General features: G+C 44.9%; 1 protein-coding gene and 1 long non-coding RNA gene across 2 annotated transcripts; both read left to right on the top strand.

Annotated features, from left to right (window-relative positions):
* Nucleotides 1–24,046: 24,046 nt before the first annotated feature.
* Nucleotides 24,047–46,229, top strand: emc2 (ER membrane protein complex subunit 2). Its single transcript, XM_060064939.1, has 11 exons — nucleotides 24,047–24,167; nucleotides 25,387–25,500; nucleotides 27,774–27,838; nucleotides 28,577–28,662; nucleotides 30,474–30,531; nucleotides 35,468–35,553; nucleotides 35,701–35,760; nucleotides 38,743–38,824; nucleotides 39,433–39,543; nucleotides 41,512–41,616; nucleotides 45,545–46,229. The coding sequence occupies exons 1-11, from the start codon at nucleotides 24,128–24,130 to the stop codon at nucleotides 45,629–45,631; spliced, it is 894 nt and encodes a 297-aa protein (XP_059920922.1). The 5' UTR covers nucleotides 24,047–24,127; the 3' UTR covers nucleotides 45,632–46,229.
* On the top strand, nucleotides 30,538–35,446 carry LOC132467584 (uncharacterized). Its single transcript, XR_009528031.1, has 2 exons — nucleotides 30,538–31,371; nucleotides 31,724–35,446. It is a non-coding gene; the product is annotated as an uncharacterized LOC132467584 (long non-coding RNA).
* Nucleotides 46,230–72,089: the final 25,860 nt, after the last annotated feature.

Here is a 72,089-nt window from a genome sequence, read left to right as displayed (position 1 = left end):
AAACACCAACAGGTGGCCGCATAGGTCAGATCTACATCGAGGCACACTTATGTAATTCTATGTCATTCCAGAGGAAAGGGGTATGATTTTGCTTATTACAGAGAAGGTCTGCTGTGATGCATGTGGAAAAACACGCAGGTCTTATCGTGGAGCAGCAAAGAGAGGAGGGGGCTAGGGGATCCATGGTGAAGCTTTATAGTTACCAAGGTTGGTGTGCCTTTTAAACACAAAATGAGGACACAAATAACAACACACTTTTATTTGTGGCCTACAGTAGCCAAGAAAAAAGGGTGGCACTGTCCCATCCGAGACGTTACTTGGTTGCTGCTTCAGAAGCTTTGATTAATCAATCAGGCTCTGAGTTGATTGATTCAAAGGAAGCAGACAAGACGTCTTCATAGTTGGAAGTCTACCTTGGCACCTAGCCTGGTGTTGCGGATACGTTGATAATCCGTCTCGTCGGCCTTCAAAGGCGTCATGTTCTGCCTGTCTGCAGGCGCTCAAGAGAGAGGAGAACCCCAGATGTGGCACTGAATATGTCCATTATCTGACTCAGTGATTGAGGTCCAACTTCACCCACAGGTAAACTAAGGTACCGTTTAGAAGACTAATATGTCATCACAGGACCTCTGTTATTTTCTGAAATTGTGCAGCAATCGCCATAAGAAGCTAGATCTGATCCAACTTGGGATGAAAAGAATTGAGGTAAATACGGAATATAACTAAAAAAGAGAATACATTTCCAAGGTTCTAAGAAGGATTGTAGCACAGCAGTCAAACATAAAATACGCAAGTGAACCAACACTTAATTTCATGCTATACTTACAGCTTGATGGATCTTGTACGCTTGTGGGGCCAAATAACTAGTTATTAATGTGGCAGCACTAATGAACTCCTAGAATGTAGGACTCCAAGTTAAACAATGAATATTGCAAAAAATATGAAAAAAGACATTGTGTCCACTGTGTCCACCAAAAAGAAGGTTAAGGAAGCACTGATGGTTGATGTGGAGTACAATCCCAGGATCTGCATGTCCCTTCAAATGAAAGCAATGGACATTTGCTTTTTAATAGTTCTATGCATCCGCTCGCACCCTCTGCCTTTTCTGCATCAACAATAAATACGCTAAAGCCACACCTGCCGTTCTGCCCATATTAATACAGTAGCATTCTATTTTTTTGTAAGACAAACACCAAAACATCTCCCTTCCTCCTGCTTCCTCAGACACACACTACTCCTTTGAAAAAACTTTAGTAACACGTTCTTGGTGAAATAGGTAATAATTTGTGGGTCCATATCGCTAGGGCCCTTGATGTGTTGGTGTGTGTGTGTGTGTGTGTGTGTGTGTGTGTGTGTGTGTGTGTGTGTGTATGTGTGTGTGTGTGTGTGTGTGTGTGTTAGAAAATAGAAGCAGTGTTATGAGGTCCATTTAAAAACAATTTACTCCACTAATTATTACATCCTGGTCCATTAATCCCATCCGAACAGTGAGTAATCTTAAGCATGACCCACACTATATTATGGGTCTGTGTTGGGTCAGTTGTAGCCAGCAACAGCTAATAGCGGTAGAAGAGTTCAGCCACGCTCCTAGACTCTGGCTTCTTTGTACTCTTCTTCTTACATTTTCACTCTTTCTTTCATGTCTTGTTTCAATTTAAAAAATAAGAGAAGAAAAAAGAATCTTCCATCGTAACCACAAGTAATTTTACTGTTGGAGCGAAGCCACAGGAAAGAAAAGGGACTGGTATGACATCAGTGTCTGAAAGGGTAGTTAAAGACATGAAACAACAAATAAATAAAGTATTACCTCAGCGTAAGATAAAATGTGGTCCGAACGAGTGAGAGTGCATGATCCATCAGCACTTTCACCACAGAGAAGTGTTGGTTGCGGAAAAACTGCAGTTTGAGGTTGATCATGTAATCTTAACAGCCTAGAGGAGTACAGAATCACGTAGAGAGGCTGATCAACCTGTCATGCATACCAACACAGCCCTTCCCATACACACAGACACACATGCCTTAGCTTGGCCTGGCAGCTAATTACGCTTAGGCTCAGCGAAACCTGTGGAAAATGATCCACAGCGAAGACATGTCCATTATAGATGATTAGTTGGGGACTATAGGACAACATCAACTGTCATAGTGACGCAGGTTTTCTTTGTGATGGTTAACACATGTCTGATGGTTTACACTTCATCCTAGCGACTCATGACACATCCCCCTCCCTAAACCTAAAAAACGACCTTAACCAATTAATCTGATGATTAATGGAACAGTTTACCTTTTTGTTGTGGTTCTGATGTGCGCCGTGCAGATGGGCAGACAGGGGCCTTGAGACTTGTATTGGAAGGCCACGGAAGGCCAACTCGAGGCCACGGAGAAGATCAAAACCCCTCTTTTCACTGTACTCTGTCTAACCTCTGAGCCCTTTAGGTGCCCCAAACAGACCATCTAATCGAATTTACAATACCCCAATATCGAAACCCTTGACCCTGTCTCTCATCTAATCTAATCTAGTCTCATCTTCAAGGGTGTATGGGGACAAAAAAAGAACAAATGGAAGCAAAGGAGAAGGAAGAGGCAGGAATGTTGGAGGTTGGATGTTGTTGGCGATCCACAGCACAGGGGTTTTGGGCTAAAAGTGTGCACACAATTTAAACTATTGACATCTTTTTAGCCCTAGAGCCTATTAGACAGCCCTCCACGACTGGTTTTGTTTTACACAACCGTGGCCTGTTCCCTGTTCCTTGGGGGTAGAAGGAGATCACTTTCATTTCGACCCCTCGCTCTGGCTCCTGAGCGTTCGACTCCAGGCTAGGGTACTCCGCTGTGTCTCAATTCAGACATCACTCTCCGGGATAGGGGTCAGGCGTTAGGTTTAACTGGATTAAAGAGAGCGAGGAAGGGGTCAAAGCTTAAAATGGCAACCATTGTAGCATTGACGCCAAGCGTAAATAAATATAATTTTTTAATACTAAAATATGATAGAGGCATTTTTTGTATCGATGCCGCGCAAAGCAAGACCAAATTTGTCTTGATATTATGCCCTAAAATTCGCAGAGTTTGTGTTAATTGCCTACAGGTAAGATAAAATGCACTAACATTTAAAATCCAACTGTAACCAACCGGCTCAGGAGAAATGACCATGGTTTATAATACATCAATAAGAACAAATCAAAATTTGATTGGAAACACACACTAGTGAAGTCAAGACATAAGGATTTGTGCATGCAATTATAAGCAAAAGCTTGAATTGCAGGATCACTTTTTCACTGCCTACAGTGCATTTTACATAAGCCTTTACTGCACAGAATAACGCAATTACGTAGACTTTTGGTCTACTTTTGTCCCATGCCGTTGGCGAAAAAAAGCTAAATAACTGTGAACCATCGTGGCCAACAGCTGTAAAAATGGCCTCATTAAAAACAGGCATCAAATTCATTTCAGTCCATGCCCGGGTGCAAAGGGCTCCTGGGTAGGGAACTAATGACTTAGAATTTGAGCATCCATCAAAAGTAGGCATATATACAAACATCGTCATAACACTTCCAATAATAAACATGGAAATCACTGACTGTCCGCGGTCTGTGCACACACTTCAGAAAACCACAACAAACAGTTGACTATTTCGAAAAAATAGTGAAATAAGGTGAAAAGGAGAAAAATCGTTGTTCAACTTCCTATTTTAGGGTAACCACTAACCTTTGTGGTCTTTAACAAGTTAATGGATCCAATTGCAGTTTGACTGCCAAAAAAAAAGGAGGGCACCTAATCAATTCCAGACAATCTGCAACAGGAGATTTTGACAGAGCCTGATCATGTTCCATGGTTCAACCTTGACTACAGACCTCCACAGCTCTATATAACAGTCAATGCAATCATTCTTTTGTCAAGAGAAGCAATGAATTCCTTTTTAACTGAGCATCGTATCAGCAGATTTAAAATTAAGAACTTCTGTCGAAGTCCGAGCATTCCAAATATAACGGATGGATGAATTGATGGATCTTTCAATGCCAAACATTTTCAACTGAATCTTAAGTTTTTCATAAATTCCAGACATCATTCACATATCGCATATAAGATCAATCTAAGACATGGAGAAAGTAAATCCACGTGCAAATATAAAAAGTCACAACACTCACGATATGTATAACAATTTATAACGAGAGGAAAAAATTGAATTATTAACTTATTAATTACAAGCTGAAATTGTTTTTATTCGTTCACATTACAATTGAGTACGTTTTTGGTGTTGGTGTCCATCCAATTTGACTCATCATGAATAGCAACTGTGAATTTTAAGCAATGGTCAATAAAGAACATTGGTGTCCCATTAACCTCTATTTAGATTCAGAGAACTTTTGCTCAACCTGGGCTCTCCATTACAGCAGCTAGATGTGTCTAATGCTGTGAAGACCCTGACCTCTTTCATAAGAAAATTCGGCCTGTGAAATAGTCTATCTCAGCGGGCCCTGGGTGTAAGCAAGCAAACATTTTAGCTCGAAGCAACACAACGTCACAATATTCTACTATCGTGTTTGTCTCTGAGGTTCAGGGGTAAGAAGCAATAAAAAACATATCTGATGTTCTTGACTTCCTGCCCATGCTCTCTCATCAGGTATAGATATCAGCTTTCCTGTTGAAAATTGAGGGTTATCTGTGTGGCTTTACCGAATCCAGACAATTTGGAAGAATTTACGTTCTCTTGCATATCCGTTGCAGATGCTCTTGCGCCCTCATCCTGTTTAGATATCAACAAGTGTTCAACCTGATGAGCTGATGTACTCTGCAAAAATCCGTCAAGAGGTTTCCCATGTGAGTTACTAGAGTTACTATAGATACTGTACGTCAGTAAAAAATGTGTACACTGCACAGAGCATCAACGTAATGTTACAAAGGACAAAGTTCAAAACCATGTAACAACTTTCAAACTGAATAACATTGGAGATACACATGAATGCCGCATTGTAGGTTAAAATATTCAGCTTTTCCTCAATATACAGATTTTGATTCAATTGTGGGAAGCTCAATTCACTGAAACAATTGTGGAATTAAAACACAACAGGCCCATTTACAATTTCTGAGATATCCCCAACCAATGGGGTGGGAGGACCATTTTAGCCACATTAAAGCTTTTGAGTGGTTTACTTTGTAAAAGACCTCAAACGAGAACGACCCATCTGTTAAAATATAATCCTTGGCCACTCAGGGTGCTCCAAATTAACCACACATCTTTGAAACGTTGATGTGTCCACATGAGACAAGAACACAATAATGGAGCCAGCCACTGAACTGACCACACCGGCTGTGACTTATCATCCTCATTGGGGCCTAGTGGTATTGCTTCAAATCTATTGTGGGGTACCACCAATCTACCCTCCACTTGTGTCTCTGGGGTGTTACAATCTTCTATCGACTCACCAGCACTTTCATTATTCCTAAACCCACGGATGAGAACCATTTTAATTCTGCAGTTCATGCATCACCTGTGGTGCGCTGCTGTACCAAGAGAAATATAGCGGTGCTTGGACTCCTTCACACCACCACAGAGAGAAGATGGAGAATCAACCCCTTTTTACCTTGCATTGCAATAAGCCAGAGGTGGGTGGCCAGAGGTACTATTGTGTAAGATGTAGACGATATCTGCAGTGCTCGGTACCTTCCAAATTATATTAAACGTCCATTTTTCATTGGTGGTCTCCATCTTCAGAAGCCTAGCAAGGAATACCATAAGTCTTTGTCTTCTGTATGTGCTATCTGCCCCGAGTTCTGCTTGAATAAATCCTAACTACATGGCGCTATCAGGCCACGCACATTTCAGCTTTGACGACTCTTATCTAAGGCTGATAAACTTTGAACAGCTAAGTGCCCTAATTACTGTCATCTGGGATTCTGACCACAAAGCTTGAACAAAATCTAAAAAAAGGGGGTCAAGTGGCCTTTTATGCACAAAACTGAGAGGCAGGACCATAGGTAGGCCTATACTTTTCATTCTTTGACATGCAGGCATCCAACATCTGACAGTGATTCAAAAGTTTGAGTGGGAAAGCAACAAAAAAAATTAAACATGAACAATCCGAACAGCATAGTTCAATCCTCTGAGTTTCAAATCATTCAGTTGGAGCTATTACGATGGGAACAGCGGGCAGAAGACAAGGATGCAGAAAACAATACCCAAATCTTGCTATTACAGCAATGAAATCAGGCAACAATAAGAGTGCCACTCACCGGGCATGTGTAGCCTTGTCCAGCTCTCTAAATTACTCCAAATTGATGCACTACAAACGGTCATAATCATGAAAGCCTATCCCAAAAGGATATCCTTTTACCTAAACTGTCACTCCACATGTTACAAAAATCCCTTTGAGTGATTAACTGTTTGAAAGCAATGAATCTATATTTTGCAGAGAGAAAACAGATGCTTTCAAACTAGGCCATTTTATCAAACTATTCAGACTATCACAGGTAATACACTAATGTGGATGTTTAAAAACTGCACGCAACTGGATCTACTTGTAACCGAACAAGGCTGGACATGGGCTATATGTTTGTTCTGGTTTGATAGGACTTGACAGGTACCTACTACCAGGCCGGTGTTAGACACACCTGGAACCAGATCGGCTTTGGCCTGAGAGCTTGTAAGGACGGTCATCTGTTTTAACGGTGAGAGTTTCTGTAAACATGACTCCACAGAGCAAGGTCAATCGGAAAGCCATGAGTTCTTCAAACATGCATGCAAGTGTTTGACAAGGTCCCTGATTGAGGGTGTGTGTCATGTCTTCGGTGAAATTAGATATCACTCTAATATTGTTGGTAGTACATGTCATCAATTGGAGGTGGCCCCTGAAGACCCTCACTCATGAAAAATAGATTTTTCCCGGACGCCGACTGCTGATAGATACTGTTGGAGTACAGCTAGGTAAAACAAATCCTCACAAATTACTTGAGATATTGCTTCCTTGTTTTCACTTGAATTCTCTTATAAAGTTATCTTGGAAAACTATAAACTTTAGATATTAGCTTAAGAATGAATTTGAATGAAATTGAACCTTCAGCAGACTGCTGACATGATATAAACATTCACCCCTGCGGAGGAACCATTTGATCAGGCCAGATGTTTCTCATTGTAGACATTTATCTTCAAGAAGCAGAAAGATGAAAAAGGGGCGCGATAACCCCAGCTTATTTTTTCTTCTTCTGCAGGTCGAAATGATCAAATAATTTGGCAGAACCAAATTACAGTCTTATGAAACGAATGGACGGAGTTATCAGGTTTCACAAGGTACAAAGAGTGCCATACCAATTACAACACTTGCTCATGCTTCTAATTTTGATTGCTGTCAATCAAGTCTTCAGACTGTCCAGCTGCTCATAAGACAGACTCAATTTTTCTGCAGGCTGTCTTAAGATGAGCTCCACTGCACTGGAATATGGAAAATTATCCTTATTGTTGATATGAAAAACTAAATTCAATATTTAAAATTCAAAATGTAGTATTGAAAAATAAGGATTTTAATAATGATATTAATATTAATATTATTCACATTGCATTGCTGATAATTGAGCCACATGACGCCACCTTCTGTGTAACGTCACCTACTGTTGCCAGAAAACCTGAGAAGAATACGTCCCTTTCACGTCCGCGTCTCATATTCCATTTTTAGCCCAGAGGACTGCAGTTAGACTTGTTACACACAATTGGTATACACCGCTGAGCCATTACAAACCAAAATGGAAATAAATGGTTTAAAATGGCACGTCTATGACAGGCCTCCCTCCTAAAAACTAGTGTCTGCACGCCTCGGCATTGGCCTTTTGCTTATAAAGCTTTAACTGTTAACTACTAGCCTGATGGACAATTACAGGCCATAGTAAAATAACGAATCTGTGACTAACTGGGTTTCCAAGAAGACCTCTGTATCACCCTGCACAATATAACACACAACATTCTTCATAGATCTTCACTGAATGCAGCAAAACAAAAATCCTGTGTGGGGAAGCTATTAGCATAAACACAAGTGAAGCATATGAGACTGATGTCACACGCTACTCACGTTAAAAATGCTACTTCTGTTTGAAAGAGTTCAATATATTGACCCACACAGTGTTCCTCTATAGTTCTTTGGGTAGTCTAACTTAATAAAGCCTCATGATTGTAGAAAAAAACACAGAGTTTTTGGTTTGTGGTGATATATGCATACTCAATTTATAAATGTCTTGATACACAGTGAAGTCAAGACATACTACACAGAAAGGCATTCCACAGACTTTATAATCGGATAGAGATTACTGTAAAAAGTTTAATTCAATCAAGAAATATATTTAGAAGGAAATTACTTCCCTTTATACTAAACAAGTTATTTATTTGCTTAAAAGGTAAACAGGTCAAAGAACATCAAAATAAATAAACATAAATTAAACAATCCAAGCAACTAGACAATGACAAACAATCAAAGTTGCACAATTAAAACAAAAGAATTGCAGGGAACCCTTTGGTAAGAGTAAACGTTACAATTCTCAAGAACTTCAGCAAAAACATGCACATTCTGACCCCTCCAAACTGTTCCAAACCGTGCTCGGGGAAGGGGTCCCTGGAAGACCCGAGGCCACAGAGCAGAGTGAGAGCAGTATGCACATGTTTTTGTGATTACCAAGAACCCACTGAAACGGTGCTTATTTGGATTTCAAAGCCATTGATCTCTGAAGAAGCTACTGTCATTGGCGGGGAAGGCATCGGTACACTACAATCAGACAATGTACCACCATTCATCAACAGTAATGGCTTCAAGACTTCTCAGACATAGACGCCCCAAACCCCAATAAACGCCAATAAACCCGATCCCCTCTCCCTGCTTTTGGAATAGAGTATTACTAATGGCATCAGTTTTTATAGATGGTCACCTAGTCCATCAGCAATTGCCATACTTAACCTCCAAAGAACTTGAGATGCAGATTATATAACAGAAAGAAAAAAAAAATGATATGGAAAGTAACATATTTAGGGGTACACCTGTATGAGGACAACAGGTATCAACAGGCATTTGAGGATTCAGATATCTTTGTGGTGGGTAACAGCCACTAAGCTTCTCCAAAGACCAATGGAAGAAAATACCTGATCTTTACGCGGGGAGCACAATGTAACATTTCCCCTTGCTTATAAGGCTCATGACATTTCAGAAGCAGAATTAGTCTTTGCTGCTAAAATGATACGTGCCCTGACAGGGCACATTGTGCTGGGCTTGGTCCCTGGTCTTAAACACTTCCTTTCATTGGTGTCCTGCATGAGGGTGGGTGAGTGGGTGGGTGGAGGGGGGTTTGGGGCTGGTGTGGGGAGCTTGGCTAGTAGATACAGATCACTGAGCAGGGACCTGCCCAGTAGCTGAAACCCAATCCATCAGGGACTTGTGTTTCAACCACAGGTCAACTGACTTAAGGGCTGAGCAGCAGAGAGCGGGGCCCATTACAGGCACATTCGAATCCCACTTATGCTCTGGAGACAGTGTTTCTGCAAAAACAACATGCATGGTCCACTCACACACAATGTGGGCCTTGTGTTAGCGTTTGATCAATCAACATTCACTGTTTCACGGCCACTAATTTTGCTTTATCTCAAAATCTATCTTTGAACATTTGAGCTCAGACCCCCGCCAAATTAAATCTGAGAAGAGGAAGCCGAGTTGCCCTGCCACACTGAGTGGGCCCTTGAGCTACACTATAGATTAGTCGACAGAAACACATGGTGTTCAGAGGCTGAGAGGGTGCGAGTTGAAAAAGGAGCAGTTAATTAGTGGAAACAATTAAAGGGACATGGGGTCCTGTGGCGTTTGTGAAGTTGGATCTAAAAACAACAGTGGGCTGGACAGCATCGTTATTGACAGCCATGCTAAGTGGAGCTCTCTCACTCCCCTCCTCGACTTTGTAGTTGCTTGACTCATGGTAGACCGCAAAGCTGTGTGCTGTGTTCCTGATTAACTTACACCTACTCAACCTCTGCTGATGGAGGACGGGGTGGGGGTTGGGGGGGTGGGGGGTCTCCAATTGCAAGCAATGCTGTATGAGTCATTGTCCCATATCTGTGATTTGGAGGGGGTAGGGTTTGGGTGAGGGAAGACATAACATTCACCCAACACCACTTATGGGAGTTAATCATTTTCCAGTTTGGGGCAACAGTGCTGCTGTACTGGGGCAAAAAGCCAAGAAATTAAGCAGAGTTCATATTTCCCCTGTTCAAAACATTTCAAACTCAACTCAGAGCAGAAAGCTACGAGAGGACACAGTGTTGGAGGGAGTTATGAGAGAATGGAGCTCAGGGACTGGGAAAAAGGTTCAGATTTCATGAGAAGTCTGGAGCAGTACAAACCAAAAACCAGTGCTACGCAGAGTTTAGGCGGTTTCATTACATCAGTATTATTTGTTTGGCGAGCCACTGTATCAGAGGTGTTAATCGGACAGGATTTTCTACACATATGACCTTGAACTGCATGTATGTTATTTGTGCTTTCTACACAAACAAATCTCTGGGCAGCATCTGCTGCTGTAGAGGCAAGAGAGGTCAAATGTGGGGCCGAAGGCCAACCACTGGTCAGCAACTTCAGCCAAAGGAAGTCAATGGTGAGGAAAAGGGCAGGGCAGGTTTCACTGAAGGGAAACATGAGGTTGCTTGACTTTAGCTCGCAAAGCACACACATGCCTAAGTTTGTCCACACAGATGGCTGGGTGATTCTTTCATGAGTAATTACTGGCCGGGCTCCCTTAATCGTCCACAATAAAATTAAAAACTCTGAGTACATTTCTAAGAACCAGACAACCCATGTTGTGGTGGCCTGTCACACTGTCTGTGCAGCCCAATCATCTGTCCAATTACACAAACCTGCAATCAGAAGAAAGGGGGAGGTGGGTGGGGATTCGGAGTTCAGGAACGGGGGGGTGGGGGAGGGGGATGGTTAGAGGAAAGAAAAACATCCAAATAGGTGGTGTGCATATTTCTCCACAGCGTATTACGTTTCCGATCTGCAATACACATGGCCTCCCCTCTCGACTTGGGAAGTAAACAGACCACACAAAAACACACAGAGTGAAACCATTTTAAAAAATACCAGCAGGGATCTTGAGGAAGACCACCGCCTCTGAAAGAGAAACCTTATTAAAGTAAATGGTTTGGCTTAAATCAAGTTAGTCACATAAAAACGCACCAACGCGTCTAACTTTTCACCCACAAAATCTGGCTAAGTCTGAAACAACCTTGCCTGAAGAACATGTGTGCACACTGTTGGTCGTGGAGTTACCTTCTAGGACAATCTTGGCAGTGAACCAAGCTTAAGAACAGGATATTTGCGTCGACATTGACAGCTGTAAACGCTCACATATCATGGTTGCACACATATGCCAAGGCTGATACAGAAAGACTTCCAGGAAGTCTCATCTTTTTTGTTTGGAGGGGGGGATGTTAGACTAAACATCAGAGTGGCAGAAAGGAAAGAAGACAGAAAGGGAGGAAACAAGGAATTGAGGAAATCAGAGAGGGAACAGTAACAGGGGCAGGAAAAAGGAAGAGTCCAAATGTTGGTCCTTGGTGGTACATTGTTCTGAGAGGTTGACATGGACCCTCCCCCCCAAAAAAAATCACAAAATGACCTACCTTTCTTCACGGTCAGCAATCAATCCCCAAAAAATCTTCTGAGTGCTTGAATCCATGTTCTCAAGTAATCAGATGAGTGGGCACAGCAGTGCTGGATTGAAAAGTTATGCGGTCAATATGAGAGTCCATGTAAGATAATCTAAATGCTGTATCAAATTCTGAGAAGTGAGACATTCACATTGTTATCGATAGTCTCCCCTTAAGGTTTGCGAGGTTCTCTACAACAGCCACCCTGTTATGTAATAAAACAATGAGGGGGAAAGACTTGGGGAGTATGTGGAATAATAGGTGAACTGTCAATGTCAATACCGTGCTATGACATCAAGTCTCAACATGCATTACACACGCAATTGATTTTTATTTTTGGTTGTTTCTTTTCCAGACATATATTTGGATTAAAAGCTCTGCATCTGGGCAGACGCAAGTGTTCAATGACATCTGCATTAGAGAGAGAGTGAATTGGGGCTGTTGCCACCACTTGCTTGGTTTCAGTGGCACTGCAGCATGGTGCAGTCACTTTTCTTATTTGAACTGGATAAATGAATTAAATTAGTCATCCTTGGGGAATGGGACTTGATAGAAAAAAGATAAATGAATCATGAAAGGTTGTTTAGCTTCTTAATTTGCAGCACTTTGAGATACTACAACCACTGCATTGCAGATGACCAAACTGTGCGATGCTTTCAGATTAACCACAATAACTCAAGGCATATTTAAAGCATATGTGTCAATATGCACATTGGGCAATACGCAAGGGCCAAAACATTTGGTTGTAGCCCTGTTTATATAACTGGGCTTATGTGGATGGCCTCAAAGTTTACTGATGGAAAGAACTTAGATGATGTCTTAAGGATTATGCGACTGCACACACCTATTCATGTTCAGCATTACATTTGATTAGGGCGATTAGTAGACTCTCCGTTTGGATTTAGGAATGGAAGCTATCATTTAAACAAACTCACGCCAGGTCAAGCTGCTCTTTTTGGGTCACAGACAATTCAGGCTCATGCACAAAGTTCAAATGTTTCCTAGACCGGGTCACAAAGTTAAAGGTTAGTCTATTGGATACTGTCATAACAGAACACTACATAGGTCAGGCACACTAATCAGGATACAAAATAAAGCTGTGGAAAGGAATGGTTTGGTTCTGATTTATATCAGCCAGAAGCAGTTGATTCCTCAAAGACTATATACATGCCCCCAGAAACAGCTACATTTATATCGGTGACTGCAATTACATGTAAAATGAGCTTAGCAACCAATCTGAAAGAATAATAATCAAGCCAAAGGGTGGGGGTAGTGGAGGTGGAGGTGGGGGTGGAGGCAGGTCAAGAGTACCTAGCTGCTCTCTTAGGGTGGGGTAAAGGGGGCAACAACAGTTCCTTTGCCTCTGCATTGACCTCAGCAAGCCCCCCTCTCGGAGGGGTCCGTCATGAAGTGCACTGATACTACTTCTCCTGCTGTTGTTGTTGTGGTAGCTACTGCTCCTCCTTGGGAAAAAAAAATGCTCAGAGCTTTGATATCAGGTGCAAGGCAAAAGAAAGGGGGGAAGAAAGAGAGAGAGAGTGGAGGAGCTGGAAATAGAGAGAACAAACATGAGACAAGGAGCAAACATCAAAATGTGTTCTGAGGGATTGTCTGCTTTGAGTCCAGCTTACTACAAGGCTACCTCTTGCTGGAACTAGATTTATTTGAGATCAAGCATGTCCATGTGAATAAATAATTTGAAATTGGATAATGCTAAGTTATTGGTCAAAAAAGAAAATCCCAGCCACTTCAAATATTTTAACAACAATTGTGAAATTATTCATGAACAAGAAATTTAAAAACATCCTGCTGGTTTATCTTGATTTAGTAATATGTGAAGTCTATGGACATGTCTCTCGCTGCAGACACAAGATAATTGAATTTGAAATATGAACACCAACATCAGACTAACAATCACATCTTGTTAGCCTAAAAAGGTATGCCTGCTACTGTTTTTGATTTAGGGAAAACAGGCTAAAACAAACTGAAATAAGTGGGTAACCAGACACAGGTTCTTGTTTTATTCAAATCCCTCTGAACCTCAGGATCGCCAATCTCTCCATCATGGACGTTGGGCTACACCCTCAGGCTCATGGGAAACTTTTTGTGCCTCAGTCGTCCGTGATAACGCCAAACTGTGGAGGCAGTGGCATGAGTCAAGCAGGAAGTAGGCTAAATTGTGGGAGTCTGCACTTTGGCCAGAGAAAGCCAGACACTAACCACATACCCCTGTGTATCCTCATCCCCCCCTCCCCTCGCCACCCCTCCGGACATCCAGCATAGTGGACTGTGGGACAGGGTCAATTCCTCCATATCCACATTCTAGAAAAATATTGAAATGCAAAAATGAAATATGAAAATAATAAAGAATTCTAGGAGAATCAAATAAGCGAAGATGACTAAATGAAATGCAATACTTTGATAGATCCATTTGACAAGTCACAAAGGTTTTTTTGTTGTTTAAAAACAATACAAAAATACAATGACATGTGTGCACTACCACTGCTACCAGTATAGAAAAGATCAGCATTTCGTCTCCTGCACTGTTTTGTTTTTCCCCTCCTCTCCCTCTCTTGGAAGTCCCTGCCTGCTTCGTTTGGCTGACCCCCAGGTCATTATGGCAGCTTTCTCCACACAAACACTGCCCGGCTTTCACTGGTGGCTTCAGTAGAAATGCCTCACTACCTGGGTTTTTCCAACAACTTACCTCAAGTTTCCATTGGTGTTGTGAAATGGGCACATTTTCGCTGTCTGACCAGCAACAATAAATTGACTGTGCTGGGGATCTGCCGGGATACTCAATCTTAATTCTCAACATTCAATCCCTGCATTAAGTGATGATATGAATAAGTTGCACTTTTCTTACTGCACCCACTGTAACAGGATCTGAGGCCTGGATTTTGCAAGGCTGGCTTCCTTCGTTTAATTGACTGGGTTTTCCCACGTTAAATAACTTATCGAGCCTCACCTCTCCCGAAAGAGAGGGAGGGGGAGGGTGGGTGCGTATGAGGTGCCCGTGAAGATAGGAGGTCCACCAAAACACACACCAAATAAAATATTAGGTGCAGAGCTGTATAAAGAGTCCAACTGATGAAATCCATTTCCACCTCCCTCTGGCCTAGCTAAAGAGCATTGTGAGGAGGAAACAAGGCATATCTAGTTACAAAGTTTGTTTGGCTGCAGCCCTAAAATAAGGGTGCCTAATGATTTGAGGGGCAACAAGAAAAATAAATCAATGCTGACTTAGAACAGCATTCCTCAATTACCACAATTTTGCTTTATTTAGACTGAGATGCAAATCAATAAACAACTGTTGGTGGGATGGCGGGGGGGGGGGGGGGGGGGATTTGTTGCATACTTTTGGAGAGGTCCATACATCTTGAGGTTAAAGCTTGAGTGTATCACCCATCCTCTTTTTGGGTATTTGTCTGTTTCTTCTATAGATTTGAGTACATCAGTGCGACAGCCCTTCACATTAACCCAACTGCTTTCGTTTAGGAGACTGTTTATAACCAAGGAGGCCTCATCGTAGCTCAGAGCCTTTGCCAAGCTTTTCATTAGAAGACACTCCAGCGCCGCCAACGTGCATGACTAGCTAGAGTCACTGACATCCGCGAGACAAGAGGAAACACAGTGAAGTATCAAATGCCAATTACAGTAGGAACAAAAGATGGTTTAAATAATATATTTTTCTCTGACACAGACATTTTTTATGATTTGACTCTTGCCTGGCTCTGGCATGGCTCCCTGCTTTACCACAAGGTCCAATGTTGAATCCAAACAAAAAACAAATACAGGCGGTCAAATGAGGGACTATACATGCTGGTTGGAGCAGTTATTACAAGCTACTCCTGTGATAAATGGTTTGCTATTTAGTAGTGCTATATATAAATTAAGATGTAGCATATGTCTAGATAACACAGGTTGTTTCTCTCAAATAAGCTAGTAGTGATGCTTAATACAAAAATAAAAAGAAAGAAATTGATGCTCAGTGGTTCACCAAGTGAGAATGGGAAAATAAAACAACTTCCCCGATCCTAAAGCTAGGGGATTTCAACTATCATTATAACACTGTGGACTTTATCCCTCTTTGTTATCCCACCCACAAAACTAAAGATCCTTTCTGGACACCTAAGGGAAGTGTTGCTCTGTTTCGTGATGTGCATTGTATAGCTTATCTTTCGCCCGCCTCTATTAAAAGAGGAAGAAACACTGTGAACCTCCCGGTAAAAGCTCCTTTGTTTACAAGAGACACTTGGTAGAGTAGAAAACGATTGTTGAATACTCATAAGTAGCCACAGAGCTGTTAGCATCGTTGGTGAGAAAGTGAGGAAAGGGCCTGCCAGAAGGTATTTCATAAACAGACAGGCCTGGAAATAGAAAAGGTCACGTATAACTCCTCCGGCCCACTTAACATATGCCCACGACCAGCCCAGGAATCGTGACAAGGAGCTGTCTGGCAGCATTTTTCAAATCAATACCCACTCTCCTGAGGGGTGTGCACTGAAGGGACAGAAGATAGATTATGAGGTCTGCGGCTGATCACTTGGTCCAGTAAAAAGATCCCACTCCTCTTGGAGTAGCTGTCTCAACATGATACACATGCCAGGTAAGGAATCTAATGCGGAAGAATTGTTCTGCGTTCTTACATTCAGTTGACAGAAAATAACGGCTTAGGATGTTTTACAAAGCATTTATTTGAAATATAAACCTACATAATAAATTCCAAGGTTATGAAGAAGATATCGTGTACACGTACTCAGGCCTACTAATTAGGCCTGATTTATTACGATGAGAGCTGTCCTTTTGGCATAGATTGGGCTTTTACATGATCATATCCGCCCTTAATGAGCATCTGTATATTGACACCACTGTAAACTGATGCTCATTCACTCAATTAATTCAGCTGAGCTCTGACGGCAATGGGTGAGGGTGCATTAGGCCGTCCAAGCGTTTCCTACAGCCTGCAGAGAGGCCCTTGGCTGGGGGATGAATGTGGAGGTGCACTGAGGACAGGGTGCAGGTCAGCGGAATACTGGGGTGGGACTGCACCGGCCAGCAGAAGGGAGGCTAGGAAGCCAAACATCACGCCAATAATAGAAACTCCGGAATTCTTGCGGCCATATCCACGAGTCTCGAGCTACTCGGTTTATTCTTAACAACCTACCACAGAATGTAGATGTGTGCAGAATTTCTGCAAGCCTGACAAACCCCTGAAAAGAGTTAATGTTTTTTGGTAAGTCATTTCTTGTGTCTCCTCGCTAGAGGTAGCCATCCTAACTACAGCGCTGCAGCAACCATGGGTTCATGGAAGAGTCATGGGAAAGGCAGTGAAGGAGTGAGATGTAAGCAAAGTACGCCAACTTGTGTTGTTTTTTTTCCTGCCAAATAGTCAAAGAGCGTCTGTCCATCGCCGAAAATAGAGAACGAAGGTTGCTGTGGACGTTTGAAGCCATCTATAGTGGCGCAGCCAACTGGCAGACGCCATGTTCTTTGGAGTCTTGTTCAGGTGTATTTTTCCATTTCTGGAATTGCTCAAGAGCTATGTAAATGTTCCATTTTACTGCCACGGCAGTTTGATGGGCTGTTAATGACATTCGGTTTGGCTTCCATAAATCTAGGCTAGACAAAGCTAGAGAATACGATTTCTACCAAGACACTTGCAGTGTTCCGAAAGATCTATGTTGTGGTACCTAACCCACATATCTGTCTTAATGGGAACAAAACGGTGAAGCAATTTGGTGTTGTGCAATTGTTAAGATCTTCTTATTTTTGGTGGTGGACATGGAGGAATTTTCCATATTGCTACAGTGTGGGAAGATCAAATCCTTATAAACAAAGTCTAGACAATAGACATGCATCATCTCAGCTTGAGCCCTTGATATAGTTCATGCCTAGAGTCTAATGAAGGACGGACGGCAGAAGCTCCTGGGTGACCAGTGTCCCGCTGAGAGGAATGTGGTGAATGCTATGAAATCTGGCAACACAAGACCTTGTGATCTATCAGGGCTACTGGCCATACCGGGCTTCCCAATGCTCATCAGTTCAACAAATGGCCGGTGTTTTCAAGCAAGCGATGAAGTCACGGCTCATTGGCACCTGTTTCGTGTCATAAGGAGCTGCTAGTATAAGGTCCAAAAGGATTCATGCCAAGCAAATGGAAACCATTAAAGACACTGATGGGTCTTTTATAGTTATGACACATACAACCACGTCTATTAATAGCAGACGAATAATATATAGAAATCTAATGTTAAATAATAGTAAAGAGTTAATGTTTAGCAGAAAATGCCTAAAAGTATACCGATTTAGATTGAATATTGTAGTAATTTACGTAATTTAGTAAATGTCTGATAAAGATACAACTTTGGCCTGGCATGATATGATATAAAGTGACAAAGAACATTGTAAAAAGGTAGCTCACATTTTTCATGTTCTTTTATTTTAATTTTCTTACGGCTGGTCAATATCTTAGACCCATCCTGCAGGTTAATAGTTGCTTTTATTAAATAGTTTTATGTATGTATTTTCATAATGGTCAAGGTTGGGATGGAACTTGCTGAGATGTCACACTAGATGCTGGATCTATCTATGTCTGCACAGCATTACTACCCCAATTCTAAATGAGAAAGTCAGGAAACAGTGGGAATGTGCTTCATACACTTCGACAAATCCAAATAAATTCAAGGATTTATTTACAGCCCAAATGATCATTCAGAAAGAATTCTAATACCGGCAGATGATTATTCTCTAATGTGATTGACAATGATGATGACTAGGCATTGAAAATCTCTGGCAAATTCCAAAAGGTTTTAACCCTGTTAGACACATCGACTGCCCTGTAATCATGTGTGTCAGTCATTTATATATCTGCAAACTCATCATCCCATTTATGAAAAATACAGTAAATCTCTTCAGAGACAGGAATTCAGACAGCAAAACGAGGAAAAACGCTAGATGCCGATCCAAAAACAATTTTGGGAAAAGGAATTGCTTGCAGGCAATATGTTTGTGCTGCTACTCAACTGTCACGCAATGCCCTTTTCAGGAGATTAAACATTGGCTGAGTTTGTCATTGCTCTTGTGGTAGAGCTCCTGAGCATAGTTCCTATATCTAAATGTCTCTACAACCTTATACCTACTTTCAATTTAGTACCCAAACCTAATTTGTAATTTGACTAGTTGCATCGGGTATCATAGAATTGTTGTATTATAATTGTATTATATGGTAATACTTAGAGTGATGTTTAGCATGTGCTTGGTAGAAAAGGAAATGGAAAAGGAAAATGCCTACTAAACTTTAGTGCTATATTATTTGGATGGTGTAATAAATCTTTCTAATCATTAAAAAATAACCCACAACACAAAAATGTCTGCAAAAGAGAAAATAGAGGGTGACCGCTTCACCAGAGAGTAAAGATGTGGGAAAATTGGCATCTAACATTATTATTCAGAATTACATTTTCCCCATTAATTCTAATAATCATAATCATTTCCTGTATTTCTAGAATATGTGAATGTTTTCTGCCTTCCAGTTTAATCCTGCTATTTTTCATTTGCTTCACTTTGACAGCTGCTGTTTCAAGAAGATGGCCATGTGTTGAACCACACCTGGCAGAAAACTGGCTACATAAGCTACTAAATGGTCCATTCCTAATAGGCTTCACGAGTAGCTCGTTAACTTGACAACCTCAGTGTACTGTCCTATGGCCTCACACAATTCCTCCTCTGTTGCTACAGAACTCTCTCAAACACTCCTTTAACTTTGAACGGCGGCAGGTAGAAGTGACTCATAAACAGAGTACACTCACCATGTCGTCCTGGTTTTACTAGCTGCCTGTGACACAGCCAGCCCTGGCATGCACTCAGTGCCTTTTTGTTTCCTCTGTTGAGAGATGTTTCCGAATGACTTTTTTTGTTCAATGTCAAATGAGTTTGCATCAGGTACAAAGGTGCAATTACCTGGTACATTTTAATAATTACCCTCATGTCAGAGAGTCGTATATTTTCCCCTAGATCTTCCAAAATGTCCCATAACTTTTAACATTCAGAATAACAACAATAATAGGGGCTGCATTGGAGAAAAGTGATGCAAGGTGCAAATGGAAATCAATGGAGAATATCAAGAAGGAATTTCCAAGGCAGTGTACTTCTGAATAACAATTACCCTAATACGGTCTGTATGAAGAGCTAAACTACGATAAGGTAAAAAGAGGAAACAAATGATAAAAATGTCGCAAACAAATGCATTCAACCGTTGGAAATAAAAAGATTAGAAATATAAAAGGAATGCTTGGATGTGAAAATATCTGCAACAGGCTTTGGAAAACTGAACACAATTAATCTTGCTTTGCCCCTCGTGATTGTACATAGTTTTTTAAACTTGACTTCTACCTCTTTTCCATTGTTTTATTTATCCGATACAACGTGGGAATCAATACTGTTCATGGTGTTCCAGGTTTTGAAATAACTTAGTAACTTTCACGTTACTCTACACTAACTTTGGGATATATTAGCTTGACCACACCAACATGGCAAGGCTAACTAATGAGCATAGCTCTCCGTAAGTCCCAGGGCACGCTGCCCGGGGTAATGTATGAAGAGGTCATGATTCAGGCTCTATCATAACATTAAGCAAAGGGCCAAATGAAAGTGAAGTAAATATAAACATAATTTGCCATATTTGTCCTCTGTGTGTTGCGTTGTTATAGTATCAGCTGTTCTTGACCACACATGATAAAAGTGTTTGTATAAATGAGTCCATTACAAGGACGTTATCAGAAACATGAACACATCCAAGCGTACAAAACTGTTATCCATCATTGTATGTGTTTGTCTTGCAGAAAATACTCTTAGTCCTTAATAGGATAAACTTAAAGGGGAGACAGTTGATGGGCCAAACATTCCATGTGAAACCCAGGCTCCTCATTCCCCTGAAAGCTTTCTTGGTCAACAAATGAATCCAAGACAGGGAAAGGCAGACGGAACTGCCAAAGACACCCGCTACCGGCCTCTCTATAATATCTGTCAAAAAAGAAATCAATACGTTTTTAAGAGAAATGTCGGGTGTATGCGTAGCCAAGCATCTCCACCCAAAATCCAAATTGCAGTCGCCTGTATGAATTTCAATGATATTTTTCGTGGAGTTTAAGAGATGCATCATCTGCCGCGCGGTGCGTGTCAGGTTATAAATCACGGCCTACATACTAGTGATGCGTTGTAGGTCCCATGCTGACCTCAGCACTGTCTTCAATGGATATGGGAAACTAGGGTATCGACCTAGCCTGCCCCCAGCCCCCTGCCAGGAAAGCAATGCAGACTTGCAGGATGAGATGGAACATCTGTCCAACACGTGTAATCGAAGAAACAAGCGACAACCAAAACTTCTCAAAGCCCCTCAGCGCATCCATACACGGTCCCACATAAGCACCTTTTAAAGGACAGAATGGAGAGGTCTCAGGAGATATGCAGGAATGATGTACTACATCCCACAGTGGTTGATAAGAAGTGATCAATACTTTTTTTGCCGGTTGATCCCCCCCCCCCCTTCTCCTCTCCCCTTTACCCCACTATATCCCATTTTGCCAAAGACTGCTCCTCAGATCCCTTCTCTTGATATGCATCATTTCACTTTCCCCTGCAATTTTCTCTGAAAACATGACATTACAGGAAATGTGGTACTATCTCCAAATTTGCGGCCATGGACGACTTTACCAGCAAGGGATGTGGAATCAGATAAATCTAGATTATGGAGTTGAATCCGCTTTATCCACTGGGGATAGGATTTGATTATTCTTCAAGAGAGGTTATAATTGTTCTTCCACATATACCGCACTGTGGTCCTGCGAAGCATAGCCCTAGTATTAGGTAATTGGATGAAAACTAAATGTAAGGAAGTGAAATGTAAATGTGAAGGAACAAGAAGGACAAAGAACAAGCGCCTTGAGACCTCCTGTTGGTAGGACAGCACTTCTGTCATGTTATATCTGTGTGGTAAACAGATACCTCACAGTCATGTTATGACTGTGAGGTAAACTGAAGCAAACCTGTTGCTGTTACTGAAACGTATACCTTTAAACTGTGAGGGGGCGATTTATTATGGCTACTCAAAATCACTTTTTTTATGTTTGATGGTGAGAAAAGTAAACATACATTTCTGTCCTGTTCATAACATATCTTCTAAGGGTTCACTTTTACTTTATTTATGTTATTTTAAACAGGAATGGACAAAATGCAATCATCTGTAGCTTGAAGATTGCATGAAATATGTCTAACTTTATTTTCCTTTATTCAATAACAATTATTCAGCTTGGTGGAAGATCTTTCATCGTAAATTGCACATTGAATCTCATTACCTCTGCATGGGAATCAACACCATGATAGTTAATGTGATTCATAGTGAAATCGAAACCTTTTATGAATTTAATGAATGACATTTGGCTATCAAAGAACAATTTCAGCACGGTAAAAACCCCATTGCCATAGGCCATCTTGCTGCCTCATGGGGAGTCTGGGGACGGTTCGGTCTTGAGCTTGACACGGTTGGAGTTATGTCAATTTCTAGCATGGGGCTAAACAACAGGGGCTTCAATATTGTTCTTGGAACTGTCACTAAGGAGGAGAAGTGTGAAAGAGTGAGAATCCATAACTGTGTTGATGTGCCGAGTTTCCTACACGCCGTGCCTCTCATTAGAATAGGTCAAAGATACAACAGAGGAATACCAGGAGAGGTATTATTTATCTGAAAGGTGAACGCAAAGGTTGGGCGAAAAGGCGCAGAATCCGATTTCAAAGTAAACTCAGCACTACAGTAGGGCCGTGTCCAAACATTGTTCGCTAATTGTACCTGTTTAAGTTCCATGTGACTTACTGTAAGACATCAATTAGGAAATCTTGATGGAGCAAGACCGCCTTCAAAACCAGAGAACACCTTAATTCTGTTTTATATATAACTGTTTATTTTAGACGTCGCAGACTCTGATTGCTTTTGTCACATATCAAAATATAACCCATGTGGAGTTTTTCTACTTGATTTTTCCTTTTCATACTTGGAGACTGAAAAGGAAATGTATGTTTACTTGTCATTTGAGAAACTTGCAGAGCAAGGAAACTTACGAAAGCACCACTAAAGTATTGCAATTTAGGATTTTAAATGGGCGATCTATCCTTTTCTGACGGTAGTTTTAACATGAACAGGGTAGCTTTAATATAAGCATGCCTTGTCTTTTCAGAAACTTTTTTCTTTATTTTGTCACTGAATAAGCTGTATCTCCGGTTAAGAAGATGACACATGACATGTTTCATATCTGCTTCTGAATGCTGGTGTTATTATGAGCCTTTCATGCACCCTGGCAGAGAGGGTAATGCCCTTCCCCCACTGTTGGCTTGTTGGTGGCTGCTTTGGTATTTGGTGTTCCAGCAACATCATATCCACTGACGGCGATGTGCAGACTTTCAACAAATCACTTACTCAAGATTAACTTAAGCATATAGGCAGTTTCATTTCTTGGATCCCTCAAAAATGAATGATGATATTGCAGTCTTTTTCTGCACTTGTGCATGCTCTGTGTAGATGCTGTGCTATTTTTAATACCCATGTCTGTCAGAGAGCTACCCCACCTCCCACTCTTTTTTCAAAACCACGGAACATCAACAAACATCCATGTTTTAAAGTCCTTTCGGGTAAGAGGACACAGGTAAGGCAATGTTTGTGTAAGCGAATCTCTGCTTAGTCTTCCTCAACAAGTGTGTATTGGTTTAGAGAGGCAAGGACATAACAAAAGAGGAAGAAGAATGATGAGGTCCACAGGGCCCTCCCGAGGGAAATCAGAAAAAGAAACAGGAGATGTGCTAGGAGAGCACATTTCATACGCTCAGAGGAAAACTGAAGGGGTAAGTAGAAAATGCTCGGATGAAACATGAACCAAAGCTCGACTATGTATTAGCAGATACTGCGGGAGGACATGGTCATCATATACAGAAAATATCAACGAAGACATAGGCTACATCTATTTGTTACAAAGTAAATTGGAAAGTATTCAATGTGACGATCACCATGAAGATGTGATATGTGCACATATTGTAAATAATGTAGATCATATTGCACATTGACATTTATTTACCTTAAATAAATATTCCTTATCTTATTTTACCTAATTTTCATCCTTTTGTTCTGCACCGTGGGTCGGAGATAAACGTAATTTCGATTCCTCATGTCTGGCACATATTTTGAAATTGACTATAGAGTTGACTTTGACCATATGTATTTTACAGATTGATTAATTCAAACTATATAGATGTAGCTCAAACACAAGCCTTTTGTCGTAGTGGTCATGTCAATCGCAAGGTGATATCAGGTGCAGTTTTGTGTTGAGCTCTTGTCATGTGCACATATCCAAAGTCTGGCCACACCCACCACGGGATCTCCATGACGTAATTTGCGCATGCGTCGTTCTAGGAAAGATGGCGTCCGTATCAGAGCTTTACGATGTGGGCTGGGAAGGTAATAGGAAGACATTGGTTTTATTCATACAAGACATGCATGACTGTTAATAAATTCATCCTGTGAAGTCAAAGCATGCTGTTATCTCTTAGTGTGGTGTGTAAACGACAACTACAGGAAGAACGCAGCTTCTTCATATGACCTGCAAGCTAGCGCTAGTGCTGTGCTAGGCTAAACAGCTGATCTCATCCGAGCTTTGTTAGTTTAATTATGTTGATTGTATCTTTCTATACGTGATCGGGGTCTCACGGCAATCTTTAGTGTTTTATCGTTTGTGTTACATGCAACAAAACACAGGATGTTGTGAGCTAGATAGTTGGATGGAGCGTCGGTTAGCTTCAGAGGGTTAGCATGTTAGCTCCCCGAGAGAATGGATGATACTATAACGCATCATCATGTCTGAAGCTTGGGTTAACAAGTATTATAACGATTCTGGGATCGTTGAATCGTATTTGCTCCCTTTAGTTAATACAAGTGAATGAATTCCATGTGAACTGCACGTCGCTTCGTGTGACAATACACTGTCAAGTCTACATCGACCATTGATGTCATTCTGACTAGATTATGAGAGGGATCTCGAAAGGGATCCTGAAATATAGCATTACCCCTACACGCAATTTCCGGCACTTTTATCCAATGAGCTGTGTACCCAAATTAAGAGTCCCGTGAGCGAAAACATGACGAGGATAAGTGATGACAATAATACTTGGAACGGGGGAAATATATGGAGTTTTTAGGACAAATGTGACCTCGAATGCCCCCCCCCCCCGGCCGCTGAATGCATGCTGCTCTCGCCAATAACGCTAATGTGGAGCATCCCATACAGGCGATCCGTCTGAGATTACAAGTGCTGGGAACGAGGTTAGATGTCTCCATAGGATATTATTTGCTCATACAAGATGTACCAACTGCATCACAAAAGTATCCGTAACACAAGCCGTAGCAGAATACAAAACAACTAATAACAAACAACAAATCTAATGAGACCATCATCAACGATGTATCATTCAACTCTATTAGCATTTTGTATTTGGTTCTTGATAATTAATTTAGTAATGCTATGCATAGTAAATTGTAGTTGGCATGTTTTCCAACTCATGTGGGATTATGCAATTGTGTCATCCGTTAGATGTAGGATAACTGATAACTGAAGTCAAAAACATTATCCTATAGAACAATATTTAGCAGAATGACTCAAGCCCATTCCTGTCGTTCACAGAGATGAGAGACAAGCTTCGTAAATGGAGAGAGGATAACTGTCGAAATAGTGAACAAATCGTGGATGTTGGTGAAGAACTCATCAGCGACCATGGATCTAAACTGGGAGACGACGGTAAGTCCTTCTAAAGTTTAACGATACATGCATAGGCCTGACTAAACAGAACTGACATTTTGATTAAATACATGGCTGCTTCCGTGTACAATACTTTTCATTATTAATCATTAATGCGGGCCACCCAGTGAGTGTGCTACTGACTGCACATATATACACATATTAAAATATGTCAGACACAATTAGGATGCATTACAAATTTAATAAAGCCGGAATCATTTTCAGGCTGTGAATAATTCAATAGGGGTTTATTGAGAAAGTAATACTCGCAGTGGAGATTAAATAACCACAAGATGACCTGAAGTTAAAATCCTAGAAAAACAATCAAGCATGTGTTATGCAAATATGATTTATTCTGGGCTAATCTGTGCATATGCATAACACATGCTGACGGCTCTACAAGAGGAGAGTTTGTACTGGCATTTTGTTTTGTGGTAGCTAGTCTTACTTGCAGAGTTATTGCTCTTCAAACACTATCCAATGCAAACATTCTTAACATAACTAAAATCGTACTTCCTTTATACAAGTCTAGAGTTGTTTTGTTTTTCAATGCTACATGCTGCATTAACATACAGTGAGTCGGCTATTGTTGTAGTTGCAAGCAAAATAAAATGACATCCAAGTATCTTTCTTCTGGCATACATTGGTTCTGAGTGGCATGAGGGAATGCCCAGCATCTAATTTATACAAATAATGATGAATGTCTTTCAAATCTCTCAACACGTCTTGGCCTCCATATTTATCTTGCAGCCATGTAGTCAGTGTTTCCTTTTGTAAACATATCAAACCTAGGCCTACATTTCCATTATAATGACTATCCTGTAAAAATGCCTCACGCACACTTGTTATGATTCATAAAGTCCTCATACAGAGGAGAATAAACAGTGAACATGCAGTGGTTTTATTCTCAGCAGCTTTTCAACTGGCTGTTAAACAAGATGGCACATGAAACGGGTTGGAATAATAAAAAATATGAAAATATTGAAATGCGTGTGTTTCTGGCACAATCAGTTTCCCTGGTGGCGCTGGGTTTGCTTTTCAATAAGAGCGCCTGTCCATTCAAGATATTTTCTGACTTCACTGTCAAAACGAGCTTTTCAGATTTTTCTTATTAATCCAATTATTTGGCTTTAGTGGTCGGGCCATTAGTCAATCCTGTTATACTAGCCGACTGAGTGAGTGAACATTTTATTTCTAACCGCCATGCGGAACATGAGATGTGGGGCTGGTTAATGAGGGAATCCACCAAGGTCGGCTACAAACGTGATATATATATTGGATGATGAATAGCAAGGATGAAGTGATGAAGATAAGCATTGTACAATACAAGCACATTAACCACAATTATTTATTAATTTTCTGTACTCCAGCATCAGTTATTTATTTGCTATCAATATCAGTAGGGCTATAGTCAACCAAATAAAATATTGGCAGACTGAAATTCTAAGAATTGTACGACCAGTCGATGGGGAAAATCACCCATAAAATGACTCAAAGCCTATCGAGTATTTAACACAAAATATGTCTTAAGATGATCTTGCTACGTACTTATTACTACTTAATTATAAGTCAATATACTTTTTTGTCAACCATCTAAACAAATGCAGCCAGGCCGACAGCTTTTTTGAGTTAATGTTCAGTAAGTTATGACTAGGATTCTTCTTTATGGGCGCGTTTAATTTGTGAAAACCAGGTTGTATGGACCTCCCTGTTTTATAAGTCTTAGTGTATCAAACCCTATTATTATTACAATCATCATTCTTTTTTCATCATTTTCTGTGTAACACAGGCCATCACTCAAAATGTAAAGCATCATTCTGCATATCTCCTTCAGTAATAGATTAAGAAGTTCCACCTAGAAGTTACCTGAAAGTAACGCAAGCGATTGTCAGACCATCGATTTGGTCAAACAAGTGCACGTAAAACAACCAATTTACCAACTGACTAGAACTTGACATCCCTACAAATTTAGAATGAGAAGATTTTAATGCAGTTTATTTTAGCTTGAAGAAAATAGGAAATCGATGAATAGAGAAAATTGACTTTCAATTGGAGGGTTGCTAGTTTATTTCTTCGTTCATGCTTTGATCAACTGTCTGCTCTCTTATCGAGGTAGTAATGGTATTGTATTGTTGACACCACTGCACGTCTGTCTGGCAGACAAAATACAATGATGAATTCCGCTTCCCAGAACACAGCTTTATAAATGCAGTCCATTTACCCTTCACTAACTCCACGGTTTTGTATGTTCTCTTTGCATTTTCTCTGTCTAGTTTGGATTATTTACGAGCAGGTGATGATCGCAGCGCTGGACTGCAGTCGGGACGACTTGGCCATGGTAAGACTCGAAGTTATCCACTGGATCAGGGACATTATACGTTACATTTTAGACTATTATCATACTATTGTTTGATATAAACTCCACACAATTTAAAAGGCTTCGAAATGCTCTCTATAATACACTTCTTCTCTACAATTATGGTAACGTTTTCACTTAATCAGCATTGGTTTTCTGGAATCAGTTCTCCATCGCATCGTCTGTCTGGCTGCCAGAGTGAAAACAGGAGGACCAGATGTCAGCTGCCTGATGGAGCTGAAGAAGGCGATCCCTCGAGTAGACTTTACACTTCACTCGGCCCAAGACAGTGCATGACAATAACCATGCCTCCCCTCTCACGAATATGTGCAAAACATGGGGATTCTGAAAGAAAACAACCAGAAACCTGCTGGGCAGAGCGCTGCCTCCCACTTTCTATCGTAGAGGCAGAGCCAGCTGGCCCTCACGGGGTAGCATGCCAGCATTACATTAGCCCTCCTCTGTCTCGGTCCGCGATGTTAACCTCTCCTCCCACCCGACATCAACGAGGAGGTGAAAAACCCTGTGTGTCCGTATTCTGATACGTAATGCATGGGGGCCGCTCCAGCGCCATATTTCTTTTTTTTTTAATGCCTTCGGGCATGACAATGGTTCCGGCAAGGACCATTGTGCTAAGCGGGGGGGGGGGGCAAATTTAGTGGAAGATGAAGTAAGCTGCAGCCAACTATAATTGCCTGTTTTGTGCCCACATCCTTGCAGACCTGTCTACAGGAACTGAGGAAGCAGTTTCCAGATAGCCACAGAGTGAAGCGATTATCGGGCATGCGGCTGGAAGCTTTGGAAAGGTAAGCATCGGAGGCCGAGAGAAAACCAAATGTGGAAAAGATGGCGTGGGGACACAGCAGCACGCCCTCGGAATTGTATGCCTAACTGTTTGGGAAGGCTGGAGGACACGGCTCCGTGAGCAGATGTTAAGTGGTAAAACGTAATGTGTATGTGTGTGTGCGTGTTTATGTGTGAGAGATGGAGGGAGAGAGAGAGAGAGAGAGAGAGAGAGAGAGAGAGTGAGAGTATGTGGTAGGGTGTGTTATGATTTGGATCACCCGCAATTGCTTTGGAGGGAAAAAAAAGGGTTCAGGACCAAGCAAGGGTTAAGTCCTGGGTAGTCCTGTGGCCTTTTAGCCTTAGTGAGGGATTCCCGGGAAGGAAGTGGTCAGACCCCACTGTTATTCTGGGGGTCCCTCAATCTTTGCCTCTCTTTTATTTCTTAACCTCTCTCTATTGCTCTCTCACTCTGTTGTTTTTTTCCTTATCTTTCCCTCTCCCTCTCCCTTTGTGTTTATTTATATTTCGGTCGGTGCTGTGAGCGCATCCTTTTAGCCCGCTCAGATCACCGCAATCAGACCTTCCCCCCCCCCCTCCCTAACTTCCCTCCCTTGTTTTATTTTTAAATCTTCGATTCATAAAAAAGGAAAGCGTAGTGTATGAGCGAGGAGGATAAACAGAGATATTTTGGTAGTGACCGAGCTGAGGTAAGGCCAATTCAAGCTGTTGACCGCCTCTCACACATTCCCAGTGTGGATCGCGGTCGCTGGTTTATCGGTAGTGTCAGACTCTGTGTGATAATATGAGCAGCCGCTCTGCCTTTGTCAAATAAAATGAACGCTACGCTGGAATCTAATTGTCAGCAGGCGTGTAGCTCAACATGAATGACACTGCTTCAAACAACACACACACACAGGGTCCTTAAGTAAATAAAGCAAATCAAAGTGGCTCAGGAGTGGTTGCCTGGTGCCATCTGAAATCTCCCAGAGTGTGTCTGAGTAATAAAGTGATTGTGAGGTTTCAGGGCAGCACTGGAAGTAGAGCCTGTTCTCCACTAATAGGAACCAGAGTAGCTTCTGTCTTTTGAAGGTTGTGGGTGGGGCCCGTTTTGATCCTAGAATCCCAGTTTAGACTCCTAAAAGTATCAGTGCTGCTGATTGCCCCAATAAGAAGTTGTTTTTTAAGTTATCCCTCAGTTCCAAATTGGGAAAGACAAGTCAAGTGCATATGGACTCCCAACGCCCAGATTATTCCACCATGTGATTGGATGTTTACAGCTCATAACTCCAGCCTAAATCATTTTATACATGTCCATGTGGTCCCACACTGATGCTTTGAGACAAAATGTTAGATTCCTGTTGCTTATCAGGTTCACATGTGTAGGAAGAGGGGTTTTCCTCTGAGTCGAAGCGCAGGCACCCAAACAACCCCCTCCCACTGGACTGATGTAAAACAAGAGAGATTTCAATTGTTTAAAGGTGAACCCAAGGTGGACACAATCAAAGGTGAATACAATCTGCAGGGCCTGTGTGCTTTGTTCATATTGATTTCATGACTCATGGTGAGGTGATATAAGCACCTCACTGGGTCCTGCCGCTCCAGCAACAAGTTAAAGTTTAATGAGTGTTTATTTCTCTCTTTGGAGCGCTGCTGGTCTCTGCCCGGCCTCAGCGTAATCACAGGGATAATATGCAGTGCCGTATGGAGAAACCCGATTGCCCTGAACTATTGTTTGATTTCACATTCTACCTCGCTTTCCCTGACTGGTAACTCTTGATTACAAAAAAAAGTAATGCCTTTCCTTCGTTTGAATTTTTTTTTTTCTGTCAAGGTACGACGAGGCGACCAAGTACTATGAGGCAATTCTGCAAGACGACCCCACGAACACGGTGAGAACGGGCTGGGAAATGGTGCACTTAACAGATGGCTCAGTAGTTCCTTTGGTTTGCCTCTGTGGTTCCTTCTGACCTTCCTTGGCGGGCCTTGAGTTGGCCACAGCTAGTTCTCCTTTTTTTTGGCCTCAGGGCCTGAGTTTGCTGAAGTTGAACTTCCCGTTGGCCCTTCTTGACCTCTGTCGCAGCACTGGTGCTCGCTCTCTCACCAGCGTGCCTGACAAGTGTGTAGAGCCGAGGGGAGGGTGTGTGATGGGGGTGATTCACCGTCTGAGTCAACGTCGGACTGACTCGGGGTAACTTAACAGTCTTAATGAAGAAGTGCCTGCCTTTTGAAGACTGTGATTTACTAGTCGGAGCCTTATTAACAGGTCTGTGCCCCTGGCCCCTACCTCCCCCGACTTGGTCTACCATCCCCCGGCCAAAACTTTTTTAAAGTATTGTCGTGGTTTTCAGCGTTTTTAGTACCCGCATCTCTTAAAGTAAGTTATGATCAACAATAAACAACGTTGCTTTAAAGTGCCATTCGAGTAGATGGGTCAAAGAATGCAGGTGCTCCTAACACATTTAAGAGCGATTGGAAATAAGGGAGATAATCTAACATCAGGTAAAGAAAGATTTATGAAATAACACGACTGCAAAGAAAGTTAGGGAAAAAATTAAGCGAAAAGAGATAAAATAACCTGGTCCTCCTCGTTAAAGTCCTGTGAAAACATGTACATTTTTAGTTTCTTGTTACAGAAAAATCCCACGGGACCATCTTGCATGCACTGAGGCCAACAAAGGAGTGATATGTTCTCCCTCTCTTAAACCTACGCCAGAGGTCGAGTTGCGGAGGTCTGAACACGTTGTCTGGGGATTCTTGTAGCCGACAGGTTAAAAAGAGTTACATTGCATTACATTGGGAAAAATAATCCAATATACTTGAGATAAAATCACGGATGCACTTCTCTGCTATCTTGTTGCATTATCGTAGTTTGGTTTGTATAGTACAATAACAGTGACCAGGTCGACATAGTGAACAAGACTTCACTTAAACCAGAGTCTTGGATTACGCCAAGACCTTTTACTTTTGCCTGCTTTCCAGAGTCAGATTCCATCTGCTGGTAAAAAGAGTACGCTTTAAGATTGGGCATCTCTGTTGCTGCCTTGTTTGATCTTAAGAAGTTGTTTTTTTCTATTTAATTAGGTGAGTAACTTTGTGCTGTCGGATGACATCAGCCAGGGGAAGACATAGAATGAAATAAATTTGTTGTCCCTCAAGCATGATTGACGAGAACAACCTGCTGGTTAAGGATCCCCAGGGTGAACAGACTATTCTACAAAATGAAAGACTCTCAAAAGCAACCACATCATTATTTAATTTGGCAGTATATATTTTTTAAGACATAATCGTGCTTGTCCAACACATGGACTTGCTTTAGGAATATTGAGTCTCTCCTTTTTTTTCTCTCTATTGGTAAAGTGCTTGGATATTTGTTCTTTGGATGCCACGTGAAGATTCCCCAGTTCATTGACTATCTGTTTTAAACAAATGGAAGTCTTGCTTACAAAGTCAATAAACCTTACTTTGCTCCGATGCACTCCCCCCTCCCCTCCTGCACTATGGAGTAAAGCGAATGCCCCCCTCAGTTTCATAATCTCTCCTTGTGGCTTAGCTGCCATCCCCGTAATGCCTCTTCTGTGTCAGTCTCACCTTTACGTTGGCCACGACTGTCTGTATGTTTATTTTACCCTCATGTTGCTGTTGGAGCTGAGGAATCCTAATGCCAATCTGGTTTATTTACCTTCATGAGGTATAGCTCTGTAGTCATTTTTCAATTACAAGCTTTAGAGCCGTATACTTTGTTCAGCATTTAGCTTTTATAAAATACAGGTTAACGAGCATTAGGATTTTCGAGAGCTATATGGATTAACTTTACTATATGTATATTTTAATCTCTTTACACACCTTACACATGCTTTGCCTAACAAGGAACGACGCAACTTGGATTACAACTTGGCAACAGCAAGTTGATAACGATTGAGGGATGAACTCTTGTGGATTCAAAGACAGTGAGGCTGATAGACTTTTAAAGTATCCTAATCTACAGGAAAGGGTTTGTCACATGAAGGTCACCGCCGCCATGGAAATTGTTGTTGCAATCTGAAGAAGGCCCAGGATGTTGGCGTCGACACTACCCAGTGGAACACCCCGGGAAAGGGAGTAGCCCGCTTTCTTTTTCAATCCAACCTGCACAACCATTTTCCCACAGTCGCACTGGGTGTAGTTTTGGAATACTGAACCTAAAGTCATCCTTGATCACCTGTCCCGGAGCGAGGGTTACCTCCGGGTGGGTTCTCCGACATGTTCTTCAGGCCCGGGCTAGAGATCGGCCCGAGTAAAGGCGGAAAATTGGCGACCGTAAGGAAGACTTGCGAGGCATCCCAGCATGAGCAGCAGAGATTGGAAACGGAGTTGTTGTAATTACAGGCTGTGGAATAGATGTGGTACCCATTAACCAAAATTGTTGAATCAACAAAAATTGTTCAAGGATTTCTTTGCCATGGCGGTGTCCAAAAAATATCTCAAACTTGTAGCCCTTCCATTCCTTGCTATGTTCCAGTACCTACAGCAATGATCTGGAGAATGTCTCGTCTGCCTCTGTGTAAATGCATTTTTTTTCTTGCATTACTTGTGCTTTCGATCCGTGGAGCATTTTCGATATTTTTTTACAAGCAGCCAACTGACTAAATCGTTGAGTTCGTATTTGAATTCTAACCCTGTCATTTCAACCTAATTGGTTTGTGTACGAAGCCAGTGTTTCTCAAACAAGACATTTGTGGTCTGAAAATATACCACTGCGGTTGATTTGAAGGATTATATAATGTGAAATATTTTGTGCCAATCAAGTCAGTGTTTGCAGGGGTCAGGTGCTCTCAAATGTCTTGGCAGAAACGGGGCTTCTCTTTGAGAATAATTCAACACCATTGTTTAGAAGTCTATTGACGATATGGCCAATAGTTCTACTTCTCTAGTAGACTGTGTGTCTCGGCAGACCTCAGCCATGCAGTCATGCTGTGATGCTGCGTTACTTTATACAGAACATTAGGCCTGTAGGCCGTACAGTCATTTTTGGATGTGTTATTTTATACAGAGCATTTACTATGTAGGCTGACTGTCATGTTCTGATGCCTTGTTGCGTTATCGATAACATTTGGCTTGTAGGCCGTACACTCAATTGGGATGCAAATATCCTCCCTTTTCTTTTAAGGAGAATTAAAAAGAATAAAGTCCCAGACAACAGTAGGGCGAGATCCATTGCCAGGTTTTTTCTGGATCATTAGTTAGGAGAAAGGAGGAGGGCGCAAGAGAGGAGCGGTTTGGAACTGCTCCGTGTTTAATAAAGTGCCGTGTGACTCTCTGGCCTACCAACTTCCATATGTTGTTTCTTTCAACCCCAAGTATTCTTTGGTTTCCAATCTCAGTGCTGGTGAGAAACGGGTGGGGTGACGGTGGAAGGGGTGCATAAGTGTGAAAATTGACATTCAACAGGACTGGTCTCCTAGACCGCTTTCCAGCGTCTTTTCCGGTAATGGACAGGAAAAGAGGCCACATGCTTATAATTCAGACAAAATGAGCCTGAAAATCATAGTTGAACATTGAATCTCATTTATGTAATGCACCCCATGCTCAATGTGTCACCGCTGTTTTACACTCAGATGTTTGAGAAGGGTAAATAATTGTTTGACCTTTCCATGTTCCCCATTGCTTTTTAACCGCACAGCATATTCAACTAATTATCTCTTCCAAATTGACTTCAGACCACCCTCTAGCATCCACTCCTCTCCTCTCATCTTCTTAACAACCTTGCACATTTCTTCAAACATTTTAATGAATAGGCCCTAATCCTTGACGATAGAAGTCCTATTAGCCCTCTTATGACAGGCTCTGTGTGGCCCTTTCCCATAAGAGAGCTGCGGGTAGCAAGCCCAACCCAACCTGCGCTCCGTGAAGGCAAAGGTCCCGGTGCCCCTCTGCAGGTCCTACTTGTGATGAATAGAAGTGGATTTCTTGTGACGTCGGTGTCAGGAGTCCCAGATTTACAGCCCCCTAGACATGACTCATACGTAGCCCTCGATGGGTTTGGTTATTGGTGTGGGGGAGAGAGAGAGAGGAAGCCTCACTCTGTCAAGTGCCAGTCCATAAATAAAACGAGCTGTGGCAAGGGGCCGTCCACTGCTAATGGAGAAGCTGCGTCTTTAGCTTTTCAGGCACTACTGTGGGGAAGGGGAAGAGGTTGGAGGGGGGGGGTCTGGAAAAGTTTGTTGGAGCAGCCGTAATACGCAAGATCCTCGATCAGATTGATGAGAATCTAATCCGCCCTAGGTCACTTGCAACATCAAACGAAACGGAAAGCAATTTTGAGTCCGATGGAAGTTGGGGCAGAGGCAATTCCAAATGCATGCAGGGCACGCAAGCAATGGGTCCGGAATAGAATCAAGTTATTTTTTTCCCATAAACTAATCCCATTTCGACTCTGCTGCTAGGCCTATCTTCCCAAGCATTGACTCGTATGTTTGCGTATCTATGAAGCCGTTCCCAACCCCTTCAGCCATGGCCATTAACTACCCCTAAGGATTTGCTGGTGTGGGCTGATATTTAATTGCAAGCAACAATATTCATTGACTTGCGATCGCTCACGATAAACAGTGACGGCCCACTCCCTTCTCGCACAGGGAGATGCACACATCCATGCACACACACACAAAGTTCCACATGAATCACTATTTCAGTGTTTTCATAAAATGCTTCTTGTTTTTACCATTTAATGGTGGGTAGATTATGAGACACTATAAAAATGTCCTTGGCATCGCTGTGGTAGATCCTGCACTCGCCCCCAGAAAAAGCCATGCAGGGATTCTGTAATGTTGCGTTTGTGCCCATCTACAGGCGGCCAGAAAACGCAAAATCTCCATCCTTAAGGCCCAGGGGAAGCCAGCTGAAGCCATCCGTGAGCTCAACGAGTACCTGGAGCAGTAAGTGTGACCGTAAAAACATGCTTTCTGTTTGATTACCATGTCGGTCCAACCAAAACCCTGTCCAACACTAATCAATCCTTATCACGTTGTTTTAGACGTTCATTCAAGGGTCAATGCATCATCCATTGTTGTGTTTTGTTGCAGGTTTGTTGGGGATCAGGAAGCGTGGCATGAACTCTCTGAACTCTACATCAACGAACACGAGTAAGGCACCCCTTTCCACATTCAAAAATACAAATATAGAAACAAGCATGGAGGAGCATGAAACAGTACCCCGACAGTCGGAGGCAGAACAAGATAAACAGAAAAGCAAATCTCAAACAAGCTGAAAGAGTCTCTAGTGTGCGAATATGTGAAGCTCATTCTGGACAGCCGTTTATTTTGACTGCGTCAGACTTGGGCATCCACACATGCGGTGTGTGTGGATGTATGAGGCTCTGTCTGAGCAGCGGTTTATATTAAGATACAAAACGAGTATCACAAAGTTGCCGTGGGATATATCACGCCTCCCTCCTTCCTATTAGGTTGAATTAGGTTGAACACTCATCCCTTAACACAAATTTTTTTTTTGCGCATGTAGTCTTTTAATTAAAGCTGATCAGTGGGTTCAAATACAAGTTAACAACGGACCTGTGGACGGGCTGAGGTACGCCAAGTTCTTGTTTATTGGATATCTGTTGAGGCTAAATAGCGCATGTCTTCATCGTCGGTCAGTCTACCTGGCCTGATGGCTTGATCTGAACAATCCCAACAATGGCAAGTCGGTCGATTGAATGGAAGCCCTTGCAGTGTTTTGTCACATCGTGTAATAGGATTTCGAACCCTTAAGCCCTCTTCTCCCCTGCCTACGGGATCCAGAGGAGATCTCCGCACCCCTGCTGATATCTGTGTTGCCAGGGTGAATCGTTCAGGGATTGTCACCTTTAATCCCTCCCAGCCCCCTTAATTATCTGGGGTTTAGAAGGCAGTGAAGCATCATCCCAGTCAAATTGTGCACATTTGACATGTGTGTGGGAGAGAGCGAATGTGTGTTCACGCTGGCTTTACGGTTGCCCCGGTGTTTGGCGGTGGTGGCTGGAATGTTCAGCGCGGTGAGAAGGCTACTTATTGGATGTTTCAGAGCTTTTGTCTGTTGGGCTTTATTGCTGTAGCAGCCAGAGGAAATCCAGGGGTGAAGCGATTATCTCCCAGCTTAGCCCAACACGTCTAATATCACACCATTCACTCCCACGGGCCCTTATCTACGGGCGTGTCAATTTCTTTTCATTGTTTTCTTTATTTTGGGTGACAAACTCCCTTTTTTCCCTCCTCCACTTCCGGACGGCATGGTATTATCACCTCTTTTCCACAATGGTCGAGTAGGCCTTGTGTGTGTGTTTGAGAGAGGGAAAAGAGTGACGGGGGAGGGCGTGGCTGAGAGGGAGTGGCTGCTGTTTAATTCCCAGGAGAAGGTGCAGACATTTTTTTTTTTGACCCCGCCAGGGAAAACACGGAGCTGATGGAGGAGTGAGGAAGAGAAATAAACTCTCGCATGCGCACGGCTCTCTGGGAGCTCGATAATAAACAAAGCGCTCTCTGTCTCTGGACGGCCATTGTTGGGGTTCCCGCCAGGCGTCAGCACTAACACATTAAGACCGTAATTAATAGCCACAAAGCCTGCCTCTCTCAAAACAATCCACATGCCAGTGATGTTTAGACTGTCTCTTTGCCATCAATGCACACAACTGGCGAGTTTGTGCCGCATGTGTCTTGCAGGATTAGCCACCGAGACTAGTTATTTGAAAGAATATATAAAGCAATTTGCAGGCTCCATTGACAGTTTTGTATCTGCATGCTTGCCCATCTTTTTTCTTTTTTCGGACGTGCAGACAGTTTGATCGTTGTATAGCAAATGCCCACCCCTTGGACGTGCAGACCGTTTCTTCCTTCCCATGCACCATTAAAAAAGAAAAAGGCTCCAGACAAGGTTTTGAGAGGAGAACGATAACAGTGGGTTTTCGAGGGCTCAGAACAAGGGTAGGCTAGGTTAGGGCTCTGGACCCGTTACAGGGCTCTGGCTAATGGCTGATGCAACTGGCACTGTTGTAGACTGGGGCCACTGCACAGGCACATCTGAAAGTATTTATGTGGAGGAAGTGGTAATTGTAAGCAGCCCCCATCCTTCCAAGGGCCCCTCCTCACCAGGAACGACCCCTCCTGATTTCCCTCATTGTTGCCACCTTCTTTCCTCCGAATGCCGCCAACGTTTTGAACTTAGCATTCTTTACATGCTATTATTTGATCCTTCATATCTTGGCCGGCAGCTCGTTTGCGTCACAGCATTTATCTTCCTTTCTCGCTGCCAATGCAATTACTATAAATGATCTATCCTGATCCGTAGTTGTGAAGCAGGCAGAATCACACAGAGTTGGCCGGCCATAACCACTTTAGAAAAGAAATCACATCACAAGGCATTGGATGAAGTGAAAATTCTATCAAAAAATGAGATGCAGTGAAATGGGATAGCCTCCTCTCCTTCTGATTTGTTTGGTCGTGTTTGCACGGGGTCGTGTGCGGCCGTGCGTCAGATCTTCTGAGTGGCAGCTGGATTAAGCGTGAGGTCAACAGCTCAGCAAGTCTGCGGAGCAGTGATCTCATCCGAGCGGGCAGGCACGGCGTGCCAGGCCCTCGCTGTAGCGCTGACCTCAGGAGGACAGTTAACTGCACATTAAAGGCTGAAAATGCACACAGACAGACAAGATTGATCCTCGCTGCCTCCTCCCTCCCCCTCCCGTCCTCCCCCTCGCCTGTAACGTCCCCCTCTTCGGCCTCCCTCCAGAAAAGGAGAGGGAGAACCAAAAGCTCACTAGACTGGCGGTTACCTACGCCAGCTGTCTGGCTCAGGAAGGCCTTACGGTAGGCCTGTTAACACGGTTAACGTCGCGGCAGCGGAGGGAAACCTCACCAGAGTGTCGTAGCACAAAGCCCAAGGCCCTCGCGGAGAAGCGAACCGCGATTTAATGCAGCCTTTTTCTTCACGCACATTTATTCCTGTGGATTTATGGGGCAGCCAGACCTCCCGCTTCACGGTTGAGAACCTCCTCTGAAGCATCACTCTGTTGACGGCCCAGAGATGACGCATCCACAGCTGTATCAGACTGACACCTGTTTTTCTTTCCTTTTTTTTCCCCGCCACCGACACCATAGCTACGGAAAGGCCGCGTTCTGCCTGGAGGAGCTGATGATGACCAATCCACACAATCACTTGTACTGCGAGCAGTATGCTGAGGTAGGTTTACTTCGCCCCCCCACCACCACCACCACCACAGTGCCTGTTTGTCTTTCACCCGGTAGGCTAGCCCCCGCTTTGTGTCGTCGCCTGCGTCACGGCAACTCACCGTTATACGCGTTCCACGGGGAGCGCCACGGGACGTTTATTATGACACTGAAAACAATGATGTCATCGTTTACGAGGGAATGTGGTGGGTCGACGCTAGCGTTCGTCATCGAGAGTTGAAGCGCAGCTATTTAGTTTTGGTTCGATCGAGCCATCGGCCTCGCCGCCGGAGCACCCTCCATTAATTATTACGGTTGAGTTTCCCAGACGAACCAAGACGTCGGCTCATTAGCCGCGGCGCTAACGGCTCCGGTGGAGCTGAGGGGTAACTGTGAAATCTGAACGAGGCCCCCTCGGTGGGATCGCTCCCTCCTCGGTGACCCCGAACAGCGGCCCGGCCCCCTTCGCCTCGTTTAAACGTCCCCGGGACCACGTTTATGTGTTTTCTTTTTTAATGTGAGGGTGCTTTATTATTTTGTTGCTCATTCAGACGTCATGCTGTCATTTTGTGAGCTTCCCCTCAAGGCTCATTGCAGCCCTTTTAACGCCTTCTCACACAGGTGAAGTACACCCAGGGGGGTCTGGACAACCTGGAGCTGTCCAGGAAGTATTTTGCCCAGGCACTGAGGCTGAACAACCGAAACATGAGGGCGTTGTTCGGGCTGTACATGGTGAGTAGCCGTTCCCCGCGTGAATGATTTGAGGGCAAAGAGAAGAGAGAGCAGAGGAATGGGAGAAATGAAAAAACAAAATATAAAAAAATGTGGTGCTGCAGCTGGAGAACACTCCTTCTGACTGTGGTTTGTCAAGGCTCCTGAGGTGTGTCTCTGTGTTCGTGTGGTGATGGGGGGGGGGGGGGGGGGCGTAGAAATATTTCATAGACGGGTCTACCTACTGCTGACTCAGACTGAACTTGAAGTCTACCCTCGTGGATACGTCTATTTTAGTAGTAAGATCTGTGTAAATGAATGGGACAGCAAGTTAATGAGGGAAAAGTGTCCACTACTGCTAGTGTTCTGACATTGGAAAATGAAGCAGCCAGATGCCTTTTCATTGTGGGGGGGGGGGAATAGTTCTGCGTAAATGGTCCTTTCATCTGTGTATTTGTTTAAACAGGATGTTGTCCATTAGCACCAATACATCATGTGTAAGTGAGCCCTGACATAAAAACACAAATGGAGTGTGTTTGGGGGGTGGGGGGGGGGGGGGGGGGCGATGTTCCTGTGGGTGTGTGTGTGTGTGGGTGGGTTTGCGTGTGTGGGTGTGTTGGTTTTATGTGGACCAGGGGGGTGGGCAGCGGCAGCAGCGCCCCGACACACACAGACCCACAGTGTTTCCTCTCCGCGGGTCCTGGGATCCTTCAGCTCGTCCAAACACCTCATGCCAAGACAGGCCCACAACACGGGCCCTTCTGAAAGCACTTATGATGCTTATAGGTGTAGGCAGCGTGTGCAGGAGGACCCCGGCGAGGCAAAGCAGAAACACATTGTGGTCCTGGTCCCAATCACGCTGGTCCGGAGACAGAGTAGGCCTCGGCGCTCCCCCCCAAGACCCCCCCCCCCCCCGCGCCCCCGCCCGCCCTGACAAGTCCTCTGCTGACACATCTGGTCTTTAGCGGAGGCTTCAGGTACGAGTTGAGCCTCTGGTGGGTGAGCGGAGGGCATTTGTTCCGTCTTGATTGCGCTCCGCGGCAGCGCTGCAGCCCCAGACAGGTGCGCAGGGGTTCAGCGGGGGGGCAGCCGCCGTCCCCCCACCGCCCCGGGGGGAAAAAATTAAAATAACACAAACGGTCCCGGTGTACCGTCACGATACTGGGAAGGGCAGGGCTACCGTGACAACGCACCTGGGCGTGGCCGGTCAGACACATTCCCGGGGTTTTTCCCTGTGTCGTCACCGACAAACGCTCGCCATCAGAGGGATAGCCCGTCTCCCCGGGCATCGCGCTCGTTGTTTTACGGCACCGTTAATAGAAAGGGAAAAAACTAAAGCTGGGGCGGAAGGCAGTACCAGGTCGATTTATGTCGAGTTAAGTTTTCAGCACGTTGCGAGGGAGGTCTTTGAAGCGTGGGCCCGCTAAGCCCTCTATGGTTTTGGCTGCGGGGAGGATGGCAGCAACATGGGAAAGACATGGGATTTGTGGTTCTCGAGGGGAGAGCGCAGGCCAGCCAGAGAGCATGATTCACACGCCGCTCTTCCCGCCGCAAGCCGGCCTCCCCCCCCCCTCCTCCCGCTTTTTATTTTTTTTGTTTTTTCATATTTTTGCGAAGACATGCTAGGCCCCTTTCATCGCCAGGAGTCCAAAGTGTCAGAAAAATTAGGGGTTCCTTTCAGTGACACAGCACATCAGGCGACGCTGGAACCAGAAAAGAGCAGCTGGAGGTTTTAACATACAGGGCCATTGTAACGCTCACTTTTTCCCCCTCCTTGTCAACACTATTTTCTGCTCGCTTGTCGTAGGGCTTCGCTTTTTCCTGACATTGTGCCACGGTGACTGGTGAGGTGGTACACGGGGCCCTGGCCATGCCCATTTATCTCCATTTCCCCCCCTCTCACTTTGATCCGGAGAGAACATCTTCGTTTTATAACCGTCCCACTTGACTCCTCTTTTATGTCTCCCCACCGCCTCCCTTCCCTTCCAGTCGGCGAGCCACATCGCTGCCAGCCCCAAAGTCGGTGCCAAGGTGAAAAAGGACAACATCAAGTACGCCGCCTGGGCCGCCAATCAAATTAACCGAGCCTATAAGGTGAGTCGAGGGGGGCCAACTCTCGTCCATCCCGTCTGATGTGAGGGAGCACACGGTTCCTGCTTTATGACCCCTGTCATCCTCCTGCCTCTGCACCCCATAAGTCTCCCGAGACCCTCTGTGTTTGCGCCTTTCTGCCGTTGCATGTACGAAGCACAGCAGCACGGTCGATTCTGTGATCGTCCTTCTGCTGCATTCGCTACACGGCGGAGCTCGTTTCATTAGCCTCTCATTGCATGTAAATATGATTTTTATAAAAAGGATTTCAGCGCCACGTATTTACTCCCGAAAGAACCGGGACTCTTCGACTTAAATCTGCTCCAACCACCACCACCCGAGCAGCAGCACACAACCCAGTTGATCTCGTCCCTGCACACTGAGGAGACTGACAGCTTAGCCCGTGTGATCCGATGGCCCTCTGAGCACACTGGGAGCAGCTGCACGAGTGGCTCCACGCCACAAATGAATCACCCTAATCTGAAGACAGCTTTTGTAAAATCAGACGGCATAATGTGGGGAGCGTGCGCGCAGGGGGGGGGGGAAGGTTTTGGGAGGCAGCACACGGCTCAGATGGTATCACTGAAGTCCCTGTTGCCACGGCAGCGTATGTATTAATAAACACTGAACAGAAATCGGTGTCGCGGCAGATGCGCTCCGACAGGCTAAACTCTGGCACGGCGTGTCGGGCTCCCATGCAGCGAGCGGCCTCCCCACTGTGACGGCAGGGGTCCACATGTCACCGCGCTCAGCGCTCCCCTGCGCCTCCTGGGGCGATAACAGGCGGCTCTCCGCCGCAACGCACACGCACACACAAACACACACTAGCTTTGAGGCGAGTGTAGAGGATCGTGTTAGATCAGCGACTTTATACGCTTGTTGACTCGTCTTCAACAAGCCACACAGCCTCTTGGGCATGGAACTGTTGGAGTAAACCCGCAGTAAATCTTTAGTGCAATAGGAGGGTCTGCCCCACTTCCATCCACCAGGGATCTATACTACCCCAATGGGGTTGTGTTGGTGCCATGTGCACGTGCACGTGTGCCTGATTGCTGTGGTGGTATTTAGATGGAGGGATGGAGAGATGACGAAGGCTGTCCCATCTCTGCCCAGCCCACACCTCCCTTAGATGAAGGGCAGGCCAACCTGTGGGCCCAGGTCCCCCGTTGGTGGGGCCCCGGTTCACCAGCCCTGCCGGCTGCTGTTGGGCCAGTGCTGGCTGATTGATGGGCCCCTTTTTACAGGGTTGCGTGTGTCAGTCGTCCGCTTTTATGACTATGTGCGTCTTGGCTTACTGGCTGTTTGTAATTTCTCTGCGTGCGAAAGAGGCGGGCCGGGACGAAAGACGTCACAGAGAGATCATAGCTGAGGAAGGCTCCTGCAATGACTAATAATAAAAAAATAATTTTATTTAAAAATGTAATAAAGGAATATAATTGATCAAGGCTCGTTCACAGGTAAAAATAATACAGGTTAAAGATGTGTGGTTGGAATCGAGAAGGTGTGTCTGAGAAAGAGAGCCAGAGAGAAAGAGCCAGAGAGCCACTGAGCAAAAGGCGGACAGAGGGATGTGGCGTAACAGGAGGGGGTTGTGGAGCGGTACTGCCCTACTGCCCCTGCTCGCCGACCAGATCTCCCCATTAGCTCCTCCGTCACGAATCCCCTACCCCCCCCCCCCCCCCCATCCCCCCCACCCCTGCCTCATCCTCCACCCCCAGCCCCGGCATCATGGCGCTGTTATCATCAGAGCTCTCTAAATAGACGTGTGTGCTGTCTGGGTCGTTCCCATGAGCGGCGCTGGACTTAATGTGGCGGTCTCACCTCGGGCCGAGGAGATAATTGACTACCGGGCCCGAGGTAGTGGAGCATTAGGCCCCGCGTTGGAACAAGCTGATGGCTGTGACCGCACCGTCCCCACACGCGCACCTTCTCAAACCGAGGCGCACACACACACACACACACACACACACACACACACACACACACACACACACACACACACACACACACACACACACACACACACACACACACACACACACACACACACACACACACACACACACACACACACACACACACACACACACACACACACACACACGATCCTCACATGCCCGAAGACTTGCAAACACACTCGGACACGCACACAAACACTCCCACTATATTGGGATGGATGACTCACACTTTGAAATTACATAGGCTAGTCTTACACCTTGGCCAAGAGTTACATTTTAGTTTGCCAACCTAAAGAAATGTAAAGGGGGGGGGGAGAAAGTAGAAAGCTGTTTATGAATCGTGTTGCCTGATGTATACATCTGTATGCATGCATCTTGATAAACACTTCTTTACTGTAAAGCTTAGAATATAGCCCTCTTCTTTTTTGTGGTGTCCAAAAAGTCAGAAAATTGTAATGTTAATCTGCTGTTCTGGAAGGATGGCAAATATGGTTTTGGTACAAAGTGTGTGTGTGTGTGTGTGTGTGTGTGTGTGTGTGTGTGTGTGTGTGTGTGTGTGTGTGTGTGTGTGTGTGTGTGTGTGTGTGTGTGTGTGTGTGTGTGTGTGTGTGTGTGTGTGTGTGTGTGTGTGTGTGTGTGTGTGTGTGTGTGTGTGTGTGTGTGTGTGGTGCTCCAGAGCCATGCATAATGATACTGCCTGCAGAGAGCTCGTAGCGCACAGTCCCACATCTCTCCCCCAGTGTCCAGTCTGTCGTGCGGTCTACACTTGGTCAACGGCAGCAGATGTTGCTTGTCTGTGCGCCGACACAAACACCCCTTTCTCCCTGGATCAAAGGACTTGGCTTAATATGTGTGGCCTGATTGGCTGTTTGAACACCAATTCTTTAGTGAGTGCAGGATTTCAAATTTGAAATAGTCTAAACCACAATAGGGCATTCCCTTTGGAAAACTATATTGGATGCGACAGAAATTCCAGAGGTTATTTTTTGGTAACAATTTTTTCATTTGTTTTTCCTTAGAAATGTTGTTTTTGGTTAATAATACAATAGAGGAATGGGTCCTCGAACGACGGGGAGCAGAAGGCAAGCAGACATTCTTCCAAACATTATGTTTTTCTACTGCTCCGCTCCCTTTGTTTTGGTTGTTATTTGCAAAACATCGCCTCGCTATCGGCTGGCGAGCGCCTTGGCGTAGATTAAATCTCGAGATCCACATATGTTACAGTGTCGGATACATCCGATCATGCAGAACGGAATGAATCTGGACTCCACCCCACTAGTGGCTACGGTACTAGATTCCGAGATGGAAGGCCCTGGCTTCATATCCCGCGTCCCTGCAAGCATCGTTATGCAAGACGCCCAAACCCCAACCTGGTCCTCGGCTACCTGTACCCGCATGTATTCCAAGCCAGTTCATGAGGACAAGACGCATCCTAAATAACTTATTATTCCATTGTGCAATGAAAATATTGAACGTATTGCGATAAACTCTGCTTACCACCCTACAAGACGCCCAGCGTGAACGTCGTTCAGGTAGACATCGAGGTAACACACAGAGGCAGAGATACGCACATTTCGGTGCTTACTTTACCGTCAAGGAAAGAGCTCAGGAGTGCAGAGGCAACTCTGCGTTGCCTGTTCTGTGCAGCCGTCCTGAGTCCACGTCTTGAACACTGCTGGGTCTGTGTGTCTCCAGCGCTCTTGGCTCTCAGCTCTCAGCGCTGGCCCTGCTGCTGCTTCTAGCGGTACAGTGTCTGAATTGTAAGAGATGTTTTCTGTTTTGGCTTTTTAGTGAAGCGTGGTTTGGGTGTATGAGGTTATCATTGTGTGTGTGTGTGTGTGTGTGTGTTCCCCCTCACTTGGCTGAGAGACGCAATGAACTGATGTTTCTCTTTTCCTTTCCCTGCCCCATCCCTCCTCTCCTTCTGTCACCCCCCCCCCCCCTCCCCACACCCTTCTCATCCTGTCTTACAGCTGGCCGGCCGCGGCACCAAGGAGAACAAATGTTCCGTGAAAGCTGTGGAGGAGATGCTGGAGTCCATGCAGATCACCATGTCTTAGGACACCCTCGTCCACGTCACTCCTCCCCACCCACCCACCGCCCCTGTTCCACACAGACACGTTAACACACACACTCACACCCCCACTCCATGCAGACAAACTGAGCAACAACGGGTCGCCTTGCATCACATCGCGACCGCAGCCAGGTCTCAGTACTGTCCCGGAGTCAGTACCTCAGCTCAGGTTGCTGTCCTTGATAACGATGCCAATTGGAGGACGTTGATTCAGCGTCGAGGGTGTGTTCGTCCACGCTTGATTTAATATCTAAAAAGTGACCAAACGTGCTCCGAATTAGTTTTGTACGATTAACTCAGCTTACAACAATGTGATAATTTTTTTGTGTTTTTCTTTGTCCTCTCCCAAGAACTGCTGTGCTGTTTTGAACCCTCATGTATTTTAGGTTATTTGATTAGTTAATGTTCTTGTGTCCAGGTGTTGGCACACATGTGAAATAGAAGGATAATATAGGCTGTAAAGGGTATTTATAACAAAGAGGAGAAACAACAATCTTGAGGCACCCCCTGTACTGTGAGGTCGCCTAACTGTCTGTAAATTAAACATTTCTATCTGAATAAAACGTTTTCTTTTTTCCTGTCAAGTATAGATCTCTTATTAACAAATTGCATTCAGAAAAGCCTCCAGTAGTTTATTTGGAGTCTGTCATCTGAAAGCTTTATGTGAATGATCCATACTGTCAAGGAAACCAGTTTTGGTTCATTGTCCTTCCAGCTCTGTTCTTGGTACTGTTGCATCCTCTGGTTCTGACTAACAGTGACAACCAAGCCTACTAAGTTGCATAGGAGAGGCCCTGGCAGGGAGATGGCCACGCATCCAGCAGGGAAATCCCGTTGTACATGTTACTCGAGGACACTTAGTTGGACGTACTACTAACAATGATGGAACCCCCCCCCCCCCCCCCTCATTTTGGTTTGAGCTTCTAAGAAAATGCATCCATATATGTGAGTGTCTTTTCAATGATCTTGGAATATTTCTAATGGCAGAGGAATAAAAAGAAACATTATTCCGGTTGGAGACAGCTCTGGTTTGCCATGCTACAAGCATAGCACAGTGAATTACTGTGATGGGGAATTACTGTTGACCCAAACGTCCAACAACTACAGTTCTCACTCATCCATGGAGGGTCATCTGGTACTCCCATTTCTTTTGTTTAGGAAATTGTGGAGCAATTGTCTCATAATTTCACTCTTGACACGGATGGAAAACTTAGGGCAGATTTTATGATCTCTTGGACAGCGTCTAAATTTAAGAGGTCACAAGCTCATAGCATTGAATTGGAATTCCCATTTTTGCCAGGTTTTTTTTATGTCTGTTGGCCTTGGTCACTACATGAATGAGTCCATGTTTGACTTTCCTCACCAATTTTGCGGAACCAATGAAAGCCATGAGATGTCAGAGTTTAACTATCGGAGTGGTTATATTATTTTACAGGATAATGCTGAAGCTCAATGAAGCTTTTGAAGGGGTACGAGATGAAAGAAGATGGATCCTTTGTGGATCATTTTGGTTCCCAGGCAACTAGTGCTGTACTTTGAGGGGGGCGGGAAAGAGTCGTTGGGGACGTATAAAAAGGGGAAATGGAGATTGTCAATCAGTTTGATGGTACCACTGATCATAACTTGGGGAGCTTGACATAAAGTGCTACTTACACTAAGGCAATAGTGCCATCTATGGTCTAGATGGAGAACTCAGATGAAACAGCTTTAAAATATGACTGATCAAACTTGATTGACGCCACGTCATTGTAGGGCCTCGAAGCTGTCCGTTTCTCTCAAACCTCCCAAAAAGATCTACGGCCATCTAAATATTCCCTTTCATACTGAATTGCAAACCGCAGACCAGTTTACCACCAACCAGTACGTAACAACAGCTGAACTACTGTTGCTTTGGAACGGAACACCAAGCAACCCATCCAACCCCAGTCCCTTCTTTAAGCATGCTCATATGCCATCCTCTACATCTGCCTCTACTGGACACAGCGGTCAACTCCAACCCTTGTACGATGAACAGGGGAAACTTCTCATTAGTTGGGTTTTGGGGGAGTTCATCCATTGGTTCCCTGTTATTCCACAGTATAGTTAGTTAATGGGGTGGCCTGGTCATCTGCAACGGCTGGTCGATGTCTGTGACGATAATCAGATCACAAAGGGACTTCACCAGGCCATCGACCTCGGCTGCCTTCTGCATCCGTATCGGGATGCAGAGGTTCATCACAGCAATACACAAGTTGCCCCTGGTCCTGCTAAATGATACATGCATTATGCATTGAATTTCATCCCTTTTATTTTTATAGTTATTTTCCCCACAACGGCTTCAGTCGCTTTACATATAAGGATTGTCAGGCGACTGGAGGTTTGGGAGTAATTGGTTTTTGATTAGAAGAAATTGGGTTCAAGTGGTGCTCTGCCGCAGGGCATTTTCCATGGGTTGAGGAAGAGAGGGGATGAGAGGCGTCGGCCAGCGCAGCCCGCTAGAGCGTTCAGGGCGAAGATGGAAGAAGTAATGACGGAGGGCGATGAGGAAACCGAGGTACGAGCGAAGGAGACAAAGAGGACGTTTGAATCCAGCACGATCTTGAGGGACAGCAGGGTGAGATGAGGGGGGGGGGGGGGGATACACCTTGAACCCAAAGGGGTCAGCGGATGGAGATACAGAGATACTGGAGATGCCGAGAGAGAAAGAGAAGAGTGGTAGAAAAGGGTACAAATCACTAGACGGCGCAGGCAGGACGGGTTCCCAAGGTAAGGGAGGGAGTGGAAAAGTAGGAACGGAGCTTCAGCATGGCCCATTCATCTCTGTCCTTTTTTGGGGGGTGGGGGGGAGGGGAAGAGACCGGCAGTGCTGAAGATGGATGAGGCATGCAGCGCTAAATCCTGCCCTGTCCGGTCATAGAGCCCGGCCTGGTGATGAAATAGGGTCTTGGCTACAAACAGGGCCGACCTGACCCACTCCCTTTTCCTTGGAACGGAGAGCCAGGAGACGAGCGAAGGAGCAATGGGGCGATGGATCCATCAAGTGACATCTTGACATCGCGTAGCAGAGAGACGTCACAAACCCGTCTGCCCGGCGAGACGTACAAATGAATGGCAATAAAAAGTCGTAGGCTACCAAGGGAGGTTATATAAACCCTTATATAAATTCATTACGTAGCCTGCTCCCTCCGAATACTTCTCCACGAGGCTTTCCGTTAGATTCACTTAGCGCTGTATATTAAACAGTGATCAATACACATCTGCTAATGCTTTGTGTCTCTATTGAGTTGCCTGAAATGTCATTCAAGAATGACTTACTTGTTTGTGGGTTCATTGCTCATCACAGACCGTGGGCAATGTCAGCATTGCACTGTAGCGTTGTAGGTCAGCACGTCATTTTTTAAACAATAGTTTGAGTAGTTCAATAAGTTTTACTGCTGTTGTACAATCACGTCGCTAAAGGATATCCTCTTACAAAGATTCAATTGTTGCAACGATTTCCTGCAAGAGTGAATCCTCAGAGCAAAGTAAGTGTCATTTGAGTCCACATGGATTCAGGTTGTATGCTATTCTGTAAAATACACCTATATAACAAAAAATACTCCCGGATAAACGTGTGTGGCCCTTCATGGCTGTCATCTTCATTTTCAGAAAACTAAATAAAATGACGGCATCAGCTCTGACGGCGTCTGCTCAAGAGCTCTGGCAGGAGACGGGTCGGCCGCATCACATTCTGTCTGCATGCTCTGTCGCAGCGCATCGCATGTGTCAACTCTCAGAGAGAGGGCAGAGGCACTGGCTTCAATAGACAGTTGTTCTCGCCAGCTCGTGCTTCACTGACCGCAGATCCCCCCCCTCATCTCCGAGTGTCTCACTCTCTCAGCCTTCAGGCACGCGGCTTTTCCCACACAAGACCCACGTGCGCAGCTACAACTTTTGTAGAAGAGGAGGAGAAGAACAGGCAGGATTGGCTACTGACGGAGCATCCTGGGTGACCGTCTGCTGGCCACCACGGAGAGAAGGGTTCTAGTAGCAGCGAGGCATGTGGAACAATACAACAGTGTGTATCAGGAGGGATCTTCACAGAAGGGTGGGTGGTGTGTGGGGGGGGTTCCAAAGGATATTTTCCCCAAAACCTTGAAACAGGCTTAAACATGTTGGCTGGGACTTTTCATACGAGGCGCTGGTTGTTTGGATAGGTTGTCTGTGGACCCACCGTTAGCCTCAAACAACATCACATCGGGTCTCGTGATACACAGGTTTGAGAGAACAATCGAAACGTCATGGGAGTTCCTCGGCGGGGGGCCAATTCTCATCCACTGCGTTGCGGTTGGACATTCCACCCCACAGTACACACACACACACACACACACACACACACACACACACACACACATTCCAGTACCTTTCAGCAGGGTGACGCCATATCTCTCAATGTCTTGATTTGATTTGGGAAATATTTTCTTTCATATCCGTCCTGCTTTTCATTCCCACCCGGCCCCGCCAAATCTGGGTTTCACCGGTATCATTATGATCCGCGTCCACGGGAGTCGTGGCTACGCATGGTTTAAGTAATCAACAAGGCCCTCATCAACCTTTACCTGCAACCTTATACCTTCATTCTGCTGCTGTATTGCCCATGCCTATTTTGTAAAAGGCCATCTTGGTGACATAAAGGTTAAACTATCTTTTTTTTTTTCTCCGCAGTTCTCAATGCCAAAATGATGACTGGCAAGCGGCGCAGAGTTTATGAAAATAATATTTTTGGTCTGTTAAGTTTGGCAGCAGTGGAGGGAGGGGGGTTTGGATGGGGGGTCTGTCTGTGGCGCACTCTGAGGCAGAATGACAGGCGCTGCTGTGGTCTCCCCGCATGCTTGGATTCCCTTTTCACCTCCCGCTTGATGAGACGTTACGCGCTCCGCTCCCCCTCAAACACCCCTTTTCTGTAGGGTTACTGTATTGCATCCTCCCTTACATACAGCAGTCAACCTGGATCATCCTTTAGGACCCTGACAGATGCTGTTATGTGACACACACACGGACACACACGCACACTAAAAGCACATATGAACCATGGGAGATAGTATTCTAGGGGCCGATAAAGATGGTGTGTAAATGGACTGCACTGTGTTATTGCCATATACAATTTTATGTGCGGTCACGCTAGCACACACACACACACACACACGCACACACACACACGCACACGCACACACACACACACACACACACACACACACACACACACACACACACACACTCACACGCATGCAGAAGTGAATACACAGACAGACATCTTCAGCGTAAGACTTGGCAGGCTGCACAGGCTGCCATCTGCTAGCGGGAGGAGGGGGTTATGGCAGCGGAAGAGCCACAAAGTAGCCAAGGTAATAAGCTGTTTGGTGATGAGTATCTCCCAGCACCTAGAGAGTCTCCGCAGCATTCCACAGTATTGGTCACGGAAGCCCATTATGAGCCCAGTGACATGCATATCCAATGAATGCAACTTTTCTTTTCTTTATTTGGTTTATTTTACGCTTGCACACAGAAGGTAAATTCGAAAATCGAGGCTTCAGGAGTCCTATATTGGAAACACGCGATGGGAAGGAAAAAGCGGAAAAAAGGAAAAGAGCCCATAGCAATTTTGAACAGAAAACTCTCATGAGAAATTTGGCAGAAAATAACTAAATTGCTAAATTTATGAGTTAGCCTTTTCAAACAAATTTATAACTATTAATACACTTGCCAGCATAAATACAAAACAGAAGGCTATAAATCCATTAGTTAAATTAGAATTTAATGAACGCTTTGTTCATCTGGCCTAAAAGCTAAATCATGCACTCCTAAGGAACACTCCCAAATATCCAGGTGTTTACAGAACCGTGAATTATACTTGGGACATGGTCATAGGTTCAATGTTGTTTTAAATTAGGTGAAATCCAGGAACAAATTCCGAAAACTAAATTCAGCCAACAATAATACCTGTCTTGCAGCTATTATAAGGTGAATTCTAATTATTTTATAAATCGCCAAATAATATTCTTTACATATTACAAATCCTTAGATTTTCTAATGACTTTAACTTAATTTGTTTGGGCACAGATTTTGAAGACAAAGTAACTTCAACTTAATCTTGCTGTATAATGATTTGACCTTCGAGAACACAAATCTAGTGCCTGCCTGGGGCCTGAACGTGGTATGCACCACCTTCCCTGATTCATAGAGGTTGGCAACAAATACTAAAGCAGAATACCATGCCACTGTATTATATGTTAAGTTTCAGATATCTCTTAAGGTCAGCAAATTCTGCGTATCCCTAAGAACATTTTTTTCCTTGTCAATATATTTTAACTTGTTCTGGTTGAAGGCTATCTTGCACAGTATATATCAAGTTAGTCTTGCATGAAGCCAAACCATTTCACACTGTAATTCTACACTTCAGAATACTGGCCCATACCTAACTTTGGTTAGGCAAAGCCTGCTGTCTGTGGCCTTTGTTTGTCAATATTTGGAAATGTTAGAAGTCCAGGGGTTCTGCAAATGCTCAACAGCGCTACAAAGTAATTGATGCAAATTGGTTTCATTGTCGAGACTGTGTCTGGGTCCAAGACGGGATTGTCGAGATTCCTTAAATCCCAAATGAGGGTATTTTTTTGATAGACTGAAATGGATAGAGGATAAAGACCTAACCATTAGGCGCCTTGCCTAGGAGCTCTTTTGTTTTGCCTTTTGTGTCCACACACATGCATGGTTCCTATTTTATTTTGATACATCGTTGGAGTGTTTTCAAGCCCTAAGCAGTAGTCTCGGAGCCTACCTGGATTCTTTGTGGCCAAATTTGAAGACAAACTGGCTTTTTCCTCTACTGAATCACAATTAGATATGATTGTGGCATAAAGTTGGACTTGCGGCACTTTCAAATCCACACCATCCGAGGGCTTGAGGTTGACCCGTTGTATTTTTATAATTATATATGTTGAAATTCAGGGGTGCACTCACAGTGCCAGGCTAGGATTCAAAAGACAGAGAAGGGATCTAGAGTGGAAAATAAAGTCAAGGTTGGGACAGTAGGAAATGGCTGACTGTTGATGAGCCCAAACAGTGCCTATGGAACTTAACTTAACATATGTTATGTGGTGAGAGGAGCCTGCCATTACCACACAGATGATCCAGGCGGCATATACCCTCGAGATGGAAATGTGTGAATGTGATCGGTCAGAGAGCTGCCCGGTATTCTTCTCGTAGATCAAGGACTGGATACTTTATTGGTGTATCTCATTTGGAGCGTCCCGTTTCAGGCGTTCGGTCGTGATGAGGACCCTTGGGATTACACAAGCCCTTTAGAGATCCCACAGTCAAAGATCCAGTGTTGAATTCATCATTGTGCCTCCAGAAGGAGATTTTGTGGGTTAGCCTTTGCTCTTCGTAAGCTGCTTCCATTGAATTGCAGGGTTAGAGTAACCTTGCTGTTGTTCATGTGAGGGGAATACACTTTGAACGTTTTTCCAAAGATGTCCAATGTATTCCAAAAAGTTGCTTATTTACAGATGTCTGATTCTTCCTTTTATCAGTTAAATTCTCAAAGGGCCACAGGCCGAGATTTATGACACCCCCCCTAGACTCATGATTCCGATTTTAGATGTACTTTAAATTAGCATCTAAAGATAAGCATCTAAAGTCTGAAGTCTTATTGACATCTAAAGTCTGATGGCAGACAAGCTCAAATATTTGTGAATGCAGCGTTTCACTTTGCTTAAATTATTGTTTTACCAATCCTATTCCTGGTGGCTTTGGTTGGAAGCAGCAGTATCACCCCAGTGAAGATTGGTCTGTGTGTGTTAATACCAGTGAGATTCCCACCCTTGCCATGTTGGAAGGCTGACATTAAACACCCTGAAAGCACTGCGTTCCAGTTTCTAACTGCTGTCATTGTGGTTCTCGTTTGACGGAGACATCTCAATAAAAGCCCGGGGAAATCCAATGTCCCACGTCCAAACTCAACATGGACTGAGTTCCATTTAGTGGTGTTGTAAACATGTTTTCCTATCAACCGGTTAGTACCGCAGCATAGATTATACAAGAATCGTATACATATTATATGAGAAATAAAAACATGTCCAGAAGCCTAGCTCTTTCATGGTTTCCGTGTAAACCCATTTCCCAGGGTGTGCCTACCCATGCATACATAACGTAGTGGTGATGGATTAATACCATTACACGACCTCATCGTTTTCACCACTGATGAAAACCTGCCCGATTGTCTTGATAGAGTTCCTCCTCGACTCATAAGGTGGTGGCTGGTATATGTTGTGAAGAACACATAAGGGGAATATAACAGCATGCAATCTTTTACTTTAGATTAAGAGCCTGTGGGTTGAGGGGGGGGGGGGACTAGGTTGACCTCCCTCAGTATGGGGGCTCTCTTTGAGAACGAACTCTGGGGGGGTGCTGGTCTCTGTGTCCATCCTGAGTGCTTGAGTGTTGAGCTTAGGGTGGAGGGGATAGGGGCTCTTGCGCTGGGCAGACTGGCGGTCTGGCCTGAGTGGCTTGCTGAGCAACGGGGGGTCCTGCGGTAGGAAGCGGTGGTCTGGTGGAGACCAGGGGCTTGGGAAGTGTGAAGGCTTGGGGCTCGTGGTCCTCTATCAGGACCCAGATCAGAGCCAGAGCAAGAGACAGCGGAGAAAAATGTGTCTGGGAAATATTTGGATATGTTACCACAGACAGGGGTGAGTTGCACTGGATTGATTGACCACAGAAATGTTATTAGAGACATTAATTTCCGATACAACTCTTCCCCTTCTCTTCCTTTGCTCACACTTAATGCTTTTCTCTCTCTCTCTCTCTCCCTCTCTCTCTCTCCCTCTCTCTCTCTCTCTCTCTCTCTCTCTCTCTCTCTCTCTCTCTCTCTCTCTCTCTCTCTCTCTGTCTTCCTTTCCCTCTTCTTCTCTCTCTTTCTCTCTATCTCTCTCTCTCTGTCTCCCTTTCCCTCTCGTTCTCTCTCTCTTTCTTTCTCTCTCTCTCTCTCTCTCTCTCTCTCTCTCTCTCTCTCTCTCTCTCTCTCTCTCTCTCTGGTGACATCATGGTGACATTGGTATCCAAGGGGAGAGAAATTCACGTCCTGAATGCTCAAGTAGTCGGCATCATAATATTATCAATTACCTTGCATGCATACCAATGATTAACCACTTAGTGCTAACAGCTTGAATAAATATTTTAAAGGTATTTCGAAGTCATTGATCAGTGATATCAGCCAGACTTGTTAGTGGCAAAGGTCCATTCATCCCTTGTGGGCAGTGACAGCCAAAACAAAATTGAAATTCTTCTAGAATTCCTCTCCAGTTCAGGTCACCAAAGATTACAAGGAACACATACAAAAGTGACCCCTCTCCACGAGCGCTTTAGGTCAATCAGATTCCGTCACGGCCACTCTCAGACCGAAGACCCTTTTCACAGAGGTGTCATTGGAGAACATGTCATTGTGACACTGATTATGGGACTGCTCCTTTTATGCATGGTTAGTAGACTTATCATCACTCATTGAGTCTACTATCTGTGCAGTAGCTGACCCATAATTAGTGTTACGAGCGAAACCTGTTGTAGAATTACATTCAAATCAAGGTGCAAGTCTCCAAATAGACCGCTGAGTCAATACTTCTCTTCAAATGCTTTAATGTGGGCTCGCAGGATAATAGCCGCATTCCTTCAGTGATTCTCGTTTTCTGCCTTCTTGTTCTGCGTGTTAATCCTACACGACCTCCCATTATTTTTCTAATTCATTACAAAACACAGCTGTGAACATACAGAATGGTTTAACCCACTGATTCCAATTGGGTTACCGTGATTCAAATAAAGCCAATCTCAAACGGCCTGCACCGTCTCTAGGTTGAAGAGAATGGTCCAAGAACTGTTGGTCTGTGGGGGATCTGGTGTTTGATTGTAGGACAAAAGGAGGGCCATTTGATGCTAATACAAACGCCTCATTTGCTATTTTGATCAATTCCTTAAAGAGCAATAGGTGGCTAGAGACAGATGTCTGGCAGGGAGGAGAAGGAGAACAGGATGAAGGTGAATCCAGATCAATTGTTTGATCAACTCCTCCAGAGTAGTGGGGGGATAGAGACAGATGTCTGGCAGGGAGGAGGATAAATTAAAATATTTACTGTCTGATGATAAACTAAAAGTGGGGGTAAGAGAAAGGGCTCTGGCAGGGCCGGGTGTGAGATGATCAGAGATTGGCCTCTTGTAGGGAGCAGGATGAAAACCGAATGAGGCAAAACCATATTAAACAGTTTAGCGATTAATACATTGCTCAACACTGTGTTTGTCCTACGATCACACCTCTGTGAAAATTAAGCTTTGTCTTTTAAGCACTTTGCATTGATTCCTTGTCTGTATTAAATAAATGTATTGTCTGCTTCTAAAGCCTTTGTTTGAGTTTTGTTCACATTTTTAGTGTGTCTGATAACTCAAGTTTTCATTGACCATTGATTATATATGTTTTCTATATAACCTTCTATAATTTGATAAAAACATAACTTTTAGGAAGATCCATGTCTCCATGCTCATCTGAAACACGAAATTCCCACAGTCAGACTACAGCACTGCCATGCTGCTGAATAACCTTTGTATGTACAGCTGAAGGAGTTCTCAAGTTCCAACAATCAACATCGGAAACGTCGTCACCATTGATCTTGGCTCTTTGTTTGGGAACAAACAAAAAAATAATTCATCACAATTAATTCTCTGAGGCGGAGAAAATATGAAGTCAGAATCTATTATGTCATCCACATAATCTACAGATCTTTCTAAAAAAGTATCATGTTTATCATTTCAAACACACACCGCATCCCCCACACCGGTGGGGGGTACCTGTGGTTTCCTTAGGAAACTTAAGTGTGATACAGAAAAAACATCCATAGGAACCTGGGCCTACACGTAAAGATATCAACTGCTAATTTGTTTATCGTCGACCACACGGTTCTCTTTCATGGTTATTTTTGTTTGGGGCGCATTTGGCACCTGCCAGGGGATTTTGTGTTTCAAGGCAGGGGTCAGCCAGACCATTCTCCAGAGCTTGGAACAGAGTGAGGGTCTTGCAATCATTCCCATGTGGTTGACTCCAAGAAATAGGATGGTAGGAAAAAAGCTCCAGTTGCTGATTTAGGCCCCTATTGTGGTTCAGTATGCTTTCTGATGTACTGGAAAAAGTTATATATTTGAGAGAATGGCAATTACCGTGCCATGTGTGTTTATCAAATCCAGATTGATTTGATTGTTGCATCAGTCGCCCTTTTTGTTTGTTTGTTTAGATAAAACTGTCCTTTGTCCAACCATTATCTTAACTGTGGGCGCGTCCACATACACACACACACATACAGGATCGCACACACAACCAATGCAAACACACATACAGTAGATGCGTGCAAATGCACCTTTTCTATTAACCAAAGCCCCTGGAAGACGAAGGCAAAGGCTGAAGTTTCTCTGCATCCCTGAAATCAAATCAGCGGCATTGGTTTAGGAAGCAAAGAACCAATCATAAAGGGATTCCAAAGGATTGATTTGCCTTGTTTCCCCTCTTCTCTCCACCTTTCATCCTCCCTCCTGAACCATCTTCATTACCTTGCGAGGAGGCAGTTGGATCGCGATTTTACAATCCCGCGATAATCCATATAGCCACGCTTCAAGATGTGCGTTTGTGGCCGGATCACAGTGGTTCAGACCAATCAGCATCCCATGAGGAACTACTTGATCAACACTATCTACACGGTGATAGACAGATGGTTCATCCAATCCCCTGCCAAATATTTTATACAAAGTGCCTGGCCTCTTCCAAACTGTTTCCAAGGGCGACTTCACAGATAGTTCTGTTTAACATCTGGTCAGGTTTCTATCTTCATCCCTTGGAGGAGAAAGATCTGAAGACATATCATATGAGGGCATCAGGAGGCACCGCCCTTACGCCAGAGCAGCACCATGGGGTGTCCTCCCCAAGGCCTGCACTCGGTTCTAGAGTAGCGGTCCCACATGTCTTCTGTCCCAAGGAAGCTTTCACTTTGTCTCGCTCTATCTCTTACCCCCTCTCTCTGTCTCTCTCTCTCTCTCTCTCTCTCTCTCTCTCTCTCTCTCTCTCTCTCTCTCTCTGTCTCTCACCCTCTCTCTCTCTCTCTCTCTCTCTCTCTCTCTCTCTCTCTCTCTCTCTCTCTCTCTCTCTCTCTCTCTCTCTCTCTCTCTCTCTCTCTCTCTCTCGCTCTCTCTATCTCCCGCACATTCTCTGTCTAACCCTCTCTCTCTCTTGGTCTCCCTCTCTTTATCTCGCTCGAGAGGATCATCTTCCTCAACCAGCATGGAACTAAATTCCATGTGTGCATCTTCACTGACGTTACTTTTCCACCCCCAGGCCAGGGATGACTTGGGCAGGGGTCAGCAGGTGGTTTGTGTTACAGGAGTGAAGAGAGGCTGTGTTCCCCTTACAACATGTGACAGCTACGTGAGTTTCAGTAAAACAAAAATAGATTGGAAAGGAATCCGTTGAGCAAGCGTCCTAGCACCGTTAATCTTTCCTTTTTTATTTTTGTTCTGTCATTTTCACTAGTTTGTGTTGCTGGCATTAATAGTTTCAATACATGTGGTGATTCTCCTTTGTAGTGTTTTGCTGTAGGCTGGTGAAGATAAGACAAACGTTGAAAGATTAGGGCCCATAGGATCATTACAATATGTTCATATTTGTACTGTCATGAGTTTGACAAATTGTAACTGCAGAAGAACCTGTTATTATGGTGAAGCGTTGACACTTATTGGCCTCCAACTAACTTTTTATAATAAGTAATTCCAGCTCCTTTACTTCCTCGCACTGTGGAAACACACACATTTCCGCAAGTCATGTGCATTTTGTCCTTCGCTGTAGCAGCTCCCATGTGCCGCTCCTTCAACACCTTTGGATTTATCGTGAAGGGCTTCGAACAACCAAAAGAGGTTTATGAACCCGAGTAAAATTTGTGCAGAGCTCCAAAACGGTCAGACCACAAAGCATCCAATCATGCCATTTACAGTCAGTATTGACCTGTTTTTCTGCTGTGGCCTGCTCCCATGGCATCCAGTCAAACCTTCCAATGCACGGGCTCCCAGAACCTTTGCTGACTTGGACACAGTGAGCAAGCTGAACCCAGTACAGCCTCTACAATATCCCAGAGAACGTCCTGCAACAAAACATGAAGAAGTAAGTTCTTTATGGAAGGAGTTTGTATGTATGCCAACGAGAGGTTATGGTTGAATGATGTGCTCTGTGGCATGTCTGAAAAGCATTTACTTCAGATGCACATTAAGCTAATAGAATTTAGGTTTAACTCCCTCTTAGAACATAGACATACAGATATTATCAATAGAAAACAGACATTTCTGCTTAAACATTAAAGCGTAAAAAAAATGTACTAACCTATTCGACTCATCATCTCATAGCAACAAATTCTCTTACGCCAGGTTATTATTATCAAATCACGTGTAATGTCCAATCATATTAGTGAATATAAATGACATGTTAAACTTGTGAATATGAAACCCTTCATACATTTCAAAAGATGCTGGCCGGCGGTCTTTGTCCATCATGATCGTCTTACTGCCACAGAGCGCATGCTATGTGACCACACAGAATTGTATCTTTGTAAAGGTCTGGCCATTCCTTGTGATTGAAGATGACAAATAGAGAAACATAATAAAACTGTGTCTCCATTCAAATTATTCCCAATCTGAAGGGTAAGCATTGATTCTCAAAAATGAAATTTTTGTGGTGAGACACACAGCACATATCCATGCAAATGCACACATGCGCACACACACACATGCAAACGAGATATTGTCAACAGTCCTCTACTTCTCACTATTGAGAATGTATTTATAATAATTTGTATTCCACTGAATATATGTTACATCATCAATTCATTTTTGTGTGTTAAATACTCTTTCTTGAACAAATCCTTAACCATTGTTTGTTGTTGTTTTTAAATTACCTTTCGTGTTTCAGAATTATGTGAATTGAACTATTCTATTTTTGGAACAATTATTTTCGTTTGAGTAAAAATTGCCATGCAATGCTTTCTGCTTCTGGGCAGTTATGATTGCTTTCCCCTAAGAAGTGAGTGGAAAGTGTGAATCCGGATATTAGGCAGCCCATTACGTGCTTCATTCATCACCCACAGCACAGCATTAGGCAGAGAGTGGGAGGGAGGGAGGGAGAGAGAGAGAGAGAGAGAGAGAGAGAGAGAGAGAGAGAGAGAGAGAGACTTTCTGCTGTGAAGGATACATTGACCACTAACGAGGGCGTTCACGTCCTAAGCCTCTAGTCACAGGGTTTATTAGCTGCTTCCTCTGGGAGGATAGGGCCAGAATAGACTGCGCGCTTCTGACGTTACACAAGCTGTGTCAGGTGATGACGATGATGATCTGAGAACACCATTATGAAATCAAAACACCTTTGTCTCTCTCATTGGAGCAAGCCCCTCCCTGCAGCCATCCAAAGTCACTTTGAACTTGCTGAACATAGGGTGAGGACGGATTTGCTCGTGCATAATCTGTTGGAAAACATAGGGAATGACCCTGTGCCAAAGTGACCTACGTTATGAACGATCGCAACATAGCTGAGTGACCAACAATAGCATCCATCAAAGGGTAGAAGGCAACTCTGTTCCCTAGATGGGAACAGAGTTGTAGGCTTCATGACCTAGATAGCTCACGCTATGTAGCCACTACTAAACTACTAAACTGTTAAACTTCATGCAACCTCGGGACTGCAATATATAATTAACACTCTGCAACCGATGCTTGACTGAGGCAAATCTGCGTTGCCAGGTTTATGTGCATTTGTGACATATATTTTTTCCATGCGCTCTTTCTCAATGACAACAAATCCATCAAGCCTACACGCAATACATGCGGCACAGAAAAAGCATGTGTGATTATTGTTGCTATAAATCCAAATGTTGTCAGTGAGCCAGCTCTTTTTCTCTGCTTCTGCTTTTACGGCCGGTCAAAGATGAGCGTTTCACAGCCCCTGCGGCCCCCGGAGTACAGGCCCAGATGCAGTAAGGGGGGCCCCCTTCTCATTCCGGTAAGCGTGCTTTTTGAGACAGGCTGACATTGTAATTATGCCTGGCAGCAGACTATGACGCAGCGCGGGCCGTACAGAGCCATATCTGTGACGTGTCTGTGCGAAAACCCCTCTGCTGGACCCGTGCATGAGGCCCGACCGTGCAAAAGACACGGCCCAGGATGCGCACGTGCATGGAGCTAACATGACCCCTACGAGCCAACCAAAACCATCTTGCATGGGTCGTGTTTTTTTTCTTTTTTTGTTGCTTGGATTTGAAATAACAAGAAATAACAATGCAGGCGCCAGGCAGTGGCCCAGCCTGATGGACACACATAGTGCTCTATAAGCGAGCTCTGATGCCTGCTACCACTTGTGTAGGCTTCCATTATGTGTTTTAAAGGGTAAGTAAACCCCACATTTTTTTAGGTTGAAAACGGTTCCGTTTGAGTCGCGCAAAGTGTTGGTGAACATTTCTGTGTCATTTTTTACTAAACCAATTGTCTGTAAAATACAATATTAGTTTTGACAATGTTTGAAAACGCCCTTCGCAATTGCATCTATGGAACACAATGGGTCAGATTTTCCAAAAACGTTATTTCTGTCCAGACTGCTCGGATCACAATATTTGTTGGCGGGATTTCGTCTTAAACAGGGATTAAATTAGACTTTAAAAATTAAAAAAAAAAAAGTATAATGTGTGTTAAATGTTGGCAAATGTCTCCTCTGATCCAATTTTTCGGATGCATTAATATTGCCCCAAATGTTAACATATTAGCCCTAATAGCTATTTGCCTTACATAGATACCGGTAATATTATATTCATATGTTCACTCCACAGCGCTCACTCCGTCCCCTGTGAGCCCAGAAAAGTCATGTCAAAATATGAAAGTCGCAGCCTCAGCAGCACAGACACGACTGAAGGAAACCAATACCCACAAGCAACACGCGGGCCTCCTTAAATCTTATTTACTGTTAACGGCAGCCTCACAGCCTTGATTAATCTCCCCTTCCTTCCCCGACAACAGTTCAGTCAGAGGATTTATTTGTCAAAATAAACCATGTTAATAATGACATGAAACTCGGAACTAGCTGACATTACAAGTTACATGGGAACAATATATTCCTGCCTGGAAAATAATGCCATGAATCAGTTTTAATATCAATGAACGTTATGGCATGCACCGTTGTGCAAACGTTCCACAAAGAGCATCTTGTCCTCCTTGCAATCTGGAGAGGTTGTTTATGAGAAGAGTGGAGCAAGGGAAAAACACTGTAGTTCATTTAGTGGGGGAGAAATCCAACAGACCATACCATGGTCTGTCAGAGTTACATGATCAACATTACCAAACATACATTAATTTCACATGTTTGTATTGCTAGCCTTAATAGCCTTGATATATGTGGTCAGTCTTTTAAGTACAGTTTTGGTGAAGTCTGGCGAATATAGGACCATTTTGAAAGACAATAGCATCAGTACTATATCGTTATATTTATTGTCATGAGGTGTCACAAATTGTAACTGTAGAACACTCGTTATTGCCTCGGAGCTCATGCCTCTATGCCTTGATGCTGCATCAGTCATTCTGTGTCCCCCTTCAATGGTGACTTCCCATGCTCACTATGGCACATGAGGAGAAGAAGAAGCAGCAGAAGAAGAAGAAGGCCTAAACTCGAGCTTATGGTCTCACTCACCGGCGAGCTGTGTCTGAAAAAGGCAATATGCCACTGGAGCGCTACCCCCCCATCCCCCGCCACCGTCCATAACCCTCACCCCCACCCTCACCCAGTAATAGTAGAGCGGGAATTACCACATGTCTGACTGTGACAACAATCATGGTTAGCAGTCAAAACATAACAATAGCAAACCTCTACAGTCATAATCTTGGATCGCAGGCAAGAGAGGCGTTGGGCACCCTTGCAGCCTCCGAAAGCCAAAAAAACAGAAGACAGGAAAAAAAAAAACAGAACGACATCGAGGTCGCCTGCCCCGATCCGACAAAGAACCCTGCGATGGGAAGTGAAATATGTTGAAACAGATGTTTCTCATACTGCCTCGGTGGAGTGGACTTGGTGTGCGCTGCCGCCGCCGTAGGAATGGCGTTCGATTTCACCTTCCCCACCCTCCCTCCCTGTTTACGTGCACCTCCCGCCGGCTCCCGCAGTGGTCGTTTACACCCACTTCCCTCCGGATCACATGGGTCGTTACGAGTGCTCCACTCCAACAACAGTGGCGGTTCTTGGACCCTTCTGATAGCCCATCATCCGTCCCTCAATGGCTAGAAATGTTTTACCAAAATAAAATAAAACCTTCATGACATAATTTCCGTTTTTTTAGCACGCATTCCATTTCGTGTATGAAACCTTCTTTTCCCGTGAGCAATGAAAAATGAACTCAAATATAATATCTCCAAAATAAACAGTTCCTAATGATGAACTTTATGGTGCAGAAGTTGAGGTGGGATTATTTGGGTTGGTGTGCTAACCTGGACAATGTCAAAAACCTCTGGGTGCCTTTATGGACAGGATGTGTTTATATTTGTCTTGCCAAGTGCACCGGTGCACCTGGCGCGGAAGAGCACGACAGCGGCTGAGCGATATTTGTTAATGATGCTTGGACAAAACCTCACGGTAATGAAAACTTGTACTTAAGCAATAAATAATGACCTGAACGCATCCAAGGTAAACAGTTTAATGTGGCAGTAGTTGACACTGTCCAGCTCTGTCCTATAAATGACATGAAGTGCTTTGGACCCCTCCACTCTCTCTCACTCAGTCGCACACTCCATTTTACTCCGCGTAGGGAATAGAGAAACGTTGACAAGCAGTTACGAGTATTAAATGCAGGCTGACATTGGATGTCTCCATTCACCTATGGCTCTGTCTTCCTCTTTCCTCTCCCTCTTGTCTGTCTGACCTGGCCTGTTGAGACTCTGTGGGAGATGCTCCACACGTACTATAAGAGTGTCTCTGACAGTAAGGACTTTTACCGTCTAAAGATTATATTCTAATAATACACGGGATAAAAGATCTCATATTTTCTTTCTCTTCTATGTCTTCTTGAAGAGCACATCTGTGTGCGAAGAAAATATCCCAAAATAGACACCTCTGTACAAAGTAGTAAAAATACTTGTACTTCACGGAATGAAAAGATGATGATTGTTGTGGACCATGTCCATTTGCCCAGAAAACTGGCCAATGTCAAGACCAAACCCATAGACCCATCTTATTGATTTATCGCCATGATGGTGTCACTTCCATAGACACCGCACTCAAGTCAACATTCGCTATTTTCCCATCCGACATGCCTCCCCTCGCCCACCCCTCCATCACCCTCTAACCCCGGAGAGAGGTTCTTATTCTAGTTCATCTCAAAACCCAGAAAGCCCCCAAGCCACACAAATGCTTCTTATTTCCCTGCTTTGCTTTCTATGTCTCTTTTTATGAGCGCTCTGCCAGAGCAGGCCCAACTCTGGTCAGGTTTTAGGAAAGAAAAGGCTTGGCAGCTGCCAAAAAGCGATTGGTGGTTGGGAAACAATGGCACGCCCTGTGCAATTCTCACTGCGTCCCGAACCCCAGACGTCCTCCTCGCAGTAATCCTCTGTTCCTTTTATTCGTCAGATCACGGTTGCCTCTACCGATTGGTTGTGTCAGCTCTGGCCCCCGGGAACGGCAAGAGGAGCCGACCGACATAGTTGTACCGCTGGCGAGGGCCAGGACCGAGACAAAAAAACAGGCAGTAGAGGGAGAGTGAGATAAATGCTTTAATTGCCCAAGAAATGCAGACAGTTTGGGAAAATGTGTGTTGTGCCGAAAAGTGTGGGTTGTTAATGCCAATAAAGAGCTGGGATCCTATTGTCCGTCACGGATCGGGACGACACCGATTCGCTGGCCCTTCCTTGACAAGTGCGGCAGACATCTCCCTGGCGGCTCCCTGGAAGATCCATGTTGAAGATTAGGATCCATTATACAAGCCTGTATTCATGGATTTGTGTGTTTGTTTCGAGGGGAGCACCGCTCCAAGGGGAGAGAGTGGGCGGGGGGTGGGGGTGGCCGGGTTATGGAGATGCAGGGATAAGCCTGAGATAATTGTTGTTGACAGTTTCATATGAGTCTGGCAGTCCAAGATGCAAAGTGAAAACAACTGAGATGAGTTGTTTACATAGCCGGTTATTGCCTATTCAACACACTAAATCCTGCTAAGCATACTTCGGAGGATGAATTTGAATATGTGAGATCAGCCATTGGGTTGGCATGGTTTTGAAAATATCATTTGAAGAATGAATTGGGAAATATCACTCAAAGATGGGGGTGCTTTCGAGTCAACGGACACAGATTCGGATGAGCTATCCTCAAATAAAAGATTGAATACTTGACAGTATTGAGAAAGATTGCATTAGTCACTTTCAAAACCCTTCAAATGATTATCTTAATGGTTTTCGGTTGGTTTCACGTTTTTTGCAATATAATGTCGTTTTAGGGGGAAAAGGCCCATTGAATTGAATTCATGTCAAACTTCTGTCATTAGATACCTATACACACTACTCATAATCACAGAGCAGAAAGAAACGTCTGCCCTTTTCCTTGGATTTATTGGGCGGATAGAATAGGGGCCGGGGTCAAGATTAATGGCTTTAGTTTTATCCTGGCAAATCAAATAAAAATAAAGCCTGAAAAAAAGGTTCCTTTGGCCAGTGCGAGTGCTGAACTGTAACTTGATTGATACAGGAGGGCAGGACGGCGCCAAGGGCTGCAGGTGCTCGTTTTTTACAGTTCAATATTCAATTCTTACCAGAGCTTTTTATTAGTGGGCCCTTATTGACACAGGAGTGCTGGTTTCCACAAATGGAAGGGGTACTCATCTGGACACGACGGCCTCGGTGAGCGTGATTTACCGACTATGATTTCACTACATAAGTGAAAGGAAATTCACTTAATGCACCCAATCCTTTTGGGTGGGTTTACGTGCAACATGCCTTCCCCAGGTTTCATATAAGACCCAGAGTCCAGAATGCATATATTGTCACCGCGGCCTCAAATGGGGCCTGAAATTCCTTTTCCCTTTTTCCAATCATTTTCCAATAAAATAATGAGAGATGTTGATTCGGCTGGGTTCATAAAGCGTTGTCATATATTTGTTTGAATAATTTTATGATATATAATGATACACCATGGATAACTCCACCATCATTATCAAGTCATCAAGTAATCTAGAAATGATCAGTACTTTCCCTAAGCTGTGTACTTTGAATCATAAAGGGCAATCATTTGTGTATAAGTTTCACAGTAGTTTATCACGAAACCACTCTGGGACATTTTACCATTTTACAGAGTTGTGGCCCCACCATATAATTTCTACTTTTTACAATGAAACAGCCACTATATAACCGCTCTCTCCACCTTATTTTCGACTTCAAAGGTTTAAAATGAATTTCTCTTGCTTACAGTAAATCCAACCTGTCCTTCTAGCAGCGCCAGCACGCATACCTTCATCCCTCTCACTGAAGGCTCTCAGGAGCTGCTATTTAAATACTACCGCTACTACTTCTTCTCCCCTGCTCCAGGATGCCCTGCTCAATCCAGGGGGTTCAGGAGGAGGACAAGCCCACCGAGGGCTGCATTCCTTGGGGTACTGGGGACTTCGGCAGCCCTAGGGGGGTTACTGAGGAGCAGGGGCAGCCCAGAGGGGAAGCCTGATGGATGGAAACCATTATGGGTGCAGGGCCCCTCTGGTCCCGCTGGGTCAGAGAGGTCCAGCAGCGAGGGCCTGCGGAGCGACGCTAGATAAATACGGAGGACCTGACAGGATGAGTATCCTCTGAAGCCCCCCCCCCCCCCCCCCCCCCCCGCTGAGACCCAGGACCCTTTGGTAAACGTGAGTGCCCTCTCGGTGAAATAGACACCAGTCAAAACCGGAGAACACAGACAAAGAGGAATCCACAAACAAAACAGAAAAACATGTGGGAATAAGCACAGGCCCCGTGAACACGCTGCCAGAAAGAGGTCTGTAGCCCTGCTGAGTGGCGTGCGTCGGATAGATAGTCGATTTTCTGTCCTCAAAGAGGAAGTTCACTATCCCAAACAATGGTGCGCATGTTTGAACACGAAACATACACACAGTACACAAGATGTAATCAAACAATACGATACAATTCAAAACACTTGAATAAATACAGACACATTAAGAAGAGGGGTTTCGTCTGATTGGTTGACTCGGGAGTGTGTCTATCGAGTCCAAGGATGGCAGGAGGGACAAGGCTTCAGCTGAAATGGGGCGCTTCTTGCTAAAATGTTGTCCCTTCTGTCCGAACTTGCACTCGAGAATCCATTCCCTAGTTAACCATTGAATAGGCCCTGTCCCCATCACCACCCCCCCACCCGATGTCAACCCCTGTTCTGAGAGTCTGGGGGGGGGGGGCAGAGGCAGATTTGTGGAGGGGGTTGTTACTGACAGCTGACATACGGCCCCCGGTGGTCTGTGGTGTTCTGCCAGTCAGGGCATCGGGCAGGAGAACGCTGCTCCCGCGGGGAAAGATATCACCATCGCCTGGGCTGGCTGACAGCTCCGGAGCCCTTATTGAAAAAAATCAATGTCCATTTGTGTGTCCAGCTCACCTGGCCGTCTGCCAGCAGGGCTGCACCACCTAATGAAGCCTGATCCCGTTACCTGACTCCACGGCTCACCGGCGAGTCAAAGTGACTTTGCAAGCCGAAGGCATCTATCTCACTTGGGACCTCCGGGTGAGGTCACCACAACCTCGCTTGAGTCTTGTTGTTGTTGTTGTTGTTGTTGTTGTCGATTGTTTTTTGTTGTTTGTGATCGCTGTTGTCGACGTCATCCTGGTGTTCTTCTCGATGGCACTCTGGCTATGGCGGTGGATTGTGGTCGTCCTTACTGAGCGAGGCCTTGCCGAGGGATGAGGTTTGCTGAAACTGAGGGAAAATGGCCCACGTACCCTTGTGGTGAGCTCCTTGTTTTACTGCGGATACCATCGGAAAAGTCAGGTAAACCCTCTGCCGGATAGCGCACTGTAAATGACTCAGAACGGGATGTCTTGCTGAAAACCCAAAATGCAGCCTCTTCCCCAGACTATACAACATCTACAATGGAGATTTGAGATGTGGTCATCTTGCCAAGCTCTGTGGGTAAACCAGGGCTCTATCGCTGCTGGGCTTGAGGGTTTGATTCCCGTTCGTCCACTTACCATACGTAAGATGGATAATGAAACTACAGCATTATGTGTTGTGTGAATCATTTTTAACCCTGTCAGTGCTGTGTGATCTCATTGTGTCCGGGAATCCTTTTCCTTGTGTGTGTGTGTGTGTGTGTGTGTGTGTGTGTGTGTGTGTGTGTGTGTGTGTGTGTGTGTGTGTGTGTGTGTGTGTGTGTGTGTGTGTGTGTGTGTGTGTGTGTGTGTGTGTGTGTGTGTGTGTGTGCGTGCGTGCGTGCGTGCGTGTGTGTGTGTGTGTATAAACGCTACTGTTCAGCTACCCTGACTGATCATTACGTTGAATGTCAGATGGCACTTAGTTGCGGGTAGGCCAGCTGAGTGGTGTAGCCACCCTCCTTCGGCGGATTACTGTTCTCTATGAAGTCCGCGCCACGGCCATAATGGCCCCCCAACAGAACCACAGCAGCACACAAGCGGCTGGAAGGCTGAACCGAGATGGACCCAAAAAATCCAAGCGTGAAACCGTCCTACTCAGAGCCTATACTAGTCCTGGTAACTCTAGTGGACTGTGGAAAGCAGGGCCCGGGACGCTGGTGATTAGCAATGTTTGACGCACACACACACACACACACACACACACACACACACACACACACACACACACACACACACACAGTCCTGTTTCTCAGTCTGTCAGGCACCAGGTCTCCTCTTCTCCTCTTCCTCTCCCTCCCTCTCTTCCTCCTGCTCCTCCTCCTCCTCCTCCCGTGGTCTCATTGAAGAGGATGGGGAAGGGGTGTGGGGCGTGGGGGGGAGGGCATCAGGGACACCATGTCCATGTACCTTCCCAGGGAGAATGTTAGTCATAACGAGAGAGAGATAGAGAGAGAGAGGGGGAGAGAGAGAGAGAGAGAGACAGAGAGAGAGACAGAGAGAGAGAGAGACAGAGAGAGAGAGAGAGAGAGACAACCAAAGGTGTGTGAAGAGGAGGTGGAAATTAGAGGTCTGTGTATGTGGGAGTGGAAAAGGGGGAGGAGTCATCAGAAAAAATTCAAGATGAGTCAAACGGTGATGGTGACGAAGAGGAGGCGGGGCAAAGGTATCCATATCCATATGTTACGGGACGTTACGCTACCCTTTCAGAAGTCAGGATGCCCTGACTTTGAAAGAGGCACGCGGATGCGCAGTTTGGAAAAAAGCTGGCATTGGTTGTGGCGATGACGCAGCCCCGTCTGTGGGTCTGTGGGTCTGCATTCCGAGACGCGTCCCGAGGATGACCCTGAGACCGTGTGTACAAAGAATGGCGAGTTTCAAGAGTTCGAAGGAGCTCTCTCTGTTCCCCAGGACAGCAGGCTCCGCTCCTCATCGGGACCGTCCCGTGGCCCCGATGACCTCGTTTTTAGTTTATTCCTCCTCGTCTCCTCTTCGCAGTGCTCTGCTGCTCCAAAACCCTGCGTATTCATCCCCCCCCCACCCCCCGCCCACCTCATCTTCCTCCCTTCCCCTCCCCTCCCCCCCCCCCCCCTCCCCTCCCCACTGAAACGACTCGCCTCTCCCCCCGCCCCCCCCCGGCGATGCCGTGGAGCCCTGCGAAGGCGGCGGTGCGTAATGCAATTTGGTTGATTAAAAGAAAACATTAAAGCACTACCTTATTGAATTTGACAGCACGTACGGATCCGGATCTCACCGGCCACTCTGTTTTATTGGCTGGGATAAGGGGGGGATCACGTCATTCCCTCGCTCCTCGCTCCCCCCCACCTCCGTCCTCGACTGCTTCGCTACTGTCGGTCCCTCTCCCCCCAGTCCCGACCCAATGCTGGTACAACCAGCCATCCAGCCCCCCTCCTCCCTCCCTCCACGCCCACAACACCAATCTTGGCATAGGGGACATCCAGGCAGAACCCCCTCCCCTCTACCCTTAAGACCTCTCCACCTGCCTCTTTCACCTTGGGCAAAAGACATATAAGGGAGGAATAGATGGCAAAAGGGACAGAGAGGAATCTAGATAGTAACCCCGTCAGAGCCCTTGGAAGAGGAAAAATTGATGAGCTCTGGGTAAAGACAGACGCATAATCAAAGAGGAGTTATGTTATCCATGTCAATAAACAGGCTGATAGGTCATTTATCTTGTGGTATGTGTCTGCGAGTGTGTGTGTGTGTGTGTGTGTGTGTGTGTGTGTGTGTGTGTGTGTGTGTGTGTGTGTGTGTGTGTGTGTGTGTGTGTGTGTGTGTGTGTGTGTGTGTGTGTGTGTGAGAGACGGAAGCTGAAAGTTTGGTCACCTCAGCGGCCGTCTATGGCGGATGACTCATCCGATATCTGAACGCGCTCCAAGTCTCGCAGCCGAGTCAAGACAGCGAGACGGTCCACGGGGGCCGGCGGTGAATACCAAACACCTGCCAATCGCCTCGGTCCCGGGCACGCCACCACCCCCTGCCCCGCCTCCCCCGCCTCCCCCGCTCCATCTATCAAAGTTATGGAGGTAGGAATGCACCTCAGGTTCCTTGTGTACGCAACAACACAAAGAGAGATTCTGAATGGTAGCCCACTGCCGTCTGGGTGACATCATCCATCGCTGGCCGCCGGCTGAGAAAAAAAGAAAAGAGAAACAGCACAGAGGCCGGTGACGTAATTAATGTTTTAGAACTAAATGAAGTCACACGCAAGAGTTGTGGGTTTGGCTTCGGCTGTGTTGTGACTCAAGGAATTTGATCAGCCTAAGGTGCATTCAAATGGAGATCTACATACTGGTTTCAGTGTAACAGTAATTGGGAGGGAGAAAACATTACGTCAGGGTCTGTGTTTGGTGCTGGGCTCCCCTGCCATGTGTCAGGGCTGAAGTTTACATGTAATCAACAAGATCAATGACAGGAAGTGGGCCCAATAAAAAAGTCTTGTCAATATAGCAGGACCATGTAGGGATTGCAGGGTACTGTTTCATATCAGGTCAACGTATGTGGAGTTTTCTTTGTGGTTAACGTTGATCACCACTGACCTCTCCTCATGTGTGTTTCATATAGGTTGTAGCTTGTGTGTTTTGCTTGTTGGAAACTGTACCTAATCAGAGCAGACATTGAAATCAGTCTACAAATGCAATCTTCTGGTCTGGTCATCTGGGTGACATCTGGAATGCAAGGCTTGTGGTTAATGTGGAACTGATACACATGTTTTATTATGGGATGTATGTTAAATGAGAAATTGTCAAGAACAATGCAAGGAAATGGCTTCACAGGTTAACCAGATATCCATGAGTCTGCATTACGCAGGCAAGCAATGACAAGCAGTTTGTAGAGAGGAGGACTTTTCTGCAGAGGAGAGGACCACAGAGGGAAGGAAGAAAACTCCCAGAAACATGAAGATGAGGAGGCCAGGAGGTCGAGAGGAGGGCGGAGGCAAGAAGGAGGTGGGGGTCTTTGAGGAAGTTGGAGCTATGGAGGCCAGGAGGAGGTGGGAGGGAGGGGGGATGGGAGGAGGTTGGAGGTAGGTAGGCCTGGAGGAGGTGGGAGGCTTGGAGGAGCTGGGATGGCTGGGAGGAGGTTGGAGGTAGGTAGGCCTGGAGGAGGTGGGAGGCTTGGAGGAGCTGGGGTGGCTGGGAGGAGGTTGGAGGTAGGTAGGCCAGGAGGGGCTCGGAGGAGGGAGGAGGTGGGATGCCGGATGGAGGTAGAATGCCGGGTGGCAGGGAGGAGGTGGGCACCAGGGAGGCTGGGAGGAGATGGGAGGCTGGGAGGACGGCGGAGGCAAGAAGGAGGTGGGAGTCTGGGAGGACGGCAGGAGCTGTGAAGCAGAGAGGCAGGGAGGAGGTTGATGCCCGGGAGGAGGGGAGAGTTCATGAGGAGGTGGGAGGCAGGAGGCCAGGAGGAGCTAGGAGGAGCGTGGAGAGCAGGAGGAGTTGTAAGGCTGGGAGAGCAGAGGGAGGGAAGGGAGGAGATGGGAGGAAAGGAGGAGGTGGGAAGAAGAGAGGGTGGAAGGAAGTGGGAGGCAGGGAGGAGGTGAAAGGAGGTCAGAGGTAGGGAGGCCGGGAGGAGGTGGGAGGTAGGGAGGAGGTAGGGAGGCCAGGAGGAGGTGGGAGGCAGGGAGGCTGGCAATGGGAAGAAAGGGAGGGGGGGGGGGAGGAAAAGTGAAAAGTGAATATGAAGGTTAGAATAATGATGAGAATGTTTCACCTCTCTTATCCCCATCGGCGCGCCAGGCCATTGGGAAACCTGAGAAGTGAACA

This window comes from Gadus macrocephalus, chromosome 11 (genome assembly GCF_031168955.1).
Source record: "Gadus macrocephalus chromosome 11, ASM3116895v1".
NCBI lineage: Eukaryota > Metazoa > Chordata > Actinopteri > Gadiformes > Gadidae > Gadus > Gadus macrocephalus.
Note: the sequence above shows the minus strand (reverse complement) of the source record. Positions and strands in the feature narration are given on the sequence as shown.

Excerpts from the sequence above, each read along its gene's own strand:
- emc2 (XM_060064939.1), top strand. The coding sequence starts at position 24,128 with ATGGCGTCCGTATCAGAGCTTTACGATGTGGGCTGGGAAG. Across the intron at positions 30,532-35,467 it reads AAGACGACCCCACGAACACG|GCGGCCAGAAAACGCAAAAT; the intron begins GTGAGAACGGGC and ends GCCCATCTACAG. Across the intron at positions 41,617-45,544 it reads AAATTAACCGAGCCTATAAG|CTGGCCGGCCGCGGCACCAA; the intron begins GTGAGTCGAGGG and ends CCTGTCTTACAG.